The sequence below is a fragment of the Nannobrachium achirus genome, assembly GCF_963921795.1.
Source record: "Nannobrachium achirus genome assembly, chromosome: 11".
Classification (NCBI taxonomy): domain Eukaryota; kingdom Metazoa; phylum Chordata; class Actinopteri; order Myctophiformes; family Myctophidae; genus Nannobrachium; species Nannobrachium achirus.
In genome coordinates, this window is record NC_137820.1 from 13,156,285 (window position 1) to 13,228,373 (window position 72,089).

Consider the following 72,089-nt stretch of genomic DNA (forward strand, 5'->3'; position numbering starts at 1 on the left):
CATTTTGAATTCCTTTTTACTTGTAACAGAGTATTTCTACATTGCAGTATGGGTACTTTTACTTAAGTAAAACATTTGAGTTTTCCACCACTGGCGGTTTGTTGGGAGCAGGAGGTGGACCGGGCCAAGGGACCAGATTTGGAAACCAAATCCATTATATTGGAGTCGGAGTCCTTCTACAAACAGTAGACCTGCCAAGCTCACAGCTGGACCGCCAAGTTAACTCTGTTTTTCAAACCTAATTCCTCCCTGAAGTACAATACATCCATTAGACACTGAGGTAGATAGCAGGAACTGTTTACTTTAAAAGATCATGTCCAAAATACAATTCATATCCTTCTTTTCATCTGGACAAAATACTAATACATATATCTAAAATTACATTTGGATGAACACCAAATGTGTTCATAGTTAATTTAGAGTCAGTCAGTGTTTTGATTTTATTCTGAGAATGTAAAATGACCATTAATGGAGATAAATGAACACTTGAGATTTTGCATTTTACTGCCAGGAAAATGTAATCCATTGAGCATGAAGTGTGATGTACTGTAGTTGTGTGTTAATCTATTTATTACTGTCATAGTGTGACTAAGTGAGCATGCTGTTCTTTAGTTTCTTTTTATGGTGTTGAGAGTGAGTTGGACACAAACGTTTTATCTTATCTTATAATGGGAGTTTGATGTTCCAGATCGTTAAAAAAAAGTTTTCTTTTACAGTCCACACTTATGGCTACGTTTATGGTTTACCATATATCTTAAATGAGTGATGTGTCGTTGCTGTCTTGTGAAAACCTTGTATGTCCAAAAATAGATCTACAAGCTCAAAACGCATCATGCGACACTTTTTGAGCCTGTACATCTGCTATTTTTGATACTTTTGTGTAATACATTCAAGTAGGTCATTCATTTTATCCAACTGTCACGCAACTAACCTTCAAGATAAGGCAGGGTTTGTGTCGGGTATAGTTTCTGCTTTACTTTAAACAAACTACAGCAGTGTCATGTTTATATTAGTACATGGGGGAAAAGGTGTCCTAGGTCACTGAAACATTATTCAAAAGTCACTTTAATTGGCTTGGCTCATCACTTTGACAACTTAAAAGCAGTGTGTTTATACAGTAAGTATTTACCTTAAGTATTCTGTCCCTCCACCTCACCCTGCATTACTGGGGTTGAAATTGCCAAACAGAATATTGTGTAATAGCTTATTTGATAACTTTATGTAATATCGCTTCATTGGGATACTTAAAGGGATATTTCACTTTCAAAAAAACTTTTGGTTATTTTAATCAGGCTTTTATGAATACCCTGGACAGTTTTTAATTAGCTTGATTCAATGTTTAGATATTTGATGTAAATGTTATCAGTCCTCCTCCTCCAGGAGCCCTCCCCATACACACCCATTGTAACTTAAAACTCCATTTTAACCATGATAGATTCATTAAAAACACCCTTTATTTTTTCTGGTGACTCATACTACCCTCCTAATACGTGAGCAGGCCGTGTTTACATCAAACATTTAAATATTGAATCAAGCAAATTAAAAACTGTTCAGGTTGTTCTCAAAAGCCTGATTAGACGATGAAATCACCAAACGTTTTTTTTTTTTTTTTAAAGTGAAATATCCCTTTAACTGAAAGCTGGACCATTAACCTTTTATGTTTTTATGAAGTCTTCTTGGAGATACGCACATACATTATTGGTAATGCTATCTTCAACCCAAAAGTTGTCAGTGCCATTCCTCATGTCCCCCTGTGTTTCCTTTTGCAGTGAAGTACATCCGCGAGGTGTCTCCGCTCTTCAAGAAGCCGTCTCTGGTAGCGGACCTGCCGTGGGATGGCATGCGTCCCCAGTCCCCAAGCTACAGTGGCAGCGAGGACTCCGGCTCTCCCAAGCACAACAGCTCCTCTGCCTCCAAGGACAGAAAGGTCATCAGTCTGAAGATGTGCTTCATCAGCAGAAACCTGACCATGCCGGACCTGGAGAACAGGTCTGAGATGTTTATATGGCACTTCTGTTTTTATGCATGTGCGTGTGCGCGTGTGCGTGTGTGCGTGTGTGTGTGTGTGTTTATTTGTGTGTGAGTGACAGAAATACCTGATTATGTGGGAGTTTAGGCGTGGTTGGATATGTGTTTTGCAAGTGGGTGTGGGAGAGTTCTTTTTTTTTTTTTTTTTTTTTACCTCTACAGAACTTACATTCATTCATTTGGAATGCTTGGCATGTGAGAGAGAATTAATTAGAAAAACAACGAAATAAATAATTTGGCGGCTCACCTAAAAAAAATGGTAAATGGTGCATTTATATAGCGCTTTTAATCCAAGGCGCTTTACATAGATTGTGCATTACATTCACCCATTCACACACACATTCATACACCGATGGCAGAGGAAACCATGCAAGGCACACTCCTGCTCACCGGGAGCAACTAGGGGTTCAGAGTCTTGCTCAAGGACTCTTTGACATTAACTCAGGGGGAGCCCGGATTCGAACTGGGAACCTTTCGGTAACCCTTCGTGCTCTAATGTCAGTTTCTCTACCCCTGAGCTATGCCGCCCCCACCTGGGCTGTGTGCGTGTGCACGCCACATAAATGGACCTCCTGGTCTGCGTTACAGTCCCACCTGAGGCTGACTCTCTCTGTTCCCTTCACGGTGTATCAAAAATAAAGAAGAGATGCCCACATTTTTTATTTTTTGTTTTGGCATCTGATGAATCTGACGTAATCATCTGTTGCTGGCTATGTTGTCAGTTAATATCATCCAGCAGGGCATGTCCTGTTAGAGCGTTCTTTGAATTACACCAGTGGTACGTCCTGAAGGCACATCAATCACATGCCCAGCCTTTGTTTGCACTGGGTGAGAGGGAGTGGTAAATGTCAGCCGATTAGTCGGCTGTCGTAACAGTCCGCAAAAGCCATGTCAGCCTCTCAGAGCATGGTTGCATGATCATACACTTTACGTGTGTGTGTGTGTGTGTGTGTGTGTGTGTGTGTGTGTGTGTGTGTGTGTGTGTGTGTGTGTGTGTGTGTGTGTGTGTGTGTGTGTGTGTGTGTGTGTGTGTGTGTGTGTGTGTGTGTGTGTGTGTGTGTGTGTGTGTGTGTGTGTGTGTGTGTGTGTGTGAGGGAAATATTCATTTTCCCTTCCCACTTTTCTCTCTTTCATTGCCCTCTACCTAAGTGTCACTGTCGGGCAGAAACCTTGTATCTCCAAGTTTCAAATGTGTACATTTTTTCGCGAAGTAGAGCCCTGCTTCATCATAGAAGGCCGTCGCACAGGTAGTGAAAACAGCAGATCTACAAGCACACAACGCCTCGAGGTGCGAGGCGTTGTGTGCTTGTAGATCGGCTGTTTTCACTAGTTTAAATAATCATTTTTTAAATTGATAAATGCAAAACGAAGATTTTTGGACATACAAGGTTTCCACCCGACAACGACGATAATTATGTAAAGATAGCTCATCAGTCTCTTCCCATCCAGGTTGCTGGAGCTCCATTCCCCTGACGGACAGCACACGGTGGTGCTGCGCTGCAAAGACGGCCCCTCTGCCAACTCCTGGTTCACTGCCGTCCACACCAACATCGCTGCCCTGCTGCCACAGACCCTGGCTCACATCAACGCTTACCTGGGCGCCCCGGCCTCCACCTCCTCGCACCCCCACCTCAAGCACGTCGGCTGGATGGCTGAACAGGTATTTTGTTTGGGTGTTGTTCGGAAATGTGTTATTCACAAGAAAACTCTTTCACGTGGAGCAAGGCAGACAAACTTGACACATCTACACAGTATGGGATGGGGAATATATTTAAGTAAAGTGTATACGTCAGGTCTAGGTACGTCTATATATCTGTATAAATGTTTTTAGTATTGCCATTTGACTCGCGTATGCTCTGATTATAGTTGCTGTAAGTGATATTTCTTTTAAAGATTTAGTTTTTTGGGCTTTTATGCCTTTATTGGATAGGACAGTAGACTGACAGGAAATGGGGAGAGATGGGGAGTGACATGCGGCAAAGGTCGTCCGGGTCGGGAATCGAACCGGCGACGCCGTCAGGCATCAATGCCTATGTGGCAAGGCCTAAGTGATATGCGCCTGGACCAGTTGGCCAGCGGGCGCCCCTGTAAGTGATATATATATATATTTTTTTTTAAAGGTTAAAGCTCTATAATCTGATGGTAATCATTGTTATTTTCAGTAACAGGGCTTTCCCGTCTCTCCAGCTCTTAAAAAAAAAAAAAAACCTTTATTAATTGTATACGGTAGATCGACAGGGAATGGGGGGAGAGAGAGACGGGTCGGGGAGTGACATTGTGGCAAAGTTCATCGGGGCTTGAACCCGCGACATGCTGTCAGGCTGCATTGCAGGAGCAGTCCGGGCCTCTCCAGAGTTGGCTTCCCTGAATGAATGAAATTGTTATCCCTGAAAATGAATTTTCCATTTACAAAAGAGCTAGAGAGACAGGGAGTCCGCTGTCACTGAACACACATTCTGTAGCAATGTTCAGAATATAGATCGATTTAACTTTTTTATTTTTTTTTATTTTGTTTTGGGGCTTTTATGCCTTTATTGATAGGACAGTTGACTGATAGGAATTGGGGAGAGAGATGGGGAGTGACACACAGCAAAGGTCGTCGGGATCTGGACTCGAACCCGCGACACGCTGTCAGGCATCAGAGTTTATGTGGTACGCGCCTGAACCGGTAGGCCAGCAGGTGCCCCCTATTTAACCTTTTTCAATAAGAAAATATAACTTACACCACCTTTAAGGTCTGAGACTGAAATAAACATTGCACTGTACCAAGTGTGCTTAAATCTCTCTCATAAATGCAATTGGAAATGGGGTTGACTCAATAAAATAGCGCAAATTAACACTGACTTTGGACTTTGGAATTATAATTGTTTATTTATTTATTGTATTTTGCTTTTGGTTGTCACTAACTGGAGTTCATTATCCAAATGTTTCATTACTGCCACATCCATTGTGCACAGCCTCACCTCAGATACATTAGCTGACACTGGCTAAACAAGTCCTTACACATTCTGTCCTCGTAGACCGTACATTATGCCAATACAGGATTATTATGTGAAGGAAAATATTGCTCAGCATGTTAAAAGGAAGCATGAGGGTGAGATGTGACTGACATGTAATACAGTAACTGCTACATAAACAGGAAAGGCATGTTTTCCTGGAACAATTCATATTGATCTTAAAAGAAAAATAAATAAAAAAGGGTAATCAGTAATCACATGAACTGTAGTGTTCCTATTCTGGAGGCAAACATTCAGTGTCTTATAGGTCGGCTATTTTTGGCAAAGCTATTTGGTGTAGAGCAAAGACAGGAGCGGACCTAGTATAGAGCCCTGAGAGTTTAAGACTTAAACTCCATCATGGTTAAACTTAACCACTTAAACTGGTTAAGTTTAACCATGCTGGAGTTTTCATTCAAGGACTTGTTGAATCAATGTACCGGTATGTGTGTGTGGGTTTTTTTTTCTTGAAGACATAGCCTGGGTTGACAGGAAATACTCAGGCACAAAGTCAATAACCATTTCCACCACATTAGCCACTTCCTGGGGCCCTACGTACTCAAATCACTCACTCACTAACAGTAACAGACTGTCACTAATTAATACCACTAGAAGTCACCAAACGATCCAAAATTGAATCACTCAGGCATGACACACACTCTGGCATGTCAGGCATAAACAAACATGCACACACGCACGCACGCACGCACGTGCATACACCACACACACACACTGACTCACACACACACACACACGCACGCACGCACGCACGCACATACACACACCCACACCCACACACAGCATTGATTTTTATTCATTCCATTTCCATATCATTAAACTTAAACGTGAAATCGAATTGGTGACATGCCGATCCCAATCTACTTGCCGGTCCCAATCAACTGGTTTCATTTACAGCATTTGACCCTAGCTCTGGTCCATCGCGTCACCTCCCGGTGACGCTCTGACAGACCCGTCGGCAAATTAATAGACCGCGTTTTCTCAGCCCCTACCAGTGCTCAACATGAGTCAAAGTAAACAAAACTACTTAACTACTCACCAAACCAAAGGTAGTTTTGCGTTGTTGAAAGTCTATTCTCCGCAGTGGTGAGCCCCTCAGCAACCCACCTACTCTGCAAAATACATTATGTTTGTCATGAAATAAAACGCACCCACCTCGAGCCACCCAGCGGCCACCGCAGATACAATGGTTCTAAACCCGGAAATAAGCGGCGGTCGAGTTGGATGCACTTTATTTCATGCCAAAAATAGTGTATTTTACAGAGTAGGTGGGGTGCTGAGGGGCTCACCACCGTGGAGAATAGACTTTCAACAATGCAAAACTACCTTTGGTTTGGTGAGTAGTGAAGTAGTTTAGTTTATTTTGACTGAACTGGTAGGGGCTGAGAAATCACGGTCTACTCATTTGCCGACGGGTCTGTCAGAGCGTCCCCGGGAGGTGACGCGATGGACCAGAGCTAATTTGACCCCAGACTATGACACACACACACACACACACACACACACGCACACACACACACACACACACACACACACACACACACACACACACACACACACACACACACACACACACAATCAGGCATATATGTTCAGTTTAGAGATGCATCGGTGCTCATGTGTCCAACCCTGTCTCCCATAGGTCCAGCTGGATGGCGGACGGCACCAGTTCAGGCCCATCGTCATGGCTCTGACAGAAAAAGACATCCTGCTCTTTGAATCGGTGCCCTGGAGCAGGGAGGCGTGGTCCATGCCTCTGCTCACTCATCCATTACTAGCCACAAGGTAGGGCTGTCACGATTATGTCATTTTACATGACGATTAACTGTCACTCAAATAATTTGCGATTAACGATTTAATGGTGTATTTGTCGTTGACAATTACATTTCTGTTTGGCTTTTAGGCTTTGAAGTTGCACATGGCAATCATGACACATAACTTAAATATACAAAGAAATTACCGACATAATTGTCAATTTTATACTTAAAGGGATATTCCACTTTCAACAGGGAGCAGTGGTAGGGCTTCTCTCCACATACAAACCCATTGTAACTTTAAACTCCATTTTAACCATGATAGATTCATTAAAAACACCCATTATTTTTTCTGGAGACTCATTTTACCTTCCTAATACGTGAGCAGGCCATGTTTTTTCGATAATGTTTTTCATTTATTTTTAATAATTATTTGGAAAAATGGAAAAAATGAAATACAAAAAAACTATTATTAAAAATAAATGAAAAATGTTATCGAAAAAACACGGCCTGCTCACATATAAGGAGGGTAGTATGAGACACCAGAAAAAAGAATGTGTGTTTTTAATGAATCTATCATGGTTAAAATGAAGTTTGAAGTTACAATGGGTGTGTGTGGGGAGAGGCCCTGTGCCTGGAGGGCCTGGTAACATTTACATTAAATATCTAAATATTCAATCAAGCTAATTAAAAACTGTTCAGGGTGTTCATAAAAGTCTGATTAGATGATAAAATTACCAAAGGTTTTTTTGAAAGTGAAATACCCCTTTAAAAAAGAACATTGATAGTGGAAATAGCCGATCTACAAGCTCACAACGATGCGACGCGTTGTGAGCTTGTAGATCTGCTATTTCCACTACTTTTTGAAAGTGTTTGTAACTATATTAACATTTCTCAACATGGAAACGATTAGGACGAAATAATTGCGATTACCTCAAATAACTGAAATTAGACGATTATGTAATAATTGTGACAGCCCTACCACAAGGTGAAGACAAAGAGAATCTGTACTGTACTATTACTTTTAGTATTTTGTTATGGTAGAAATTATGAAAGCGGTCGCGATCATGGAAGTTTAGTTGTCGATTAGTTGTCACACAATTACTGTAATTGCAATTAATTGCATTTCTGTTTGGCTTTGTAAACAAACGGTGCCTGTGGCAGACGTGACAAATAACTTAATTATAAAATATATTTCGAACTAATTACTGACCTATAAGGGAATAATAGAGATGTTTTTTTAAATAGTCCGTTAACCACTTGACCCTCTTCGTTGTACAATGGTATCGTACAAAAATAGCCTAAGCTATTTTTCTTTTGTTCTATCGTTGAGGCAAAGGTTTTAAATAATCGTGATATTGTTTTGAAGTTATATCACCCATGCCCAGTACAACAAAGTATAAATCACGGTTCTCTCGCCATCTTCAGACTGGTCCATTCTGGCAGTGCCCGGAGTTCCCCAGCCCAGGGAACAGACCTGGTGTTTGCCACGCGGACAGGCACAGGACGGGGCATTGAGTCGCATGTATTCCGGGTAGAGACGCACTGGGATCTATCTTCATGGACGCGGGCCCTGGTACAGGGGGGACATGCTGCCGCCGAGCTCATCAAAGAAGTCTCCATCGGTGAGATGATGCGTGCATATTATGTTATGTGTGTCTACATGTGTGTGAACCCATTTCCCCACAGTATGTCCAATGCATAGTAGTCTCTGCCAGGCCGAAAGGCATTGCCGGGATAATGTTTTCGCCCCTGCCATGCGTGTCTGTGTGTGTGCGTCAGTGTTGATTTCGTCGACTAAAACTATGACGAAAAATGTTTGTCGACTGCGTTTTTTTCACTGACAAAAACGAAATAAAAACTAACCTGTGATGACTAAAACTAAGACTAAATATATTGACAATTTCGTCAACAAAATAAAAACTAGACTAAAACATTAGAGAGGGACTGGCGGAGAAGAGAGTCATTTTATGTGTGGTTGCTCTCAGGTGTTGCGTGCTGAAAAAAGCAGATCTACAAGCTCACAACTGCGACGCGTGAAATTATGCCCGCACATTCCCACTAGGCCGAGGAAGAAATGCCAGTAGATCTTTTTTTTTTCAGCTTCTTGGTGGCGCTATAACAGGCCGATATGTGTTTTTACCTATAACTCCACCGATCAGTGTAAAATCTTGTATGCCCACTCCCTAGAGGCCAAGGAAAAACCTGTGCCCTGCATTTTTTCACATCTGACTTTTATAGCGCCACCAGGAGGCCAACTTATATTCCAAGATTGGCTTCCAAGGTTTGCAAAGAGTGCTCCCTGTTGAACAAAATGCCTCAAATCATGAAGATGATATGTCTGTCTGTCTTAAAGAACATTGAGTGTGAGTTTGTGTCACATGTGAGAATGTACTGTTTTTAAAGTTTTCGATCAATACTTACCATAGTATACTTATCCTATAGTTCAGTGGTTCTCAACATGTGGTACATGTACCACTGGTGGTACTTGAGACACCCTCTGGTAGTACACAGAGGGGACTCCCATAAAATAGCACATTAGAAATATAATCAGTTGTACAGCTTGTAGACACTGACAGTCTCGGCAGCAGCCCTGTTGCAACTGCAGTAGGTTAAGCGACTATGGGGCTGTTAAGTATGACATCATTTTGTAGGCAGAGGAGAATTTCTGCCCCCAGTTTCCGTGAATCTTTTTACTATTTTTACTATTTACACATTTTTCTTCTCTTTGTTGTTGAAAGGAAAGTGTTAGAATTATACTTTAGTCGTTATTTTTTAGTTGTTGTTTTTTGAAATAGCGAGGGACAGAAAATGCTCTGGGGGCAGATTCTCCTCTGCCTACAAAATGATGTCACGGCTTAAAAGCCCCATGCTAGCACAGTTTGCACAGGAAGTTCACAGACATAGTAGCTAAATCTGGCTGATGAGCCGGTCATCAAATTATTGGCTTAAGGATGCAACAAAAACTAAAAAAATACATTTGCCTCCTGTGTTAACTATGTGGTAATTGCAATTGGTGTAAAAAGGTTGAGAACCACTGCTAGAGATCATTCATTGCTAATGTACTGATACTGTATTACCAGTAAGACTCCCTAATCGGGAGATAAGCGACCGCCACGTCGCATACACAAACTTTAGAAGGCAATCATTGCCAATCAGGAGGGAATATGGGAAATGGGACAGATCCATTTTGATGACATACTGTGTACCGCTTTGCGTGATTTTAGGCCAAAATATGTAGGAACAGTGTCCAAAATGTGTTTTGCTAAAATCGGCCTGATGGTGGCGCTAGAGGAGGGCCATGTGAGAAATCAGGGGCGGAGGTTGTGATTTGCCATCCAAGGACGTGACAGACAGACAGACGGACGGACAGAGAGACGGTGGATTATTCATAGTAACTTGCGACCTGACGGTCGCAACAATGCATAGTTTGTTGGTTTGGTAATATTACCGAAAGTACTCTGAGGTGGATGACATGTTCTTACAGTATAAAGTATCCTGAGGTGAATAACTGTTCTTACAGTTAAGTCCTAGGTGTTCGTAAGGCAGGCCTGGTCTGTCTCTCTGCTGACAGAACACTCAGGACACCAGTATAACATGAACCCTGGGTCCATGAAAATAGTTTTACGACTAGCCATAGGCCATACCCTTAATTAAACAGGGAAGTACACAGTCAAATCCTCTTAGTTTTAAACTCTAGTGTACAAATTGAAAAAAATAAATAAAAAAAAAATAGACCTTTTGGTTAAATTTGTACAATCTCAGAGTTATGGATAAATGAACACTGTGGATTTTACTGTGTAAGGACCGATATAATGCTGCCTCCCCTACCCACATTCTATTTAAGTAGCTAACTTCTTATATTTCTACATCTCTCACCGCTACCTCAAATGGCAGCTCTTCAGCAAAGAAACTCCCTCCACCTTGTCAGCATGTATTCAATGTGGTTTCATAATATGTATAGCATCATGTTCTTATTTTTGATCGATTGGTTACATTATTTATTGACAAAATGTACAAGTGAATACAGGTGTATACAATGGCCAAAAGGATAGATACAAGAAAGCTTGATCGCTTATTTCCATCGGGTGCTTTCGATTAAAGGGAGGTTGGAGAAAATTCAAAAAGAAGGAAAGGAAATTACATACAGATGAAATGATACAAAACGCAATAATATAAACAATAATATGGTTGGTATATGACAAATGAGCATAAATAGATACAAAAAAAGCCAAAGAGTGAGAGAATGGGAGTATTCTACCTTTGCCTTTTGGGGCTTCTTGGGGTTTGTGATCTCAGTCTGTGTCATGCTTTCACATATTTTTCTCGAGCATCACGGTTGTAGAGCCACAACATCAAATACGATGCAGTGTCATTGCAATAAGTGGTTTTCATCTCAATAAGAGTGTCTGATTGAACTGTGTTTTTGTGCATAATGACCTGCCACTGACCCAGCAAAAGTAGTTTCCTGTTGGGGATAATTTGGCAATGCTTTGGATACAATAATAATCAGGAATAAACTCCCACTACACCTAAGACAGGCAGCCTCTGTGGATAGCTTTAAAGCACAGCTCAAGACCTATTTTTTTTACTCTTGCTTTTAGCTGAATGTTTAAATCCCTGTGCAGTTTAATCGATGTCCGTACTGTTCTGAAATTGTTCTTCAATGTTTTATTTTTTTATTTTCCTGCTTTATTGTAATCATTGTAATTAATATTTTTATTTTTATTTTTTTATTTTGTTTTCCTCTGTTAAGCACTTGTGCTTCATCTTCTGCTCTGTAAAGCGCTTTGAGCTGCATTTCATGTCATGAAAGGTGCTATACAAATAAAATAAAATAAAGGATGTTGGCTGGAACACCTTTAAATGGGATTAGGTTTATTGCTCTTTGACAGTGCAGACAGTGCAATCAGCTGCCAATCAGCTACTAGCTATTGTAAATTTGTAATCAGCCATACAATCATTTATGAACATAAATACTGTACCGTATTATGTACGGTACTTTATATGCAGTCTCCTGTCACAGGAAGTTTCTGGCAACTTGTGACTCTGTAGCAATGTACCAGAGAGCAAATGTCGCACAGAGAGAAACTCTGTGTAGGAAAAGCAGAAGTCTGTGCCAGTGGAGGGGAATGTTTCCACTCAGTCAAGAACAATAGTTGGCTGCAGTAACCGGCCTGGAAACCGTTTGTCTTTTTCCTTCCATGTCCCGCTGCTACATAAACACGGTGGTGGAGGAACATTAATACATTTAGTCCGGGTACGCGTTATTATTGCGTATTATTATTTTATGCTTTAAACTATTGAAAAATAGGATTTTTTGCAATTTTTGAAAAATCGTGAACATTTGATTTTTTTTTACCCGATTCTAGTGTCTCCTTCTGAGGTTTTTGGAAAAACCTATGTTTCTATGTCAGTGGTGCTCAAACTTTTTCATGTCAAGGACCCCCAAAATGTATTTGGCCACGGACCCCCGTCTCAAAATATCTAGTTCCAGGGACCACCCAGAAGCAAAATTTGAGTTACAAACGTTCGCTTTAAAAATACATATATTCAAAGATTAGCACACATTTTCAATACTTTTTTCAAAAATAGCAGATCTACAAGCTCACAGCGCGGCACTCGGTGCCGCGCTGTGAGCTTGTATATCTGCTATTTTTCAATAGTTAAAGCATTCAATAGTTCTAGACCTAAATGGCTTAAAAGACAGTTCAAGTAACAGTAATACACATGGAACTTCTACAGATCTTTGGATTATTGAATCACGTCTTGTACCCTATTGAGTTCAACTGTCACACACACACATTCTTAAACACCTCCATCATCATTCTCTGTCGGCAGGCTGCACGCTGAACAGACAAGATGTTCGTCTGACACTGCACTACGAGAAGGGCTTCACTGTCACGCGAGAGCCAGCGGATCCTACAGGGGGCGCCGTGCTGTTCAGATATCCGTTTGAGAAGCTTAAGATGTCCTCTGATGATGGAATCCGAAATCTTTACCTTGACTTCGCCGGTCCAGAGGGTGAAATGGTGCGTTACTGGAGATCTTTACTTCATGTTTTTGGTTAAAGCTATACTGTGTAAGTTGCTAAACTAGTGGTCAGTAGCGGTATTGCTTTTTTCGGACGTTTTTCGCCCGGTGTCGCCGCGGACCACCGGAGCGGGGCCGCAAACCACCGCGACCGATACGAATCCGTAGAGGGGTAGAACGTAATTTTCTGACCAGGATTTGGGGAGTAAGAGGCAAGAATCCTTCAGCATCGTAAACACTGTTGCTTAGGGAGGCTACTTCCTGAAGAGACGGCAAGACACGCTGTGATTGGCCGGTAGTGATACATGTGTGTATGATCCGCGATGTGATTGGCCAACGTATACACAACGTATACAGATGATGCAGATGACGTAATTTTGCCCGCGAAATCCGGACCCCGGCCAGGATCATAGAAAACATATTTACAGAAGGCTTTAGGGGCTGAAATTAACAGAGTGGGTGTTCTAAAACTTTAGCGATTTAATAGTTAGGACAACTTTAAGATTTGTTTTATAAAAAAAGTTACATAGTATAACTTTAAAGTCGCACATTGTACAGAAAGTCCTGTGTATATTGTGAACAATATCGTCACTGTCGGGGAGAAACCTTGTATCTCCAAGTTTTCAAATTTGTTCGCTTTTACGTAAAGTAAAGCCCTGCTTCATCATACTAGACTGTCACACAAAACTTGTGAAAATATCAGATCTACAATCACGCCGTGTAGATCTGCTATTTTCACTAGATTAAATCCATTTTAAAATGATAAATACAAAATGAACAGTTTTGGACATTTCCACCCAACACCAACGATATGCTACATGCCTGGTGTGGTCAAATGTTTTAAGATGTCCATTATTTTCTTAAACTTGTGTATTTTCCTTTGCTTTCTCCCATCCGCCCACCCCTTCCTTCTTCTTTCTTCTGTCCCGTCCTCTCCCTCATCCACCTTCCATCCTGCAGGTGTTTGACCTCCACTCGGGCCCAAAGCCTGTGGTGTTTGTTCTGCACTCCTTCCTGTCAGCCAAGCTGACCCGCATGGGCCTGCTGACGTGAATGAGCTCCAGTTAAACAACTGGCCTCCATGGGACCAGGCATAGGGTGAAGGTTGAAGTAGTCCCAAAGTGCTGATCTGGGGTCTATTTAGCCATTTCCCCACCATATGCCGTTGATGTTAGAAAAGGCTGTGGAGAAAAGCTGAACTCAAGTCAAGCTTGCAGGGGCCCCAAAACCCCTAGAGTGGTTTTGTGATTGTCTCAAATATGTGCCTTCCTCTTCAAACTTCTCCTCGGCCTTCCTCGTAGACTCTCCTCACGTGGTCATGGACAAGGGACAATTTACACGAAATGCTGCCGATGAGGTATTATAAGACATTCTAGACATATTAGAAACATTCTGAGCTCATTATACGTATTTAGAATGTGATATTCAAAAATGATTATACCTTGCTGCGGTCATAGTAGAATAAAGAATTAAAGGATTGCGATTGTTTTTGATTTTAAACAATATTTTTACTTATTCAATGATCATGTGATAAGCTGTATCAGAATAATACAAATATGCTATTAAGTCCTTATGATGCCTCATAATGAACATTGAGTAAAGTATTAAGGAAAGGAAGGAATTCAATCACAGCCAAGGACAGATGAATGAACGTTCCATCTTTTTACTCTGCTATGCCTATCATTCCATCACAGCCTTCCATTGTACCAAGGACGAGTTTTAAGTATTTGTTTTACGCGTTGTGGTGGATGAGAAATAGGATGTGTACATGTGTTTTAGAGTTAGCATGCCGTTTTCTTGGAGACTGTGTGCTGCGATTGGTGTGAATGGTGAAAGGACAGTGTGTTTGTGTGTGTGTTTGTGCGTGCGTGCGTGCATGCGTGCGTGCGTGTGTGTGTGTGCGTGCGTGCGCGCGCACGTGCATGAATGTGTTACCACACGCTTCTGTTGGCTTGATAGTGTGCCTGTTGTCTGAAAGACTCAACTCTAAGCACATTATCTCAGATTACTTTATAATCAGGACTGCCAACTGTGCCTTTTTACAATGTAGTCAATGATACTCCTTGTAATGTTTTTTTTTCCACACGATAAAATAATTTTGAAACAATGTAAGTTTTCAACATGCACAGCAATAGTATTACTCTTATACTGTAAACAATGTTACTTTGTGTTTATTTTGTTTCATTTTCTTTTTAAGTGTGTGTCTTCGTTTAGCATGACTTACTGATATCGAACTTCAAATGAACTGTGTATCAGATCATTTATGACAGTGTAATGTTCACAACACTGTTGTGAGCTTGTAGATCTGCTATTTTCGCTGCGCAACATTGTGCACAAGCACGTGCAAGTCAGGCATTATTCGCCCAGTCATCCTTGCTATTATGTCAAAGTTTCTTGCTTCTCCATTCATTCCTTGTTGCCTGAAATGACCATTCTCCTTTTACCATTCAAGTCTAAATCCACAAGAGCAGTTCTTAAGTTTTGGCTTGAGGCCCAGATTTGGTTTCTGATTTGTTTCAAATAGGTCCTCAGATGACAGGAGTACTGGTATGTTTCATTGAACCAGAGACCAAACATTCTTACAACTGCTGTAGCATAGCAGGAGTTGATGCCGATCAGCTTATTATGGCATTTCCTACCTTAGAGCATTAGCCTAAGAAGGTTTCATGTGTATAATAACCATAATGTGATCTGAACATTATGGTCAGCTGCCATGAAAATAAAACGACTCGCAAAATAATAAGCTAATCTCAATGCTTATATAGCTATATATATTCTCCATCATTATTCTGCAATAGACAGCATACCAGTGCACTAGCTAATCTAATTACAAGTGCTCCTTCAATTCTCAGTAGTAGTTTATCAATGTATTGAGTTATGAATAAGAGTATTAACTTGTATCATTAAGCTTAACAAATGTTCACAACCTTCAATTCACCCTTTGTCAAGTCCCGCCCGTTGTCCCGCCCCTCTTCACACCCATTGGTTGCTGTGTCTTGGTGGGACATTCGGTGGGACACTCCATCCACTACCATTGTAATTCAGTTGCTTCGTATTGTTATTCTGTGTATTCAATTCTCATTTCAAACTTGGTTTCAGTGAAATGGAGCTGCTCAGTGGCAGTATAGTGACTCAGCATGTTTTTAAATGTTTTTATTTCTCCAAAAATTATGTTTTAGCAAATTCAACATAAAAAACGGTGGAACCAGGGCGGGACAAGGCAGATAGAGCCTGCTAGTTGGTCAGTCAGGGACTAGCCTTCCCTAACACAGGCTGATTTTGGTCTAGAGGGGGTGGATTCACCGGCTGAAAACAGCCGCTGGATCCTATTGGTTCACAATCTGTGCCATGGCCTGCCTCCCACTTCCTATGCCAGAAATTGCAGCAGGTTACCCCAGGCTTTTATTTTTCTTCCTATCGCCAAAATAAAAGCCTGGGTTTCCGAGGCTAGTCAGGGACCAACCAGAAGGCTAACAAAGGGTGAATTGGTCAGGGTTGCATAATCATATTTAAAAATGGATCCTTTATCCCCAGTGTAACATTATCTTGTGAAGCAGCACATCACATCAGCACACGTTAGTAACCTCTGGCTGATCCGTAGGCTTTGATATCTTAACCAATCTTGTTTTGAACTGTTTACTTTTTGTATGGAAAGAGAAAAGTATTGCTGCACCATTCTGTTGGTTATACATTCTTTATTTTGTTCCTGTGAAGTCTCACACTGACATAATGTTTCCTTCATGAAAGGCAATTATTGCAACTGGTACTTGTGTCATGGTAGTTGTGTATGCCTGAAAATCTGATTTGGACAAGAGGATTCACCCTTGACTTGACCGTAAATGTCTATGAGTGATCAGTTATGGATGGATACAAAAAGCGATAAGTATTATTGCCAACCATTGTGAACCCCTATTATTATTTTACTCCCCCCATCAGGGACGTGCTGGGCCCCTGATTCAGCCCGGGAAAAAGAGTTGGAGAGGCCCGTATTGCACGCTGTAGAGAGAGATCTCTCTCTATAGCGCTGCTGCTACTCAAAGATTTGCCATTTCAGATCATGACAAGTGACAAGCCAGTGGGCCAATTACATGAGTTATATTTCGTTGTTGTCGGGTGGAAACCTTGTATGTCCAAAACCGTTTGTTTTGTATTTATCATTTTTAAAAATTATTTAAACTAGTGAAAACAGCCGATCTACAAGCACACAACGCCTTGCAACGCGAGGCGTTGTGTGCTTGTAGATCAGCTGTTTTCACTACTTTTGTGCAAACAGTTTTCCAAATGGCCCGGCCTGGACCGGCCAGGAATGAACCGGCCGTTCGGGAGTTGTCCCGCTTTTCCCAATGGCCAGCACGTCCCTGCCCCCCATGTACTACTTTGCAGTCTTGTTACTGAGGTATACAAATTCTATTCCCATCCATGCCTACAGGCAATGTTGGTAATTGTCATTACCTTTTACATTTCTCTGTAACCCGCTGTGAGCAGACTGTTAAAATATTCATGACTTGCAGCGACTTAATCAACTCCAACACATAAGAGAATTTGACTGATAGATGTGCCAGTACAGAGATTCAGTCTGAGGTTTTCCTGGTTTCCTTAAACTACAGTACGCATTTTCAGCTTGGTATGCTCCCCCATCAAACTCCTTTAAAACCGAATGTATGTTTTCTTCTCAAATAATTCCACCTGGCAAGAGTCAATAATTTGTACGAAAATGTGCTTCTATTGTCTTCCCCCCCCCCCCTTCTCCTTTTTTTGCAACAGTTTATCCTGTCTATGCAAAGTAATGCTTAATGTCTTTCTTTGTCTTTTATGATATATTTTTTTACCAAAGTTAATATCTGTGGCAGCTTGCGTCCAACACAATCATTTAGCAGATATTAAGTCATAAAGACATAAGTGCTTTGAAAGAACCTGTGATGATCAAAGTATTTTAGACTTTCTACCAAGCCTGCTTTCCACTAAATATTATGTAATGTATAATAGCAGTGTAATAATCTTAAAATGTAAATATCTACTAATAAAGCTTTTAAAAGTGTGTTTGCGTGACTTCTCATGAAACGTACAACAATTTACAACATACAATTTAGGCATTTAGCAGACGCTCTTAATCCAGAGCGACTTTCAATAAGTAAGGTAATACATCAATACAATAAGCAAGCTAATACATCAGTACAATACATCAATATACTGTAATAAGCAAGGTAATACATGAACATCAATACATCAAATGTATGCATATACATATCAATCTAGACAAAAATAACAGGTAACACCTATTCAGTAAAAAAGCTTTATATAGAAAGTTAGAAACCCCCAAAAAATACTTTTATGAGCGGTCATTGGGGGATACAAAATATAGGTAAGCTTAATACAGACGTTTTGTAATAAATTTACAAAAGTTTAGACATGAGAATGATTTCACCATAGTTGGGGGTGATTTGAGATTTTTGGGGAAGACGTCCACGTATCCGCTAGAGGGCGCCATGAACTGCCAATAAGAGCAAAGCAGAGATGTTGGCAGAAGTAGACGCAGTGTTGTTGATGCTAAGGCCCATGTAAAGCTGCCTTCTCTCAGCTGACATGTCAGGTGAAGTCTGTCCCCTTGAGAATACAACAACACGGTTAGCAGGCTAGTTCCTGACTGTGAGACAGCTGTGGGTTGGGCCAGAGAGCCAAGACATCTGGGCAGATAGCAGAAGAGTGAGATGAAATGACAAGTTCAACATTACAGGTAGGTTATAGCAGCTGAAGGTTAGCTAACGTTGGCTGCAAGTGTCGAGCTAGCAATACGGCTTAAAGCTAGCAGCGTTGGCATAATTGTTTTGCCTGATGGAACAAACTCCACCTCTGATCACACTGGAAGCTGGACACATTGTTTGCATGGCCTTATTATCTACAATTTCACGTAGCATATCGTGGCTGGTTGCACCCGGTTGCACCCAACGATTGCCACATTCTATGCTAGCGTAGCTTGTGATCGTATCGTAGTCAGCTGCTCAAGTTGTTGTGAGCTAGCAGGGCAGTGCCCACACAGATGATGCTGATGCTGACTTAGCCTCGGATCAAGACTATCATAAATGTATTTGATCGATTTTGACATTTTGCATATCCATGAATCCATGATACGAAAGTAAAGGACGACTTGATAAAATACATCTATGATAGTCTTGATCAGAGGCTAATGGTATAATGCTGACTAGTCAAACCTATGCTTGTGTGCTTTATTAGGAGGATTGGCATTCTAGGGGAATATAACTTATGTCCCATTACTGTTTGTTTGTTTGTTTAAACGGATCTTCCTTAAAATACATTAACAAAAATATAAAACATATCGCAGTGTGTTATAAAGAAATACTAAAAACAGCAAAAATAATAATAGTGTAATAATAATACAAAAGGGATTACAATAGATTTAAAAGGTTGCACTATCAATCTGGTATGTAAGAAAATGTTATTGTATGTTTTGAGTCAATTTAAATAACGTTAAACTATAAGACAACCAACCACTGCTGCATCGTTTTGTTACATCATTAGGTCATACTGTATGCTGATTCTTAACTCTTAATTCTTAACTCTCATGAGAAACTTCTCATGTGAACCTTGTTTCATCCCCCTCACATTCCTTTCTGTCCACCACTCCACCTACACGTACATTATCTATTCCGCCTATGTATCTTTTATTGCAGAAAGCGATTGATCTTGTAACCAAAGCCACAGAGGAGGACAAGGCAAAGAACTATGAGGAGGCCTTGCGCCTTTACCAGCATGCTGTGGAGTACTTCCTGCATGCTATCAAATGTGAGTACAATGTTCATTCACTAGCTCTGGTGTCTGGTCCATAGCGTATGGCAGGGTTCCCCAATAGGCGGCCCGCAGACCATTTGCGGCCCACGGGGGGCTACTGTCAGGCCCCTACCAACCCCAGTAATAATGGTGGTATAAGTGCAGCAACAACACTAGTATATTGTCGTTGTCAGGTGGAAACCTCGTATCTCCAAATGTTTATGTTCTTTCGCAAAGCAAAGCCCTGCTTCATCATTCAAAGCCGTCTCACAAAAGTAGTGAAAACAGCAGATCTACAAGCACTGCTTGTAGATCGGCTGTTTTCACTAGTTTACATCATTTTTAAAATGATAAATGCAAAACGAACGGTTTTGGACATAAAAGATTTTCACCCGACAACGACGATATCTGAACTGTCACTGGAGTAGCGGGAACGCCACCGTCGCCCCCTGCAATGCTGTGGCCCTCGGCTTGGTACCCTGGACATAATTCGGCCCTTGGGGAAAACTAATTGGGGAACCCTGGCGTATGGAGTTCTTCTTAACGCTATGTCACCGTCGAGGAGCCCTTGCGCTCACAGCCACGGTAGCCCAGGCTGCTCAGCCTCTCGTCTGTAGTAAAAAATAAAAACTACACTTTCGCTACTCACCAAAACAAAGAGGGTTCTAAGATGTTGAAAGCCTACAATTTACAATTTAGGCATTTGGCAGACACTCTTAATCCAGAGCGACTTACGATAAGAAAGGTTATACATCATCAATACATCAACATCAATACAAGGTAATATATCAATACATCAAGATACATGAATACATCGAATGCATAGAAATAGTAATCTAAGAAAAAACGTAGGTAGACCATGCCCCTATTCAGTAAAACACGTTATAAAAACCAAGCAATACTTAAAAAATGCTATCTAAATTACATGTATGGTCATTGAGGGTAGGCAAGTGCTATGGTATGTGCTATGGGCCGAGGTGGAGTCTGAAGAGGTGAGTCTTCAGGCCACTTGTGATTTGTACTGTCATGAAACTGTACTTTTTTCTATTGCAAACTTCTAATAAATTCTTCAATCAATCAATCAAAAACGGTGGAAGCTAGGGAGTGAGTCTATTGTTCTAAGTGCAACAGGGAGTTTATTCCACAGTTTGGGGGCCAGGAGGGCGAAGAGTCTAGCAACAGTGGATCGTTGTCCTGGGGGTTTTAGCGAGGGTTCTGTCAGCATCCCTGTGTTGGCTGATCTGAGTGAATGGGTGGTGTTGTAGTGATCGATCAGGCTTTGGAGATATGGAGGTGCCATACATTTGGCTGCTTTGAAGGCCACGATCAGTGTTTTGTATTCAGTGCGGGCCGCAACTGGGAGCCAGTGGAGGGAGCGGAGAAGGGAGGAGACATGAGAGTTTCGGCTGTTGAAGACCAATCGTGCTGTGGCATTTTGGATCAATTGGAGATGCTGCACATAATAATAATAATTATAATAATTACCTATATTATCCCTCTGGGACCTCCTGAGTCCTAGGCATGGACACTAACCATTCAGCTATGGCCGCCCCAATGCCAGGAGGCCAGTGAGGAGAGAGTTACAGTAGTCAAGTTTTGATATGACTGATTGTCTGGATGAGGAGCTGGGCTGACTCCTGGGTGAGGAAGGGTCTGATTCTCGGATGTTATAGAGTGTGAACCTGAACCTACAGGATCAGGTGACTGATGCAATGTGTGCCTTGAATGAGAGCTGGCTGTCCAGGACCACACCAAGGTTCTTTACAGTTGGAACTGAAGTCACCAGGGTGTTTTCTATGGACATAGTGAGATCCTGCATGGGGCAGGACTTAGCTGGGAAGAAGATACGCTCCGAAAAGCCTACTTACCTTAGTGGGAAGTTCTGGGAACATTCGTAGCCCCCAAACTCGTGTCAAAAATACACTTTTTGGCCAGGAAATAAAATATTTCACCTGAAGTTTTAGCTACTCCACACCATAGTGTTAAGGAGAACTCTTTCTAACCCTATGGACCAGAGCTAATGCAGTACCCTAGGCCTAGGGTACTGCAGTGTTGAATACCACAGTATCATGTTTGCCTATAGGGTGTTTGCGTTGTACTACAACCTATAAGTTGCAATTCTTGGATTATCCACTTATATGAAAGCCTTTGGTTTCACAGAAGTCCACTGTTACTGTATGTTATGGGCAACTTTGTCAATAAACTCTTGTGAAGCGTTTTCCTGCGTGTTCTTTTCTGGGATTTTCACCTGCATGTGCTCATTATCGCCTTCATGTGAGCGAAGTTGTTTTCGAGCACTCTACCATGTGCTCATTATCGCCAGCATGTGAGCCAAGTTGTCTTAGGAAGCACTCAACATCCTGCTTATGTTCAATTAAAATGTCCAACTTGGCAAGCCATGGTGGACAGAATACTGTAGGTAAATACATATTTAGAAATTGCATACACAGGACCACAATAGTGGTGAGTTTATCACCTCAAATTACATCAGATAGGACCTTTCTTTGTAACATTCTGGGTTCCTTTGTTTTATCGTGTGTATTTTCTTTCCTTCAGATGAAGCCCATAGTGACAAAGCAAAGGAAAGCATACGAGGGAAGTGCATGCAGTACCTGGATAGAGCGGAGAAGCTAAAAGACTACCTGAAGAACAAAGAAAAAGGTGGCAAGAAACCTGTGAAAGAGGCACAGGGCAATGACAAGTATGCTTTCACTCTACTGCTTTGCTCTTATTATTCAAATGTTTTGGAGGGAATTTTTTAATGCAGAACAAAACATATACTCCACAAGACTGCACAATACAAGAAAAATAAATAAAATTTAAAAGACAAAACAGCCGAGATGACATTAACCTGTTGAAGATGTTTGGCATTCTTCTTAATGTGTGCATCCTATATCCTATCTAGAAGTGACAGCGACAGCGAGGGTGAGAACCCAGAGAGGAAGAAACTGCAGGAGCAACTTATGGGTGAGTGTGTGCACAGTAATCTGTAAGGTACATGTTAAAATGTTTACCATCATAGAATACATACTGTACATATGACTACAATATATATGACAGGTAGGTAAAGCCTCTAACATAGTCCAGGGTGAAGAGCTATTCACTTCACCGCGTTGTAGTTTCCTAGCTATCACCTAGGCTTTGTTATGTATTTTTAGGTGATAGCTAGAAAACTACACTGCGGTGAAGTGAATAGCTCTTCACCCTGGACTATGTTAGAGGCTTTACAGGTTTGTCCACTTCTTTATTTCACCTGTCCCATGCCCAAGTTGATCAACAACGCTCCCCATTTTCTATGCAGGTGTCATGCCTAATCTGAAGTCAGATGGCATGATATCGTTCTATAACACTTTGCATTTGTGTTTTTCTATGTATAGGTGCCATTGTAATGGAGAAACCCAACGTCAGATGGAATGATGTCGCTGGACTGGAGGGGGCCAAGGAAGCCCTCAAGGAAGCTGTAATCCTGCCCATCAAATTTCCTCATCTCTTTACAGGTACTATGCTGTAGGGTTGACCATATTTACACGGTGGCCATTTTGCTGTTCTGTCATTATCAAGTGACTAAAAACTCCACCCGTCGGATGCAAAAGGCTACATTGACACACAATGTTATCATGACATCATTTGTTCTGTTCATAATAATATTCCAGTTATGTAATGATGTACTATTTTACTACGTCTGTCCCAGGCAAGCGTACTCCATGGAGAGGCATCTTGCTGTTTGGTCCTCCGGGGACCGGGAAGTCATACTTGGCCAAGGCTGTAGCCACAGAGGCCAACAACTCTACTTTCTTCTCCGTTTCCTCTTCAGACCTCATGTCCAAATGGCTCGGGGAGAGTGAGAAGTGGGTGTCTTTCTTACAACTGGCTGTTATTGGGGATTCTCCCCATTTTCAGCCAATTTCCTCAAAAACAAACAGGAACACCTCAGTTCCCAATTGTAGGAATCCTACATTTTGCATTTTCCATACTACCTACAAGAAATAGAAATCTCTATTGGGTATTGTTCCTTGATCACCAACCCAGCCTACACTGTAAATAATGTGATAATTTAACTCAAAGTGGAAGAACTTATAAAAAGAAAGGACAATTGTGTAGCAGAAATGCTGCAGTAAATACACTTACCCATGCCTTTCTTAAACTGTTAAAGGTTGTATGGCATACATTAGCCAAACTGTGGGCATTTCTAACAATGACTTGCTTTTGGGAGTTGAATCATAAAAATGTTTGGGGGGGTTAGGCTTTTCTGCCTTTTTTAGAGTAAAGTGGAGATGGACAGGAAAGAGATGGGGAGAGACATGATGTAAAGATCGTCGGGAACGCAGTCGAACCGACGATGCACTGTCAGGCTATTTATGTGCCTAGGTGCCAGGACCGCGGGACCACGGCCCAGGCCTATTGGTATTAAACATATTAATTGTCCAGACAGTCACCACCCCCATTCATTCCCAAAAGCTCTCTGCCCTGGGCAGATATTTCCGTGACCTTCCTCTTTTGCTCTATCCACCCATCCTTCAATTCCTCTCTCCCGTCTTTCAGGCTGGTTAAGAACCTGTTTGATCTGGCTCGCCAACACAAACCTTCCATCATCTTCATAGACGAGGTGGATTCGCTGTGCGGCTCCAGGAACGAGAATGAGAGCGAGGCCGCCCGCAGAATCAAAACCGAGTTCCTGGTACAGATGCAGGGTGAGATACTGTACAGTGTGTACACTCAGGGTTCCCACGGTCATGAAATTCCTGGAAATATTTTGAAATTAGACAAATATTTTTCCAGTACGGTCCTGGAAGGTCCTGGAAAAAAATAGCTATGCATTGTCTTTGGTTATTGATTTTTTTAATACCTCTGAAATGACAAATTAAGCATGGGCCAAATTGTCAAATATTAGAGGCAGAAATTGTGAAAATAGCCGATCTACATGCTCACAACGCCTCGCAACGCGAGGCGTTGTGAGCATGTAGATCTGCTATTTTCACAATAGAACAGTGTTATACAAAATTCCTCAACTTTTAGTGCTCGTCAGGGTGCCGGGTCTAGGCCTGGGGCGGTATGGACATTTTGTTACCGCGATTACCGTCTTCCCATTTACCGCCGGTACTGCGGTAATTACCGCACCCCCGTATCTATTAATTAAGGTTCGGCGATAAGCCAAAATATTGCAATCATCTTCCCAAAAGTCGCCTCTCCACAGTGGAGAGGAGACACAGCCTGACTGCCCGAGTTATACTTCTCTGTACAGCACAGCGGGTCTGGCTTTCAAAGGAGCAGATCTACAAGCTCACAACACATCGCATCCGCGACGCGTTCTGAGCTTTTAGATCTGCACTGTCGGGTTACCATAGTAACGTAGGCTAGCTACTTGGGCTTTTCAGACACAAACAGCTGTGTGAACAAACCAGAAGAGGAAGGGTAGTCAGATCGTGTACAGTGATTCTGTAAACTCACGTCACGTCTCAACTCTCAAATCGCAGTGATTGAGTGCTGCTATATACAGGTTTTAGTTACAAGACTTGACAGAAAAGGTTATAAAATCGCCGACGCGCCGTACGGGGCACAACGTGCGACGCGGTGAGAAAGTAAAATAGTTTCATTTTCGGTACTCCACGCGGCCCGCGCTCCGCCAGTAATCCGTATGAATAAAAAAAGATATGCCACAACACAAGGTATGTATTAACATCCTTGTGTCGAGTGGATTACAGAGAAAGTGTATGCTGCTGCTCCGTCATAGAGTTGTGCTCCGTACCCTGCTCTGTGCACTGTGTGCAGGGCGTGATTCCTAAACCTACCAGGATTGAGTTAAGACCCGCCTCACTCCTGGAAGACCTCGCGTTTCCACGAGGCGGGTCTTAACTCAAGCCTGGTGGGTTTAGGAATCACGCGTGTGCAGGTCTGTGTCTGAGTGACGTATGTGGCTTCCAACGTGTGGTACACGGCCCAGAGCAGAGCGGCATGGAGCGCATGCGGTCCTCGCTTCTCCCCCGTTTTATAACTCGCTTGTTTTCCAATAAAAAATAGACCTTTTTTTTTGTCTTTTTACCGCGGTAAGCACAATGACACCGCGGTAGACCTCGGTATACCGCGGTACGGCGGTACGGCGGTTACCGCCTCCAACCCTAGCCGGGTCCCCAGTTAAAATATGATTATTCCGGGGGTCACGGCCTGAAAAGGTTGAGAACCACTGGCATACACTACCTGTCTTTGGGCATTGCGCATAGGAGTAAGCGACCTGTTATTGAGCTGAATTATTGTTATATAGTCCTGGAAATTGGGTTAAATATTCTGGAAATGTTTTGGAAATGAATTGGTAAAAATGTGTGGGAACCCTGTATACTTTGATACATGCACTTAATGTGTCATTAATTCAGGTCTTTGCTGTAGTATGACACTAGCAAACGTCGTCCTATTGACTCCTGCTCTGATCCGTCAGGTGTGGGAACTAACAACGATGGAATCCTGGTCCTGGGAGCCACCAACATCCCCTGGGTCCTAGACGCTGCCATCCGCAGAAGGTCGGTACGACACTGTAAACCGTGTTTGAATGTGTGTCAGTTTCATGTGTGTATACAGTAAGCATGTAACGAGTCAGTCCCTTCATACGAATCGAATCATGATATTAGGTTCACAATGATCTTTTGTAAACCTTACCGATTTCTTTTCTTTCTCTTGGCAAAAATATAGGCAAAATAAATACCGTATTTTCCAGACTATAAGGCGCACTGGACTATAAGGCACACTGTCAATGAATGGTCTATTTTCGAACTGTTTTCATATATAAGGCGCACCGGACTATAAGGCGCACATAATAGACGCTACCGTTGCGTTATGCATCCAACAGATGGAGCTGTGCTAAAGGGAATGTCAATGTCAATGAATGATCCATATATAAGGTGCACTGGACTATAAGGCGCATTGTAGTTTTTTGAGAAAATTAAGGGCTTTTAAGTGTGCCTTATAGTCCGGAAAATACGGTAGGAAAATATTCATCTTTAGCTTGACAAATTAAAGGGGTATTTCACTTTCAAAAAAACTTTTGGTAATTTTATCATCTAATCAGGCTTTTATGAACACCCTGAACAGTTTTTAATTAGCTTGATTGAATATTTAGATATTTGATGTAAATGTTACCTGGCCCTCCAGGCCCAGGGCCTCTCCCCACACACACCCATTGTAACTTCAAACTTCATTTTAACCATGATAGATTCATTAAAAACACACATTATCTTTTCTGGTGACTCATACTACCCTCCTAATATGTGAGCAGGCCGTGTTTTTCCGATAACATTTTTCATTTATTTTTAATAATTATTTTTTTTGTATTACATTTTTTCCATTTTTCCAAATAATTATTAAAAATAAATGAAAAAAGTTATCGAAAAAACACGACCTGCTCACGTATTACGAAGGTAAAATGAGTCACCAGAAAAAATAATGGGTGTTTTTAATGAATCTATCATGGTTAAAATGAAGTTTGAAGTTACAATGGGTTTGTATGTGGAGAGAAGCCCTACCACTGCTCCCTGTTGAAAGTGGAATATCCCTTTAAAGCATTCAATAATTTTGTGTTCTGACTCAGGTTTGAAAAGCGCATCTACATCCCTCTGCCGGAGGAGCCGGCCCGGGCCCAGATGTTCCGCTTGCACCTTGGCAACACACCACACAGCCTGAGCGAGTCGGACCTGCGGCAGCTGGCACACAAGACACAAGGCTACTCTGGAGCCGACATCAGTATCATCGTCCGAGACGCCCTCATGCAGCCCGTCAGGAAGGTCCAGTCGGCCACGCACTTCAAAAAGGTGTGTTTGTTTTGCAGGGAGTAAAGCATCACAGAGACACTTCCGCTCCGCAAGTGGGAATGTGGGGCCGGTGCACAGCGGAGTATAAATAAAGCATATCACTTCTGGGATCTCGGATCCCACCATGTCTTTTTTTTTTTTTTTATATTTTGGGGGCTTTTTCAGCCTTTATTGATAGGTGTACAGTCTGACAGGAAACGGGTAGAAAGATGGGGGGGGGTGACACAAGAGAGTGCTTTTTGCAGGTTTTTCAGTCCTGTATCAAAGAAGCAACTGGGTTAAGCACTGTTGGTCCGACCACTTTAACATTTACCAGGTTAGCATTCACCCGTGTCGGCAGGTTAGCATTTCACCAGGTTAGCATTCACCAACGTTAGTTTTACTGAGGTTAAGGTTAGGTTTAGGTGTATCTCCATCCCCCAGACTTTCGTCACCTCGCGCAGCCAATCACAAGCTTCCGCTGCCTTAACCCAGTTGCTTTTTTGATACACTCGGACTGAAATACCTGCAAAAACACTCTCCTGGGGTGACACGCAGCAAAGGTCGTCAGGATCGGGACTCGAACCAGCGACGCTGCAAGGGCTGGATTACCATCCTAGGTGCCTGTGGCCCAGGTTAGATCCCACCATGTCTATGACTTTGTCATTTGTTTTTAATTAGTATGGATTATCGCTGTAAACTAAATTGGATAGTTTTAATAGGTGAATGTGAATGTGTCAGTATTGATTATTTGAACAACCACTGTATATTCATTGTTCCGTTTTTGTTCTATGACATGTTGAAGTGAAAACAAAATGGCGTAAAACATAAATTATACAACTGGTAGTCGGGCTCTCAATGGAAAACAGGCTCTCCAGCCGTGCATATAACAAGCACTACTGCACTGTCTCTCATCAAGTAAAGAAATCGGCTGCGTTGGTCACGAAAGACAGCAAGCGCTCCTCTCTCCCCAGTCCCCACACTATGCTGGGCGGCTAGGCTAGCGGTTTTCATGTGACGTTCAGGGACATAGTAGCTAAATGTGGCATTAAAAATGACAAATTCCTATCGAATATCTTACTTACAATGAAATGAAGTTGTCGTGTTTTTTTTTAAGGGCAACAGTTGTATTATCGCAATATTACACTCGAGGGTCTGCATTATCGCGGTTATCTGGCACTTCAGCCCTGCCTACGGAACTCGCCTGTCGGCTCGTTCCTACGGTAAGGTTGTCGTGCCAGATAACCGTGTTAATGCACACCCTCTCGTGTAATATTGCTTAAATACTAGAGATTGGATACGATTTTGTACAAATGTTTGTGTGTCCTATACCTGTAGGTATGCGGTCCATCTCGTAGTAACAACCAGATAATGGTGGATGACCTCCTGACCCCGTGCTCCCCTGGTGATCCTGCTGCCATAGAGATGACCTGGATGGAGGTGCCTAGTGACAAGTTACTGGAACCCATCGTGTGCATGGTGAGTGACACACACTGTCACACTTAAGAGTACAACTCTGATGACCACCACAAAACACACTACAATGAAGCAGCTGTTGTCTGTCACCAGTGTTGTTTTTGACAGCAAATTCTGATTTAGTTTTAGTCATAGTCTTTTGAATAGAATGTAACTTGGTTTTAGTCATAATTTAGTCACCTGAAAAGTATTAGTCTCATTGTAGTCGACTAAATCTACAGTTGATTTAGTCAAATGAAATGTATTTTGGCAGGCCTTGATGGCATCGTAATGACTGATTTTACACTGGGTTGTGTGCTGAAAATAGCCAATCTACAAGCTCACATATATCTGCTATTTTTCAGCACACAACACCTGAGAGCAACCAAACATAAAATGACACTCTTCTCCACCAGTCCCTCCCTCCCTGGGGCAAGTAATAGGGCTTAATGGTAATTGCATACTGGCCAGTGAGGAGCGGTTACTTTATTGGAACCAAGGTTTGCATACAGACCCAGTATGTTTTTTATACCAGTATTTGGTTTCTGCGGTCCAATTTTCCTTTCCCATTAACCTTCATATTATTGTACATTTGCTGTGTGTTTCTTTAGGGCTGTCATGAATAAATAAATCATTTCCGTTATAAAAAGTTGCACAGGGCAGATATGACATAAAAAAATTAATTACAGATATTTAATAATTTTATACTACTAAAATAAAACATTTTAAAACAGCGGAAATTGCAGATATACAAGCTTACAGTGCGTTTATTTGTGACGTGTTGTAAGCTTGTAGATCTGTTTTTTTTAATATATAATATATATTATATTATATTTTATATATATATTATATATATATACGGTATTATATATAAAATATGTTTCTCAACATGCAAATGATTGTCAATTACTGTATGCAAAAATAATTGTGATTATCTCAAATAATTTGCGAATAGACGGTCACGTAATGACTGTTTCTCTGTGTTTTCCAGTCTGACATGCTGCGCTCTCTGTCTACCACTCGCCCCACGGTCAACAGTGAGGACTTGTTTAAGGTCAAGAAGTTCACAGACGACTTTGGAATGGAGGGTTGAAGTGACAGAAGAGACATTAATGTTCCCATATTATGGGAAGAAAGAAAGTTGACCCCTGGTCTGCCTGAAGGGCCAAGCACCCTCAAGTACCACATACATCCCCAACATCTTGACCGCTGTACCGTGCTGCACGCTTTCTGCAAGCGTGTGCTTGCTTCACTGCCTTTGCTGGATTTTAAAGTAAAAAAAAAAGCAACAGGGGGAACGGTGAAGAATTGTGTATTCTGTACTTCTAATCCACCAGTCCTGTTTTTTTTAATCCATGGAGGAAGTTGAACAAGTGCAATCGAAAAGATATATATACAATTTGGTAGAAAGCGATTAGTCAACTCTGATATACAGTACCTGTCCAGCCCCATTTCAGACAGTAGGCAGGCACTACAGCATATTTAACTGTTTACATCAAACCTGCATTGGCAAGAGCATTTAAACAAATAATTAAGTGTTTCCCTCTCTGAACCTCCACTGTCAACTGAAGGACTTTTTTTTTTGTTGCCATTCTGCACTTTGTTTTGGATCATCACAAAGGACTGTGACTTTTGAAGGAAACGTTTTTTTTGTGTGTGTGTGTTTGTGCGCATATGTGCACGCGCTATACATTTTGTTTTTATTACATTTTGTGTTAATGTATTTATGTGGTATTATTTAACAGCTCTGTTTGTTCATTTGGTCATGTTGGATTCACAACTCGCCCAACATCTCTCTACAGCTATGCTGTAGCAGAACTGGCTCTCCATAAGCAATGACCTGGGAGGAAAATAAACCACCGGAGTCATTTCACTTTCAAGTTTCAACTCAACTGATTTCTCTCCAAGTAAAAAAAGGTCACAAATATTTGACACAGAATGCTATAAATCACTGTTTCTCAAACTTTCACATTTCAAGGACTCCACTTAACTCTGACAGTGTACGAATGGAACCAAATGGGGTTCATTTGGTTCCATTTGTAAACTGTCAGAGTTACAGACTTGTATGGGTCGATTTAGACGTCCCTAAAGGAAACCAGAGTCCCTGGAATCTACTTTGAGAACCACTGCTATAAATAACAAGTGCAGCTCATTTATCATTTTAATGTAATGATTCTCATCTTGCATGTTTCTGCCTCTGAAACTATTGAATATTCAAATTGAGAATATATCAAGTTCAGGTTATTTCCAAATTCATTTCCCCCCCCTGGTCTTTGCAAACAGTGTTAGCACTATTTATAATGTATTTATTTTATATCACATATTTAATCTGCTCATTTTGTTTTACTGTATGATAGACTGACCCCACTTCATAAGCTCATTGTTGAAGGTGAGAGTTGTTTACACTTGGGTACGTCCTCTGTTGACCATGTAATGTCACTGAGTTCAATGTTTGGGAGTTATTTTCTTTCAAGAAGTTGGCCTATTGCAAACAATGGATCCCATAAAACGTGTGGGAAAGCGAGCCCTCGACTGTATCAAGATGTAGGATTAGACCACCAGATAACTTTGAACAAAGCTTAATTATTTTGTCATCTTTCAATATTACACTGCCTGGTTCTTTGTGTAATGCAGCCGTACCAACCAATGATCTCACTGCAAATTCTACTTTTAGATTATTTCATGGTCACCGTCCTAATTGAGTAATCCTGCTCGTTGAGGTATCCCACAAGTATTGTTGTTTGTGTATGGTCCAGAATGGGCCCCATTTTATTGCTGGGCCATGTAACCATATGACTACTAATCTAACTTGAATTAATAAAAACAGACATTTCAAATTAAAATTTGACATTTTGTTGAATAGTTTCTAGCTGGTGATTTAAACCTAGCATATTTGGATTGGCCAAGTAAAGGCAAGATTATAAACCAGTTAGCTATTCATTTAAAGGACAACTTAGGGGTTCATATTTTAGATTGAAAAAGGCTGTTAAAATGTTTTCTTTTACTGCTGTCTATACTTTTAGCGATTTTGATTTCAGTGGGTTGGGGCATGCGTACAAGTGGCTAAATATGTAATAATAATAATAATAGTTACATATATTATCCCACGGGGGAAATTCAGATATCGCAGCCCAACCCAGCTTCTTTTTTTATCAGCTTTAACCCAGCTGAACTCAACCCAGTGATGCCCACAAGGAGCGCAAGGGGGAAGGGGAGCAGTGGTAGCTGGAGCGGGGAATCGTACCTGCGGCCTCTGGGGCCTCCGGAGTCCTAGGTGTGGACACTCAGCACTCAGCTATCACATATGTATTTTTAGACAATAAGCCCGCAATTTCTTTATTACTATTTACAGTAACATTACTAGCCCCCATGGGTCACATGTGCCCATGTCAGACTGACTACACTTTGGCCGGAACTACAGTACCAGAATCAGTTTTAACCCAAACAATTCCCTGTGCTCAAGGACATCATTTTAGGGCCTACCCAATAAAACCCTTGATGCGGCATATTTTAGCTTATTGTTTTTGATAAGTTTGTTTTGGTATATCCATCTTTTAGTCCCGAAGTCCAACTCGCAGCGACTGGCAAAAATAAAACTGTCTGAAAAAACTCAATTGCAGCAAACTAAATTAAACGTTTATTATAATAAATCTGGTGAACAGAGAAAACACACATCCAATTTAATAATTGTCTTTTTTCTTACATCTATGGCTGAGTCAAGTTCAGAAGTAGCAGACAAAGTGGGAAGACAAAAGACAAGCATTCTATGTTGTTGAATCAATCCACGTTCGCACATTTTACTTAATTGTTGTACTTGATTTGGCTGGTCCCCACAAAACAAAGCCTAGAGCCAAAAGCTGGTCCAAATGTGGCCCTTCAGAAAAGCTGTCACAAAACGACTTACCATTTCCTTATTAAATATACAGGCCAAAAATATACAGCAATGAGCCAACTGCTGAAGCAGTGTATTTGTGTATTAGAGCATATACCTTACCTTGGTTACAAATACAAGGTAATGATAAATAATAAATGTAGCCCCTAGTTGTTGTTGTAGGGGTATTGGCAAGGTACATTTGCACATACTTGGAATTTGTCCTCGGACTGTCCAGCTGTTTGAGCCATTTTACATTTTAATTGCTCAAGTTGTACTGTATTGAGCTGAATCGTGCCTAAAACACAGACCTGTCTACCAGACCCAGAATCATGCAGAGCTGTGCCACCGTCCACCAGCTGGCCTAGACTTTTGATTTGCTCTATATCTGTATATAAACTAAACATAATACTTTATTTTATCAAAACACAACAAAACGTATTAAAAACGTCTGTGCATATATGCAATAGTCGTCTAAAAGACGATCAATGTATGAGTTCAGTCCTGTGTGATTTGATATCGCTGTCACAATCACACTTTGCTTCGCTTTGCATGTGCTTCTACTGGTGGAGCAGCCCTTTTGTTGCGGTGGTGAGGAAAGGTTGGCATCAGTTCAGGCTTGCAGGCTGGAAAGAGCAGAGAACACAGGCTGACTAAGTACCAACACACACTGACAACTAGGGGTCACCTTTTGTATTTGAGCAATCAACAGGTCTCTTTGTTGTACTTACGTAAAGGTTTCTCCTTGAAATAGGAACTCTCTAAGCAATCTTTGGCAGTAGCCCTGAAGTTAATTTAAAAAAAAAAGACATGAGGTCAGGATTTTATTTGGCGTGCATGTACCTATGTGTGATGTGTATGTGTGAGTAGAGTCGGTACCTTCGCTGTGGGTTGTACATGAAGAGCAGGTTGAGTACTCGGTGGCCAGCTTCAGACAGCCAGGTGAATTTGTTCTTCAGATTGTTGTACGGCTGCTTCCTCAGACTGTACTGGCCAACAAGAGGGAGTCGAGAGAAACCCTGCAGGCACAAGCGCACGCACACGCACACACATTTTGTCTAGTATTTAGTAGCGAATATCAGCCTCAGAACCTTATATTTATTTCTGAATTAAGAACATTATAATATGGTGCATGAAATGCATCTACCATCATAAATACTAAAGCGTTGGGGTACTAGGTTAATCTGGTCATGACTGATTTATGTCATTATTATTACACATAATCCATATTCAGAGGGTTGAATGCTTACAGGCCAGATGCTCTCATTGGGTGTACCCAGCAGCTGAACGATCATGTCCACCTGTTGGATCTCAGAGCTACCAGGCAGCAGGGGCTTGTGTGCCAGCAGCTCTGCCAGGATGCAGCCTACAGCCCTGCAGACAAACAACATCAGCTAACACACTGTTTCCCAACTGTGTTTGTGGGTCGTGGAACCAATTTTTGTGGGTCGTGAGTAGATTTCCCTCCCTTTCTTGTTTCGTTTTATCTTATTTCAAAAGATTTTTAAAAGTTTAAAACCAAAAAAAGCACAACTTTTCATTCATTTCAATTAAAAAATGTTTCAAGAAAAAAAGGAAAAGCCCCAACACACTAAGATTAGGCCTTCACAGAGTCAAGGATGTTTATTTGAAATGCCTGTTCTTTAGTCAAAAATAGGTTCCTTGTGTTACATGTTATATAATAATTTTGCGAATGTCTGAGTGAGTGAGTGAGTGAGTGACTGTCTGTCTGTCTGTCTGTCACAGCGTTTCTCCTCAGTGGCTGGAGCAATTGATCTGAAATCGCATCACCATCAGCATATGAACACACCTGACATAACTGTGAAGCCCGTTTGTCACGTTCACAAATCGTATGCTGTATATTAGCATTTTTATGGTGTATCTATATCTATTTAGCCTACAGTACCTTTTGTGACCACACATGTTAACTCTTATTCTGCCAGATGTTGTTATTTATTATTGGGTTTTGTGCCAGCAAAAGCACCTTACCTTTGCGATGATATAGACAAAGGTGTATTATTATTTTTTTTGAAATGTTCTCTTAAAGAGTGTGCCGTGGCTCTACCAGCAGTAGGGGGCAGCCTCATGCAAGAATTAATGTGAAAATGGTCTCAGCTCGACGCTTGCTTGTCAAGGCTGTTCAAGGCTGATGAGTCGCTACAGAGCAATAGATCCAGAGAAAAACACATGGAACAGTGTTGTGACTCCATTGATGTTAACGTCCAGTTGGATTTTAAGAGTACTTTTATGGGAGCTGTTTCAACGGTAGACACCCGCGCGACACCTCAACAGGTTACAGACATCAAACCAAGGTACAAAAGAACGAGCCAAAGAACGTACAATTGGCATTATCGGGCCGTCAAAAATGGGGCGAACGGGAACGTTCAAAGCAGTATAAGAGTTAAGGGAGGGGCGCTGTTGTTCAGGCCATGCACAATCACACACAAACCCCCCCCCACACACACACACACACACACACACACACACACACACACACACACGGGGGGGGGGGTGGGGGTGCAGGCGGGCGGGCGGGGGGGGGCGGTTCTGGCCCTGTTACAGATGTTGTCCAAAAATCATGCAGATCGGTACACAGTATCTCTGTAGCCGTTAAATGGAACGGGTATTTCTTACATTGATGCTCCTACATATTAGCATGCAAGCACCAGTTAAAGTTACTTTCCATCCCTCATATACTGTGTGCACAGTGCACATCCCATAACCCACACACTGCACATCATTTCGGAGCTCATATCTTTGAACGGGTAAGGGCTAGTGTTATATAATAGACAGTATACAGTATGTCTGCTTTTTAATGATGTTAGAGCGTGGAGCCTCACCACATATCCAGTGCTGATGTCTGTGTCTTGGTCCCGAGGAGGAGCTCTGGTGCTCTGTACCTGGTGAGAAAGAGACAGATAAAGCCTAAATTATACTTTGCTGTAAGAAATAACTGATATCCCTGGTCAGGTTTTTCAGTTGAAGATCAGTTCTCGCTGTGTATCTTGAACTGCATATGTCAATATTGTTACATCTGCCATCTCCATATTTGAGCAAGGTTTGAACCTGATTCGACAGCCATTGACTTCAATTATAAAGGTTTTAAAAAGTTAAATATTATTATATATGAAATTGACTTCCTTGGCCTACTGGCAGTGTGCACCTAACATTTGGCACTGATCTGTCCAGCAGTTTCCAAGATTATCCCCAGACTCGCACATAGACACTCTCATAGATGGCTCAGCCCCTAGGAGCCACGCCGTAAAGCGTGAGACACAGATGTGCAGATAGACAAAAGTAGACAGGTAATGTAAAGATCAATTGTCAGGCAAGCAAATAACACAGTCAACCAGGCTGTCAGTATCATGAGGGGGAAGGCATTGGATAAGTGAGCCAGTCAGCCAACAAACAGAGAAATTCATTAAGACAATGAGAAAGACAGGCAGTCAAACAACAGGCATTCAAATGATGAGCGACAGTCAGACTGAGACACAGAGACAATCAGAGAATCAGCGGGAGATGAGCTGATGAGCATGAATTAAAGGACAACTTTGTTTTTTTTACAACAAGGGTTCATATTTTAGATTGTAATTAGAGAAAAGAAAAAGTGAGTGTTAAAATGTTTTCATTTGCTTCGTTCTATTGTTTTATCGCGTTTACCGTGCTAAAATGTGGGGCATGCGTACGCATGGGGGCATGCGTACAAGTGGCTAAATATGTCTTTTTAGACACAATAAGCCAGCAGTTTCTTTATTGCTATTTACAGTAACACTTCTAGACCCATAAGTCACATCCAACCATGAAAGGTTGCGTTGTATCTTGGGAATGTGCTTATTCTGTGTAAAATGACATATTTAGCCACTTGTACGCATGCCCCCAACCACTGAAATAAGATTCTCTAAAACCATAAAAAGAAGTAAATGAAACAATTTTAACACTCATCTTTTATATTCTTTAATTACAATCTAAAATATGAACCCCTGTTGTAAAAAACTAAAAGTTGTCCTTTAATTAGAATGATTAAGAGGATAAGGGCAGTACAAGGACAATCTAATTACAAGGTTTAGCTATGGAGCATGCATACACGCACACACCACTTACCATAGTGTGACCACTCTGGGGGTCATAGGCTGCATGGGTATGCCGTTCATACGGGCCAAGCCAAAATCAGCTGTGAAGAGAGAAAAGTGAGAAACCTTTTAGTCAAGTCACGTTTATTTGCACTGCCCTTCATCACTGTTACAGTGTCAAAGGACTTTACCCACATTTAAAGGCTGTATGTCATAAAAAAAAGGGTAAATCTGATTAGCTAATATGAATGATGATGTCACAGAGCTGTACAACTGTACTGTATATTGTACTCTGTCCGTCCGCTCCGTCGCCCCGTCTCCCCTGAGTCCACTCGCTTGCAGCAGCTTCCTTGCACTAAAAAAACCTTCTTTTATTACTAGATTTGTGTATATGAAAATGATATATTACTACTCAAATATCTTAGTTACAGCAACATTGTTAACTCATTCTGTGCCAGATGCCAAAATGGCTCCAAGGTAGCTGTGCCGAGATTTTGTATGTTTTTCTTTACTATGCAATGAAAAAAAAAAGATTTTTTTTTCATAATTTTTTTCCCCACAGAAACAGACACAGTTGTTGTGATTCAGTGGCAAAAAGAATTTTGGCAATCGGACAAATGGTTCCAGAGATAGAGCTGTTTGAATGAAAAAAAGTGTCCATCCACTAGAATGGACACACATGAACACACATTTTCTCAATCAGCTAAACGAGGGAGCGAACACACAAACAGAGAAAAGCATCTCTCTGATCTCAGGTCATTTTGACATCTTTAGAAAAAAAAAAATGTTTTTTTTTTTTTTTCTATGTAAAAAACACAAAAACCGTCATAAGCCGTCATTGGCACACAGGGCTATTGGAAAAAAAACGTCATAAGCAGTCAGCTGAGAGAAGCATTCCGATGGCGAGAGTCCACACCGTGGAGTGCCAGAGAGCAGCGTTACAGCCCGCCCCGTTTTCAGAATGTACAGAGACCACGCGTGACCTACTGTATCATAATGTTAATTTTCGGGGCATGACACACGGTCTTTAATAAAGAAAGCAAAACAACACCCACTGTCCCCTGCAAGGACCACCAGTGGTTAAGAGATGGTGGTAGTTATTATGTTATAATGATGACTCACCTATCTTTACACAGCCCTTGTCTGTCATCAGCAGATTAGACACCTTCAGGTCCCTGGTAACAAGACATACAGCACAGAGTCAATACATTATAATCTTCATGGGAGCACCGGATAGTGTCGACCACATAATCAAAGTCACAACATCCCTGGTTTGATTCCACTAGGCGACCTGTGTTGCATGTCCACCTATGTCTGCTGTTAGGAAACTTTCTCTTGATTGTCCGATATAAATAAATAAAGAACTGACTAAGAAAAAATAAAATGATGGGGCAGTTAAAAATATAGTCAGAATATATAGTTAACTAGCCTACAGAGAAAACTCAATTCATCATTGGTTTTCCCACTATTTTGTCATACTTTGCCTTCCTGTGATCCACAATCTAATAATTCTAATAACAGTGAGTGTCAGAGACCAACCTGTGTAATAGGCCCGTCACAATTACTACATATAGCCTGATTGCAATTATTTGAGTGGAATAAAAACATTTGTGGAAATAGCGCACGTTTTATATAAAGTTATTTAATTATGTTATTCATCATATCTGCCCTGTGCACCTTTTGTTTATGAAGCCTAAAAGCCAAACAGAAATGTAATTTTTTATCATGATGTTCAACGAAACAATTAAATCGATAATCGTAATTATTTGAGGGACAATTAATCGCTATGTAAAATGAAATAATCATGATTTGTGTCAGCCATACCTGTGTAGAATGAAGTTATGGTGGAGATACTCTATGCCCCTCAGCAACTGAAGGACAATACATTTCACCTGGCATTATCAAAGTAAATTGAGCATTAGTTCACAGTCGTAATAAGCAAAACCATGGAACTGAACACAAAGACCCAAACTAAATGTGCTCTTAAGACCAAGGACACTCTCAAACAACAGCTATTAAAGGGCAGCTACGTAACTACGTAGCTACGCAGCTACATAACGTAGGTACGTAACTAAGGCTATTCTAGAAGCTTACTGCGCAAGAAGCGTACGTTATCTTCTCAGTCATACTACTAGATTCTAGCGATCAACAGACAAACTAAATTATATTCTTTTGCTGCCATTTTTTAGTTATTTATACCACAATGCCTTGTTGTGTATTTAATGGCTGTAATAAGCCTTCTTTGCGCTAAAAGAAGTTAAGCTAAAAGCGTAGTAACCGAAAAGTCTCGCGATATGCTAGAATCCCGCCTGAGCTCTCTGGAAAGTAAACACAGCCCGTTTCTCATCCCCTTCAATATGTGGACTGAAAACACTTTGTGTGGTCTCAGGGAACTATAAAGAGACGATTAATGAAGAAAAAATAACTTTGGAGCGGCCAGAATAAGCGCTTTTGGACGAGTTCCATCCGGCCCCATTTTAGATGTGAGGAGGTGGTCGTCAAAACTCGGATGAGGAGCAACAATAACAGAAATCCACCAAACCGGGTAGGAACATTTGTGAAAAAAGGCAAATTAAGGGGGATATGTTTTAGTCTGGATGTCCCCTTTAAATATGAATACCTCTTGAAAGACAGGAAACAATAGTTTGTGTCATTTATAGACATCTAGACATCATTTTCCACTCTGACCTACCTGAGCCTCAGTGAATGGAGTCTGCATGTTCTCCAGTAAACTGGCCAAGTCTTGTTCACAGTAGCTCATTACCAGAAACAGGCTAAACAAGACAAACAAAATATGTTTTATTTATTTTCTTTGATATCTCAACATGAATTTGTGATGTTAGATTTGATGTAAGCTAAAAACAGCAGAACTCTCACTGTTACCCAACAAAACACTAACATCATCAATGAGCTTTCAGGTATAAAATCCTGATTCATTACAGAGACGAATACAAAACCGGCAGGTAAGTGTATGTGTGCCGTTAAGCAAGAAAATGGTACAGGTTTGAATGCTTGAACCTAATAGTGAGGGGGTCACTCTGCAAATCAAAAAAGGTTATTCATATCGGTGAAACTGGTCTTTTCCAGGATCTCTCTCTTTCTCTCATACACATTCAGTCACATACAGTATGTGACTCACAGATTTACTTTGGAGTCTCTCTCTCTCTGAAATGCCCTTGTGTGCAGTGATCATGTGTATTTCTGTACATGTCTTTGTGTACAGTATATGTGTGTGTGTGTGTGTGTGTGTGTGTGTGTGTGTGTGTGTGTGTGTGTGTGTGTGTGTGTGTGCGTGCGTGTGTTACCTCTCCAGCTGGCTTCCTATGACTACCTCCTTCAGCTCCACTATATTGGGATGTCTCAGCCTCAGGAGCAGTGTGATCTCCCGGAGACTGCTGATAGGGATACCTGCGAGAGAATGGAAATCCCAAACACATCACATAGACAATAAACAATAATACACATACAGGAATGTCACACTCAAATAAAGACACGAATAGGCACACACATTTAACATCTTTATCTGCGTTCACATTTAACAAGAAATTCTTGAACACAAACAATGGTAGATGCACAAACTTGGGGCACGCACGCACGCACACACGCACACACACACGCACACACCTCTCCATTGTTTGCACCTTTCTTGCCACATAGAGAACATGAGCTTTGAGGTTATTCTGTTAGGAAATCTAAGTTTATTACAGCAATGGTCTTACCATCTTTCTCTTTGTCCATGCGGACTTTCTTCAGTGCTACTATTTCATCTGACTTGGTGTCCCGGGCTCGGTCTGCGGGAAAAGGGAGGAACATGTGTGTTATCTAATGAACAGTTCCAAATCAGGCAAGTCCAGTGAAGTTGATGTTGTATGGTGTACATCAGGGTTCCCCAATAGGTGGCCTGCGGGCCATTTGCGGCCCGCGGGGGGCTACTGTCTGGCCCCCACCAACCCCAGTAATAATGGTGGTATAAGAGCAGCAACAACACTAGTATATCGTCGTTGTCAGGTGGAAACCTTGTATCTCCAAATGTGTACGTTCTTTCGCAAATCATACAAGGCCGTCGCACAAAAGTAGTGAAAACAGCAGATCTACAAGCACACAACGCCTCGGTTGTGTGCTTGTAGATCGGCTGTTTTCACTAGTTTAAATCATTTTTAAAATGATAAATGCAAAACTAATGTTTTTTGGACATACATACAAGATTTTCACCCGACAACAAGGATCACTGAACTGTCGCTGGAGTAGTGGGAACGCCACCGTCGCCCCCTGCAATATTGTGGCCCTCGGCTTGGTACTCTAGACATAATTCGGCCCTTGGGGAATAGTAATTGGGGAACCCTGGTGTACATTAAATGTACGCCAACTTGACCAGCAATAACTTACACACAATGCCATAGGTTCCTTCACCTATTCGGTTCAGTTTCTCAAACTCTTTGACACTCCTGCAGTTCCCAAACTGAAAAGGGAGAGGGAAAGTGTGCCGGGAAATTAATTATAAAGCAACATGTAGAATAATGTTTCCCACAAAAAACGTACAAAACTGAAAAAACTGAAAAAAACTATGGAGGGATTATATCTCCAAACTGGCTTGGGAATGCCTCGGTATACTCCCTGAGGGAGTGGAGGAAGTTGGAAATCTGGAGGTCTCAGTTGGAAATGTTACCCCCGCGACCCGATTCCAGATAAGCGGTTGAAGATGGATGGATGGATGGATGCCCCCCCCAAAAGGCCAAGCCCAAAACTGAAAAAAGCTATCACCTCCTTAAAAGCAAGGAACATAATGATAAAGTCTTGTCAACATACAGCAAATGGGCAACAATGTTTTAAGATACTAGTTAAACTGGTAGCAATGCCTGCTGCCAGTAAGTCAGACCCAAGAAAAAGGAACAAATACTCATTTAACGAAAAAAAAAAAAAAAGAAAACTACAAAAAAGGAAAAGCATCTAAAAAGTTTAGATGAACTGTGAACTGTTAATGTTTTGCTGCATTCAGAGCTTACATCTTTGTTATTACGTATATATTTTTCGTTTCCCAAGACTTTCTTCTTTAGAAAGCACATTTTAGTAAAAGAAAAGTATATTAACCCAGGTGCATGCAAGTTGGTCAGTGATGTTTTTGACTCGTTTGGGTTTAGTCATGTCATGCAGCACTATTTTTGATGCAGCTTATTAACTTATTTTGCTGGGCATCCCCTGGAACCTCGTCCAAGGACCCCCAGGGCTCCTTGGAACCCACTTTGAGAACCACTTGCCTAAGTGGTTGTAAATGGGTTCTAAAACGAGTTGGGTACTGTAGCGGTACTGATGGAACAGACAAACAGTTCCTTGCCAAACAGAATTTCCTCAGCTAACGGCGACAGTAAATAAAACAATTGGTTATCTTCCTTACCCTATCCTTTTGAGGGACAGTAAATGTTCTGTTGTTCTTTATGGATTTCAGCCTTATAGGCTCCGGTTCGTCATCAGCAGCCTCCATTCTGAGATTACCCCCGTCTACTCTAAATCTGCGCAAAAACAGTCAAGACATGATTACGATTTATGATCAAAACACAAAACAAACTGTGGGCGCCGCCATCGTGTTCAGTTTGAGCTACGCCTACGAAAAGGACAACTGAATCCTTTCCCGGAGTTCGAGCCAATCTGGGAACTCATCGTCAAACAGAAGGGGGAACAGCGCCCTCTGCCGTTTTTTGCAGAGGGCGTTGATTAAATAAATACAAAATAAGAGGACTGTCCTCAAGTCGTGTCTGCAAGACCCAAAAGAGCGATTAGACGTTTGCCCGGGTCCCAAACTAGTGAAAATAGATTTATTTGAATTTTGTTTTTAATTCATGAAAGTATTAGCTTTTTGGGGATTTTTTTTTTATTGAAAATGCTTTGAAATAATCAAAAACAAAGTGTAGGAAATTATGGGACCCATAAAAATCTATTGTGTAAAAGTTCATTTTCTCCTATATATATTTTTGGCACACGACACCGTTGTAAGCAGTAATAACAAGCAGACAGACTTTGTGAGAGAAAGTGGATTAACCAACACTGCTGACCGGTGGTCAAGATGAGAATACATCTAAACATGTGCTGCTGTTACAGGTTTCCAGATATCTGTTATCCATTATTGCAACATTAACAGAGATCACACTGATGTGATGCCTCCCCTGCAAACATAATATCCATGTGAAAATATTCTTTTGTGTATTATGAATTTTGTACCAAGCCTTGATATAGGCTACCAACCAAAGTGAGTTCGAAAACATGACCAACAACAAAAGAAACTCCCATACCTACTGTGAGAAATACAACAATGTGCAAACACAGCAGCAAGATGTGTGGACTGTTGCGATATAAATGAAGGCTAGAGACTGGAACACAACCACCCAAATCACTGATTGACAATAACATCTAGACCTACTGCACATACAGTATTAAATAAAGCCGCTAGCTTTAAACACATTTTAAATCAGAGTTTTTCCTTTTCTTATACTACCGGTATTTAAATCGTATTGAGAAAAAGATCTGCTATTTGTCCCAAAAGCTTTATACCCTGTATAAAACGACAATGCGACATAGCTCTGTTTACACAATGCTGTACCCCCTCAAACTGTATATAAAATGTTCCCCATTTTCAACTGTTTTTATTTTATTTTGACACTTGCTTTGGCAATGTAAGCAACATGTGTTGTACATCCTTTTTTCTTGTTGGTTTGACATTTTTAAACATCTGTATGGGGTCAAACACATTAATGTTGGGGTCCGTGACATAAATCAGAATCACTACTGTACATCTTTTTGTCTATCAGTCCCTTGCTGCTTGTCCCTTGTTTTGCCTGTCTGTCTGCTTGTCGGTGTTGTACAGTACATGCATCTTACAGCAAGTATTAAAGCTGTTCCTGTTCTCTATTAGAACAGAAACATATTTTGGAAAACGTTTACATGATTATAGAGAGTGAAGGAGCAAAAACGAGCAATAGAGCTGGCCAATGCCTCTGTCTGAAATAAAACCTGTGAAAATTGTAGATAATTATGCCGAAACCTTCATATGATAACATGCACTTCTCATTTGTGGTAGTAGAGTGAATCATAACTTGATATTTTTATCCAAGAAGTTAATCCTGGAAGATCTTTTTATTCAAATTATTTCATTTGACCCACTAAAATAAGAGCACAGTGTTTGCTTCTTCCATAGATCTTACATTATATTAATTATGTTGGGATATTAATGTTAATACATTCACTATGACTCCAAATGAAATGAAAGAGAAAACAAAAATAACTTTGTTTAAACTATATAAATTTACAATGTATACATAAACAAAATGTATTAAAAGTTGACTGATTTACATGACATTTTGAAAAAAAGAATATTGAGAACTGAAAATGAAATGTGAAAATTAAAAGTCAAAGCCATCTGTTGACAGGACAATAACTTGCCTTTTGGCTGAGGGAAAACAGCTCTTCCATCTGCCCCTGCAACATGTCCAACAACTGCATTCTGCACTCACTCTTAGTCTTCCTCAAGCCCATGTCTGCTGACTGCACTGCTCTCCATCTTGCCATCTCCTTGTTCACGAGGGTAGAGAGAAAATACATTTTGGGTCAGCTAAACACAAAGGACCCCAGAATAGGACATTGATGTAGGGGTGCAACAGTTAATGGAATATTTCACCATGAAACATGTTTGGGGTCATTTTAATAACTACTCAGTTACTACTACTTACTACTTTTTAACAGGAACATTAACAGACATAATTGTCTGCCTTTTTAAATAAGCTGTCTCCACTTACCTAGGTATGTCCCCATGTGTTCATTATTATACTGAGGTAGGCTCTCTAGTGGTACTCTGAAAACCTTCAAAAATACATTAAAACAGAATTTTAGACAAAGACAACTGGACAAATTATCATCAAAATCACATTGATTGAATGCGCAATTTGTGCATTTTAGACTCTCAAGTCCAATCAAACATGTGATCTTTAATTGCAACCGCAGATTAGTATGTGAACGGTCACAGCTTGTCCTTATGTATGTATCTCTGTCACGCCTGACACTGTAATTCTAAGGGGTTGCCGCTCTGACATCACGCTCTGGCTTCACTGTGATGTCACACTAACAGAATCCCTTTTATGCCCATATATGGAGTTCCCTGATCATCAATATTAAGCAAGCCTGTATCTAACAGGACTTCATATGGGCATGCCCATATATGGAGGCCACATCGGCCACATACCACACTAACATAATCCATATATGGCCAAGACAGCCCATATCTGTGTGGCTGGTTCTACAGACAGGGATCTCAATGTATGGGCCTAAAAGGGTATGGTGTCATAGACATCATAGGACTTTAACATAACAAATAACTGAGTAAGCATGTTTGGGCTCTCACAGCATATCTCCATATATGGATCTCCATGGGTACCAGGGTTCTCCATATAGGGTTCTCCATATATGGGTAACTGGTCCGATATACATCACTGGCCAAGGGCAAGGTCGCATGTAAGGCGTCTAATTTACCAAATGTCTGTCTGTACTCTGACATCATAGTCGTGACGTCACAGACTGGCCTGGACACGGAACACCATATATGGGCATAAAAGAGAGACAGGCAGACAGAAACAAAAGTGCTCCATATAATGTATGGGCATGAAATAAATCAATGCCCATGTCGGGCAGAATAGTCCTATATAGCTCAAAACCAGCAGTACTGTGGGTCCTCTCCTCATGATAGGAAGAAACCCAGCAGCACATACTGGTGGTCCAGATTGGCAGATTTCTTAAAAACTCAACATGTTATCACATCAGTTGAGTAAAAAACAGTATGCTGTGATCATCGTTGTTCAACAACTAGTCTTATTACTCAGTGTGTAATGCAAACTAAACGTTGAGTAAAGCAAGCATTGTGAGCTTGTAGATCTGCTATTTTCAAAAGATTATTATACAATAATTACTGAAAACTTGAAATGGGACATTCTGCATGAGTAGCCTACTTTTTAAAACATTGAGTAGGCCTACTTTTACCACCACTGAAAACAGTTGCTGGTCACTGTCAGATAGGTGTGTTTAGTTTGTCCACATACACATTGAAGAATTGATTGAAGAATTTATTAGAAGATTGCAATAGAAACAAGTACAGTTTCATGACAGTACAAATCACTGGTACAAGGTCAACTAAAAGGAGATCCTAGAAAGCCGAGGCTTATTTCCACAGGAACCACACTTTAAGTATCTCATATAACATTGAAAGACAGACTGATAGAACATAGACATAGTACTTTATCTAGACTAGGATAATATCAATTTCAAAAGCATACAACATACAACTCACTTTCTTGGTATATCTTGACACACATTTGAATCCCAAGTTCTGTGGGAAATGTATTATTACTACTACTACTAATAATGGCTAAACAGTGTTGTTAATGTTGACGAACTTCTGCCAGTTGAAAAGTACCGTGCTATGCTAACCTGACTCCGCCCGCCGGATGGTGGCAGCAGTGCGTACCTGCATTATGGGAAACAACCAGGGAAACAACATGTTGCATTTTAAAAACAAACATCGCGTTAACTGCACCGAGAACACAACAACAGCAGATCTACAAACTCTCAAAGCGGTGCAGGTGCGTCGCGTTGTGAGCTTGTAGGTCTGCTAACTCCGCTGTAGTTCTCTCTCTCCGCACGCGACGGGGGCGGTTCCCGATCTGACCAATCACAGCGGGTCTTAGCTGTCAAATGAACCAATCAGACGACGGGTACGTTTTCAGCTGATAATATGAACCTGTCATCTATGGTCTTTCGTTAGTCTTTCACTTTGACAACTGCGAACTGGACGTTCATTTTTTCAAGCAGAGTTAACAGTTGACTAGACTACTTTTCACCACTACTACTCTTATTACTACTCCTCCTACTACTACTACTACTACTTCCTACTACAACTACCTACCACTACTACTTCTACTACAAGTTCGAGTTCAACAACAACGACACCTGAGACCACGGAGATGGTATGTTAACCGTTTATTATTATGTACTGTAAACGTGTAATTATGTTGTTTTTAGCGCACGTTGTTGTTTAGACAGACGGTTTGTTTAGGCCCTATCTGGTATTAGACTAATTTGGAAACTTAGTTAGCATACGGTATGCTAGCATAGACGTTACTATAAACATTGTTTGATAGACGGTTTGTTTTGGCCCTCATTTGAAACGGCGGCTCATTTGAAACGTTAGCATGAGGTTTTCGTTCGATGTCGTTTAGATTAATGTCGGTTTACTTTTGTCGTCTACTAAATGCCTACATTGTAAATTGTAATAATGAGTCGTTTTAAATGGTACTGCATCTTTCAAGCGACTGACTGTTTGTTCGTTTCACTCAATGTTAATTTAACTCTGGAAAACTAATTTAGCCAAAGGGACTGTCTGGTTCAAATATTAATGTTACCAAACGTAAACGGTTACATTACTGACTCTTTGGTCCGGTTTGGAACCGAGTCACTCGGCTGTAGAGTGAGGTTCAAACGGGGCTAACTGACTGACTCTCATTGTTACAAACGGCCATTTACGACCGAACGAGGATGTTATCTTTTTCATGTCAACGACCCCCAGATTATTATTATTTGGCTATGGACCCCCCCCATCCGAAAATGTTTTTTTTTTTTTTTTTTTTTTTTTAAAGATTTGTGTTAAAATTCAACATTTCTTTCAAGCTGTCCTGAAAATGGCAGATCTACATGCTCACAATGCCTATAGCAGCATAATGAGTCATGACACATAGTGAGTTTGTACATCAGTTATGTATTAACTGATTTTGTTTGGCCTACTTACTATATTGTGCTGGGGACCCCTTCAAGGACCCCTACAGTTCTAACCAATGGACCTGTAAACGTTTACAGTTACTCCCTCTCAGAGTTACACATGAACACTGAGGATTACTGTGCAAATAACCAACTGTATAATGTTCTATCCATCTTCAACTGCTTATCTGGAGTCGGGTTGAGGGTGCAACAGTTCCACCACAGTTCCAGACTCTTCCCTGGCACCATTAGCCACTTGTCATCCTGGGGGTTCCCAAGGCCAGCGTGGGGATATAATCTCCTCATCTGGTTCTGTCTTCTCCAGGGTCTATTCCAGTGGGACATGCCCAGAGCAGCACCGGGAACATCCTCCAGAGAATAGATAAAGATGCCTGAACCTTTTCCACATGAAGGAGCTTATGGCTCCTGGCTAAGTTTCATTCATACATTCTTTCTAATCATTATTGTTAAAAACAAAAATGCTGTCAGTCCTCTTAACTTTTTGTTTTTTTACCCTACTTGATACAGCTTCTCACAGAACAGAAGAATCAAAAATAGCAGATCTACAAGCTCGAAGAAGTGGCGTGTTTGATACATTTATTTATCTATCTATCTATCTATCTATCTATCTACATTTGAATCCTGAAAAGTATCACTTTTGGACATTGATTTAGTACTTGAACTCAATTTACTAATGTCTCCATTTCCTCCCATAGGATGCTGCCAGCTTCACCTGGACGTCTGCCCTGATCCAGGACCCCAACAACCCATCAAACACCAGGGTGGTCCTGAAGAGGGTTTGGACCCAGCGCCCTCAGGACGACTGGACGTGTACCCTGGTCGATGACCCCCAGAATCCCAGGGTGAGGGTGCCAGAGAAGGATGCCTCAGCAGGAGCAGCAGCCAAGCAACAGGTGAGTTGGTTTCCGTGTCTGACCGACAGTTCAGACACGGAAACTGACTCTCCTCTTTCTTCTCCCCCACAGGTCACCACCAGGAAGAGAGTTGCCGTGGCCAAGAAGAAGCGTGCACCCATGACTGGCTGGTTGAAGTAAGGCTTGTTCTCATGGTTTTGTTATCTTGACCACATCTTTAAGAATCATGTTTAGATGGTATTTAGCATGTTGTATAGACAGATGCTAGGTTAATTGGTTACCTTAGGCACTACATTGTTCTCTCTGTGCTAGTCTGGGATCACTTCAATTTTCGAGCTTTGATCCAGTCGGAAGAGGAAACCACTTTAAGTCATGTTGTAGTACTCAAAGGACTACAATTTGCCGGAACTATCAAACCGGATTCAGTTTTAACCCAAAATAATTCCCCTGTGCTTAAGGAAATACTTTTAGGGCCTACCTAATAAACTCCTTGATGCAGCGTAGTTTTGCTTTTGAAAAATGTGTTTGGGATATGCATCTTTTATTCCAACTCGTAGCGACTGGCAAGACTACACTGGGCTACTCGAGCATTTTAATAGGGATTGGGGAAACAAACGGGGAGGGAAACAAAACAAAGCGATGCCACTTCTTCGGTTTGTGGTTTCCGCCTAGACCGGATCAACAATCACCAGGCTTTCCCTCAGAAAGCCTGGTGGGCGAGGTTACTCTGTGCTGTATTTATGTGACTATTTACCTTGTTGTTTATTGACTGGAGTTCATAACCCTAACCCTCTGCTTATTGTCATCTCTCTCTTTTTGCAGGGGTATGCAAGGCTTCCTCCAGCAGAAGTACGTGTCTCAGACCACAGGCGCCAATCGTAGGCCAACAATGAGAACCTGCAAGGGAGACTCCTGCCAGGGAGAATGCCACCAAGGTGTTGCCTGCAGAGGAGTGAGGTCACCGCCACCCAAACACCACCTGCTGACCTACGTCGCCAACAGTAGGACGTGCATCGCCATCGATGACCCCAACAACAGCAGGATGGCCCAGAGGAGGAAGGTGAGGCAAAACGTTCATATAGAGAGTTTACCATAAGTGACATAGTTACTGGTTACATTGTACACAAATTATGTACTCGAACGCTAAATGAAAGTGCGAAATGTGCTTGTTTTTATTTTAATTTCTTTAATGAGAGAGCTTACCGACCTATACGAGCACAAAACAAAGCTTAATTTTAGGGCTAATGCTACAATATGTACATAAATGGTAAGCTTGATGAAATTAAAATAAATATAAACAAGGATAACAATATTGTAATTAAATGTTTTGTTGTAGTTGTGAATTGCATTGTTTGAATATATAATAATGTATGTAACTAGTAACTGCCTTAGTTATGGCGAGACATAACTTACTCTATGTATGATTTACTTGTGTGGCAAGATATTTACGCATTGTAGTCGAGAAAGAGCTGGACATTGATACTAAAACACCTGTGTTTCTTCTCCATCCACAGGGACCATCTGCTGGCGTCGCCTCCAAGAGACCACCTGGACCCTGCCAACGATTGAGGTTGTTGAGAGCCCAGATGCAGGCACCGCTCGCCAGGAGCTCCAATCCCTGAACTACAGGACATTTGAGCCACAGTGGCGTTTATGGACACGTGGACGTTTACTTGAGTAGAGTACTCGAGTACATTTTTGGAGTGTGTTTTGTTTATTTATTTTTTTCTCCCCTTCCAAGCACTTGACTTTCACTGCAATTCATTTCAAATAGAAATTTACTTTTGACTCTTAGACCCAATCTTACAAAAATAGCCTACTACAGTTGTGCCCCCTCTGAGAATTAGGTTCATTAGTGTAGTCACTGTTTCTTTGATTTTTAACTTGTGAACTATGCTCAAAACTGTACTTCTAGGAACATTCAGTGCCTTTGCAATGTTTAATATCCTTTTCCTTTTTTAAGCTTTTTAAAAGACAATAGATCAAACTCTTGTGTGCTGATTAAGTAATTTATGTTTCATTTTGATTAAAATGATATGGTAACAGGGTTGAAATGACAGTAACAGGGTTGAATAGCTACATTACTTTTGACCATAGATTATTGTTAGTATGACAAATACATGTCTTTTAATAACTTTTAATAACTTGAATATTATTTGAATAACTTTTAATGTTACACATAAGGATGGTGGGCAGACGGTGGTCAAGCAACGAATGTTCCTAAAAGTACGGTTTTGAGGATACCGGTAGTTCACAAGTTCAAAGTTAAAGGAACAGTGGCTACACTAATAAACCTAATTTTCAGAGTAGGTTGAATAATTTCGAGCACAACCATATATTATGAATTAACAACTTATGCCCTTTTTCAATTTTAGTGACAAGCTCCCAACATTACATGGGTTAGATATTTTGGTTATTACTTCTTATTGGACACCACTACGAGATGGGTCCTAGTTTTTCCTTTGATATTTTGGTTATTACTTCTTATTGGACACCACTACGAGATGGGTCCTAGTTTTTCCTTTGATATTTTGGTTATTAGTTCTTATTGGACACCACTACGAGATGGGTCCTAGTTTTTCCTTTGATTCATTAAATAAATTGTATAGTCATGTTATTTTGGTTATTAGTTCTTATTGGACACCACTACGAGATGGGTCCTAGTTTTTCTTTTGATTCATCAAATAAATTGTATAGTCATGTTATTTTATACAGAAAGTATATTTTCATGATCCTTTGTTTTTGCACATTGATTTTTTTATTGCATATTTGGTTTTAAGAAGAGTTCTGTAAATATTGGTGTTATATTGTACATTGACAATGGTTTAATCTTTTATTTCACACATGTTTTTTAATTATCTTGTTTTATACATTAAATGTTTTCTTATACAGTTTAAGTTGTGCTTGTGTAATAAATAATGCATTTTATTTGATAATCATATATCAAGCTTCATCTCGTTCTTTTCTTCTTTGACTTTTACTGTGAAATATAAGCAATGCAAAGTGCTTCATTCCAGTAACTGAAGATTGCAATAACAGTTGATTTATTTTTTATTACAGGCTTGAGGTTTGACTGATGACTATACACAACTAAATGTACTGCCTCCTTGCAGGTCTGGGTATGGGAGTTGTATTATATCTAAATGCTAGATAAACATACCATTTGGACTGTTTCATAAGATGGTTCGTAGAAAAGTATTTTGTCTCCCATGGTGACAGGTGGCACGGTGACAAGAGTTTGACAGCGATGGGCAGCTGGACCTGCTGCTGGCCCTGGACACAGTGCGTCACGTCTCAGTCCGCAAGGTCACACAGTGCCTCTCTGGTGTGTGTGTGCAAGACAGGATACAATTTTATCTATTCTCTGGAGGTATATATTTATTTAAATATCTTGCTCCATAACGGATCTAGAATCGATTGATCTCCGCCATAAAAAAGGATGTATTATCTTGTATATCTATATCTCTAATGTGCATAGGTAGCTTCAAGTTTCCTTTTTGAGACAAAGCCCCCAACTTGAACTTGAGCCTCATATCTCCTACTATAAATCTCCTATTAATTCACATGCAATAATGGGTGAAGGTTTTGGAGGTCTCTGGGCCAGGTGGCATTTTGATGACCCCATTCAGCCCAGAACAAATTAACTCCTCCCTTCACCCCTCTTCTCCTTTTGGTCCCTCTCCTCTCTTTAAGTTTTGTTCCATGTTGCATATCGTCACTCTCGGGCAGAAACCTCGTATCTCCCAAGTTTCAAATGTGCATGTTTATTTGCAATGTAAAGCCTCGCTTCATCACACAAGGCCGTCACACAAAAATCGTGAAAACAGCAGATCTACAAGCACACAACGCCTCACACCGCGAGGTGTTGTGTGCTTGTAGATCGGCTGTTTTCACTAGTCTAAATCATTTTTAAAATGATACATACAAAACGAACGGTATTTGTACATGAGGTTTCCACCCGACAACAACGATATGGAAATCTACTCCATTTGCTTGTCATTAAATGTCAACTGTGTTGCACTCCTGGAACACAAGGAACCAAACTCGATTCAAATTGTTCCAATCAACATCTTCAGGGGGATTATAAACCTCTACTGGCTATCGAAAGATGCACAAAAAGAAAGCAGATTACCTTAATATTGTGGTGATGAAGCAGTATTTATTTGATGTTGGTCATACAGTACACATCTCATTACCATGTGTTTAAACAGAGTAGACTTGTTTGACAGCACTATCATCAGTGTAGGTTGTTGGTCTAATGTGTATTTCTAGACATTTAACCACTTGAACCATCAAAACTTAAGTCTGACTGTCTTGTTTCCCTCTACACCAAACCTCTTTGCCAAGAATAGCAGATCTACAAGCTTGTAAATCTGCTATTTTGTAGCTTGGATATTCGTTCCACACATAATAGGGAAACTAGGGTAAGTGGTAGTGTAGAGAAAAAAAAGTTCCTATCACACACAAAGATTTGGAGGACACCCTGTAGTAACTCTGAGGACCCCCTGTTGAAGACCCCTGCCCTAGCAGTTGATGGTAATGAGCTGCAATAATGAGCTTTCTGTTGGTTGACTCTAGGTGGGTTCTCAAGTGAAGTCTCTTTCCCTCCCTAGCAGCCTGCACATGAGTCAGACCAGGACAACTTTAGCAGTGAGAGATGAGGAGCAACATGCCTGGCCTTGTGTTTCGTTTTACATGCTATAGCCTTTATGGGAACTTAGCCAAGAGCTCTAGTGTCTGTTGTCCGGGTGGACCATCCATGGTGGTGAGTGAAAAACGGGCCTAGTGGTATGGTTGAGTGGTTGTGTGTGTGCCTCGTCATCGACCGGTGCTACCGGATGTTGTGCTGCTGCCTGAGCTGGAACCACTGGAGCCTCGGTCCTCGTAAATAGAGATTTCAATGTAATGAAAGAGGAGTTAAGGGCTGCCGACATAAGAGTTGTGAAAGTTGATCAATGATCACACATGGTAATACATGCTGACATGCATACACCCCCCCCCCCCCCCCCAGGGGTGTCGCACCAAATTCTGGGCCCTGGGTACAAGGATTCACTGCGGGCCCCCCATGAATGTTCTTCATAGGGGGGGGGGGGGGGGTTTAACCCATTTAGACTGGTAACGCATTATTAACATTATTTTGTGCTTTAACTATTGAAAAATAGCAGATATACAGCTCACTGCAAGCTTGTAGATTTGCTATTTTCTTTTTTTTTTAAGCGTGAAATTGTGTCTTCTATAAATGTCTTCTAAATCATTCTAAGGTTTTTTGAAAAACCTATGTTTCTATGTCAGTGCTGCTCAAACTTTTTCATGTGAAGGACCCCCAAAACGGACACCCATCTCAAAATATGTTATTCGAGGGACCCCCCCAGAAGCAAAACCTTAGTTACAAATGTTCACATTTCCACGACTTTTCAAAAATAGCAGATCTACAAGCTCGCAGAGCCGCCCTGTGAGCTTGTAGATCTGCTATTTTTCAATAGCTAAAGTATAAAATAATTAAGGCACCCCTCCACCATGGGCCCGAATCCACCCCCCCCCCCCCACAAACACACACACGTAAGGATACAACCCTCATTCCCCTTTCAATGGGATCTGTGATGAGCAGCCCTCTGGGAGCGTAGATCTTCTCATTTTGTTCTTGAATATACTTGCCAATCTTCTTAAGTACCTGAATCACAGACAGATCATAATGGCAAGTTGACATGAGAGAATGAAAGAACAAATGGCAAAAGATTATCAACCCAGGTAATCCTGGGCCAGTAAGAGAGTGAGACATCTTCTCCAAGTCTTACTTTCTCATAGCGTGTCTCCATGCAGAGGAAGATGAGGCCAGGCATCCCTCCAGGTACATGTATAGTCTCGCGTGGCCAGACTGTTGCCTCCGCGATTTGGTCAAATGCTCCCGGCATACAGTCTGGTAAAGGGAAATAGAAACGATGAGTGCGAGATGAAGCGGAAGTGAAGCCCCCTCGTCACTTCCGTTTCAGTCTCACATCGCTCACATTTATCATTATATAAATAAAAATCATATAAGCATGTTTAGCTTGCTGCTTAGCAGAAATGACATTTTAAAATATATTTTCTTGAACGGCAATGCCCTTTTCCATTACTCGCCGTTAGGGAGCTGCTGTTCCAGACTCTATATAGCATTCAGAGATTGTGGAATAGTTGTCTGGCTACGCGAGACTACTCCAGGTAGGACTGGCCTCCAATCTTCTCCGCCTCGGTGTAGTAGTTATTCAACGTCTTCACAGGGTCCTCAAACAGTGTCCGCTCAATCTGGAGACAAGCATGAGCATACAGTATAATATGTTATGCTACTGCGAGTAAAGTGTGCATCCAAACGTTGACAGATACCGATAGGTAGTTAATTTGCACTCATAATAAAGCTTGAGTAGTAAACCCTTATTCACTTCATTGCATAATAACTAGTACGACGCCTCAGGGCTCAATTCTTGGCCATCTGGCCAGTGATGTATATCGGACCAGTTACCCATATATGGAGACCCCTGCATGAAAGACAACAAGGTTATGTCAAAACATGCCCATATATGGGCATTACCAAATATGGGCATTCCCAGATATGTCCTTAATATTGATGACATTGGGACAGGGATCTCCATATATGGGCATAAGACATATGTTAATTAGTAAAGCCAAGCAGGGCCTTGGCAAGTTAGGGCCTGGGTTGAAATAATATGATAAATATATATTTGAAACAAAAGTGCTTCATTCAAAAAGGCAAAGAAAAAGATTTAAAAGGGACTAAAATGGTCAAAGGCAGTTTAAATTAGTAAATTAAGAACAGTGCACAATTATACACAGCTCAGATATGGTTTAAAAGCACATGGTGGATCACGTATATTACACAGCTAAAATAATACGGTCCCCTTTTAAAAGTATCGACTGACTGTGGTGCTCTCAGGTGGTCAGGGAGGGCATTCCACAGCAGTGCAGCAGCTGAGCAGAAGCCCCAGCAGTACGACAGTGTCGTTGGCTGATAACTTATTTTTGCAAGTGACGCTATCATTATTACGAAAGTAGGTAATTCAATGCATCCACACTTTAACACACATCCTCACTTGTCTTCAAATATTTTAATACTGCTGAGTGCTGACCGAGTGGCCCTGCCACAAGCAGCAGCGGTTCAAATCGTACTTCTGAGCTACACTACAGACACAAATACACACACATCTACTCATCACACACATTTGCCATTGAAAAGAAAACAAACGAAGATTTTCTCTATATGCCCCCTCACCCTGCTTTCCGGTTCAGAGGGGAACTTAGTTTGGAACTTGCAGGTGGTGCCTTCGCTGTAGTCCCTCTGAATGAAGACTTTGTTGGCCAGCGATGCACTATGCCTCAGCTCCTGCAGGTTGTGGAACTAGAGGACAAACAGCACACAGAAAGCATATTCAAATTAATTTGAAGGTCATTATCCCCGGAAAGATACATTTACACAAATGTATATGTTGCATCATGACATGTTGTTAGATTGTAGCAGTTCTTTTTTGGCGAGTGACACTGTCGTATTACGGAATCCATCCCCGTACCCATTCAATTTTAATGTTTGCAAACAACGGCAGATGCTGTTGCCTTTAGGGATATTGGATCATAGAGGACAAGCACTCAGCATGTGATCAATCACTACTCTAGCTGTGTGGACTCCACTCTGCCTTGTTGCGTGTTGGACCTGAACCCAGTACTGGACATACTATCTTATCTCTCATTCGCTCTCTGGCAGCCAGGATATGGAAGCAAGCTGGGAAGGAGATGGTACAACATTTCACTACAACTCACAACATATCAATTCAGCAAAACAGGATTAAACAAACTGACAAAACATTTTTTACAACAAAAGCTTCTTATTTTTTGTATTATATATTTTTTTCTTCGTACAGATAGTGAGGGTGGGAAGCTGTGAATCGCAATTAAATGACATCGCTCGTCTGTATTTTTAACATAACAGGTTCAGACGAGAGAATTGGTGAGGATGGAATAGCAGAACGGTCGCTGTCCGCGGTGCTGATCGCCATATAGCGTGTGCAGTCATATTGCATGATCATCATAAACATCAGTGGCGACATGACACTGGATTAACGGGACGACTCAACTCAACAACACACAAAAAGAGATCGGCTTTCACAAAAACAGCTTAACACCGCGAGGTCTGCGCGATGATCCACTGTTTCTGCCCCACTTATATTTCCATTTAAAAAATCAAAGCAGGGGGCGCCTGGTGGCCTAGTGGACCAGGCGCATACCATATAGGCATTGCCATTTCGGCATCAATGCCTGTCGGCGTCGCTGGTTCGATTCCCGATCCAGGCGACCTTTGCCGCATGTCACTCCCTGTCTCTCCCCCATTTCCTGTCAGTCTACTGTCCTATCCAATAAAGGCAAAAAGCCCAAAAACAAATCTTAAAAAAAAATCAAAGCAGTTCCTCTTCTTCACCGAACATACGCCCAAAGAAGCTGAAAGCAAATATGCTTGATACATTTGACCAAATAAAAAAAAAAAAAAACATACATTTGTTTCAAGCGTGCACAGTTCCGCCAGTCCTGTTTTACCAGTCGTGCCAATGAACTGCAGCGGCGGATGAGGTATCTAACTTTTGATATCTATGTTCTAACATGTACCATGATATGTCTATGTTTACCTCTGGCTTCCTGGAGCTTCTTTTTCTCAGACTCACGGTCCTCCTTGGTCTGGTTGCTCTTCACACGCAGGGCTCCGATCACCAGCCTGCGGGCCAACGCTGCACTTGTTTGGGGTCGCTCCTTAGCAGGCAAGAGGTAGTCTGGAGGTTGGTTTAAAAGATACGATTGTTTTTTGCTGTTAATACGGATGCAATAGTGATGCAATAGAAATAGAAATGGGCCTTACGGTCCCATCCACTGTGATTTTTCCCCATAGTATAGTTTCCCCATTCGCCCATTGAAAATCAAATGTACATCAGTATGGCCAAACTGTATCATTTATAGGTTCATAATCTTTGACACAGGAACAGATTAATACATTACTGTCACAACCAATACATTTAAAGCAACATAATACACATAAGTCAATATGTGACCAATCACAAGAGTGCAACGACTGATGTTTTGTTTCGGTTGCATGTCATGGCGCCTCGTTTAAGCTGCGATTTCAAGCTACAAATTTCAACCTCCTGCTATGTGTTCCTTAACACTCTGCACTGCAAAGTACTGCATATTAGATACACAAAAGGCTGTCCTGAAGAAATTAAGTATTTCACCATAAAACAATGATCCACCCTCCTTTTAAATCAATAAAAGCGCAGAGCCGCTCTGGACACAGGAGCACTGATAACAATCATGTACAAAACTCTGTACCATCACTTGCTCTTGACTTTCACTATTCAACCGTGGGCGGTGCCTACACTCAAAGCTATGATGCCTAAATCTAAGAAATTGTAGTCATCACCACCTCACTTTTGGCGAATAGGTAGTCTTGTGTATCCATGACTTTTGGAAAAACACAATTCTTATTCAATTACAGTTAGAATCCCTGATCCTGTCAAATGTCAGAGCACGTGAATAAGTAAAACCAGGTACCTTGATGAAATGTGTCAAGGTCAAGTTTATTATCATGTCCTAAACTGGGCAATTTATGTTACAGCAGATAATAAAAACTCTAAAACACAGTTAACATACTGGTACATAAACAAGATCCAGATGGTATTATTATCTGGATCTTGTGACCATGTCCATGTATAGATTTTTGTTTTGTTTTAGTGTATTAGAATACAATTCTTCCAGGACCACAAGGGTCTCAAAATGATCACATGACAATGTCTAGGTTCGATGTCAGCAGAATATCACAGCATTGAAGGACCAATAACCATTAGGATAGTATACTTATAATACCTATAAAAGCCTTAACTCTATATAATGTTAATTAACACTTAAAAACAAACGCTTTCCTACCAAAGTTGGCATAGAAATTTATCAATCTGAGCTAGCTCACAATATGCTTAGAGAGAATCTCTGAATATGTTTAAACCAATATGTGATGCAAACCTGAGCAGCTACGAGCTTTGGCCTTGGTAGTGGCAGACGATCTGGAGAGAGGCCGCACCTTCATCAACGGATGTTTGGACTTCAGGGCCTCACGAGCTGACACAAAGAATAACATTCAATCATACATATCATTAAGTGCCTCTTAATACCAGTAAGACTCCCTAATCGGGAGATAAGCGACCGTTGGTCGCTTATCTCCACAAATATCACAACCTCCACCTCTCACGTCATACGGGTAGCCATAGTTACACCTGGAATGTTGAATCTCCATATATGGAGATAGCCTGGGATCGCTTCCAATTTCGGGCTTTTGATCCGGTCGGGAGCGGATGACGTTCCACGTCATTTTGTATTCAAAACGGACTACAATTTGGCCGGAACTACCGACCGGAATCAGTTTTAACCTGGTTTTGCGCATGCGCTAACTTTGAATAAAACTGATTCCGGTCGGTAGTTCCGGCCAAAGTGTAGTCCGTTTGAATACAAAATGACGTAAGATATCATCCGGTCTAGACCGGATCAGACGACCTGTTTAGTAAACGAATACCAGGCTTTCTCTCAGGAAAGCCTGGTGAGGCGAGGTTAATATGGAGATAACCTACGCATCACACAAAGTCTGACCTCACCAGCCCATACTTGGGCATGGACGACTTATATCTCCATATACGGAGATGGCCATATATGGAGATACGATGACATCACAGAGTCCACAGCTGATGATGTGGCGTGATGTCATACAATACACAAACAAGCCCTATATAAAGGGGCAATTCTCACCAGGGAAGAGAGCATTGCCTGGAATGTTGAATCTCCATATATGGAGATAACCTACGCATCACACAAAGTCTGACCTCACCAGCCCATACTTGGGCATGGACGACTTATATCTCCATATACGGAGATGGCCATATATGGAGATACGATGACATCACAGAGTCCACAGCTGATGATGTGGCGTGATGTCATACAATAAACAAACAAGCCCTATATACTGATGCGATACGATGACATCACAGAGTCCACAGCTGATGATGTGGCGTGATGTCATACAATAAACAAACAAGCCCTATATACTGATGCGGAGATATGAGCAGGGCAAAGGTGTGACGTGTGACGTGTGACCGACCGACGGACGGACGGCCGGTGCAGGTTTTCATAGTAAACTGCTCCCTGACGGTCGCAATAACAAGTGTATTTCTATTTTGAGATCATGTACAAGTCTACAAGACTATATAATAGAAGAGAATTAATTACACATTACACTTCGTTACATTCAAAAAGTAACTCTTCACAGTCCTTTTTAAACCAACCTGCTATGGGGCTGGAGAAGAGGCCCAGTGCATGCGAGTCATCAATCCATTGGATGTCAAAACCTCTCTGCACACACACACACACACACACACACACACACACACACACACACACACACACACACACACACACACACACACACACACACACACACACACACACACACAATGAGGGCATAATTATGTAGGAATTCTGCACTTGCGTACACTTGAAGCCTTGTGAGACATGAATGCTTCGATTAGTACAGCCAAATCATCTTGTACTTACTGGTAGGACTGAAATGACTTGATGAGATCCTGTCTTGAACTCAGCTGGGAAGTCGTAGATCTCTACGATGTGAGACAGCTTGTCCTCTCGGAGGTCGATGTCTGCATCTTCATCTCTGTCCATGTTGTAGTTGTAGTAGTCAAACCTGGCCTCCTGGATTGACTTTTTCTTCCTGCCCTCCATCACACCCATCTGAATGAATGACGAGACAACAAAGGACAGATAATAATAATAATGGATTGCACTTTTATTATGCTTTTCTAAGTAAGTTGAGAATGAGCAAGTTGAGAAAGAGCTTTGGGTCCATTCATTCATTCATACATTGGGAAGTGAAGCAGCGAACAGTATACCCCAGCGTCCTCCCTTCCCACATTCCCACACCAATGGTGGCAAGCTAGCACCGACCTACGCATTGGAGGTAATGTGGGGTTCAGTGTCTTGCCCAAGAACACTTCAACAATTGACATGTGGACAGGAGGAGTCGGTATTCGAACCGCCGACCCACAGATCATTAATTGCGACTGTAGGTTGCAAGTTTACTATGAAAACCGGCACATCTTGTCCGCGTATCTCTGTCTGTATGTAGGTCACGCCTGACGCTGTACTTCGTTCCCCTGACACATCACTGTGTAAAAGTCCATATATGGGTATTCCCCAGAATACCTTTTATGCCCATATATGATATACATCACTGGCCACTAGATGGCCAAGACATAGCCCATATCTGTGTGGCTGGTTCAGATAGGGATCTCCATGTATGGGCATAAAAGGGATTGTATGTTGTGATGTCATGGGAACCAATCTAAAAGATTATTTTTTATGCACATATATGGAGATCCCTGATGTCATCAATATTAAGCCCATATCTAACAGGACTTCAAATGGGAATGCCCATATATGGAGGAAGACAGCCCATATCTGTGTGGCTGGTTCAGACAGGGATCTCCATGTAGGGACCGTTTCGCTGTTACTACGTGACGTACGTGTCATCTTTTCGACACACAACTCTAACCCTTAAACCTAACCTCCATGGGGTGAGTCGCCAACCCTCCTGACACTCCTTTGTTGAAATGACGGTCGTTCGAAAGAGCAAGATTTCCACCTCCATGTATGGGCATAAAAGGGATATACCATATAGAGTACATGGATCTCCATATATGGGTACCAGGGGTCTCCATATATGGTTAACTGGTCCAACATACATCACTGGCCAGATGGCCAAGGATTGGCGCGACCTCGAGGTTGCATGTCGCCCTGAGGCGTCTTACTAGTTTGATGACCTGCTCTACCTCCTGAGCCACAGCAGCCCTGGGGTGTGGGATAACGGGCCATGACATGTGTATGTGTATACAATTTGCAAGGATGAAGAAAGAGACAATGTTCAGCAAACCTCCTAACAAATAGTTTTCTACTAGTTTTACGGTCAGTTTTCTCTTCCACTTTGCATAAGTCAGATTGATCACTGGAGTCTTTCACCTGGCACCACTTAGTAAACGTAGGCAGAGCACTCACCTCTTCAAGAAGATGTGGCTCCAGACAGTCCCCATCATCGTTGAACAGCGTGTCCCACTCCCAACTCTCTCCCTCCTCCTCTTCCACTTCCAGACGTGAGCAATCCTCCGCTTGTTCTCCCTCACCGGCCGAGGCGGTCTGTCTGGTCTCATCCTGTAACCGTTCTGCGTCCTCAGCAGGTTTGGCATCACCATTCTGGGAGAGTCTGGCTGTTGATGATCAGGTCGGGATCGTCCTCCTGTATGTTTTCATTGGGGACGGGGTGGGCTGCCTCGTTGTGTTGGGCTCCACCCAGTCCCAGAGCGACCCAGAGAGAAACCCGATCTGGTTCCGCCCCTAACCACGTGACCACCGCTGAACCAGGAAGTGTAGAGTCAGATTCAGGAATCAAAACAAGAGATCAATAACTGTTTGCTGTCAAAGAGAATTTAATTACAATCGAAATTCGAAATTTAGCACCACCTCGACATGGATGGTATGTATGTATGCCTGGGCTTCCACCGAAGAGTTCATATTCTACTGTTCGCCTTTGTTTTCGATCAGTCTCAGCGTGACAGCTAGTTAGCTAACGTTCAGCTGGATGCTACATATCTTACTTTGTCTTGAACACGAACAGATTTAGTTGACACTCGTTGATTTCGTCTCACTAATGTGACTGTGTTTTGTCAATCACTACCTTTTTGATTCCCTGTTACTTGTTAATCTGTTTTACTCGAGTTGGCCAAAGAGCCTTGACACTGACACCATGCAAGTTCTTTGGTTCGGTTCAACCACAAGCGAGGTTCTGTCAGACAAGCATTGAAGCATGGCCTACAAAGTATGATAAATTAAGTGGCGTGGCATGTTTTTGTAGTGTTTGAAATTGACTAGCCCTGAATACAGGACGGTCAATACATGACCGTCCTGTATTCAGGGCTAGAAATTGACATACTGTAGACCAGTGATTGTCAACTTTTTCATTGAAGGTCTCCCAGTTTGATAGGCATTTTTTGGCCACGGACCCCTCCCCCCTTTTGATTCGATTCTTATCTCTGATCGATTCATCTGTTCATTTAACTCTGAGAGTGACCTCTATGGGTCCATTTGGTTCCATTTGTATTTTGTACAGTACACTCTTAAAGGTCCAATTAGGTCCCTATCAATTTAGCAGGGGTCCTCCTGGAAGTCTGGAACCCCTCCAAGGACCCATGATGGTGATCCCTGACATTAACAAACACATGAAACTATAACATGACAAACATGAAACTATAACATGTGGATCCCCATCGTCCCATTGAGATTTATGTAGACATTAATATGTAGGCTAACATTTTGCATAGATACATGAAATGCATTACTGAACAAAATGAATGACGATACAGAATGATTGAAAATCAGAATGATGAATCTTGATTCCTCATTCCATTTCTCTCCCTCTCCACAGAAACGCTCTTCCAGTTGAAGGTACATTTTTGAGAAAATGTTTGGTCGATTTAAGTTTGAAATAAACCATTTTTTTTAATTTGTTTTAAATGAGTTTGTGTGTTTTAGTTTACAGCCAAGCAGCTGGAGAAGCTTGCCAAAAAGGCAGAGAAGGATTCAGAGAAAGAACAGGCCAAAGTGAAGAAGGTGAGTAAAACTCAATTTATATTCCATTGTGTGATGTAGTGCAGGTAATTATGCTGTAACAGAAGCCAATGGGCATTTTGTGGTTGGTTCTTGGTAGTCAGGAGGATATTCTTATCATGTTAAACTAAGTGTATTCTTCTGGACCACCTGAATGTAAATTGTTACAACATCCAAAGCCCATATGACATGCTAAACTCTTTCTACATAAGTCTTCGTCTTGGTACTTTGTGTGTGTGCGCGTGTGTGCGCGCGACGAGTGTGTGTGTGTGTGTGTGTGTGTGTGTGTGTGTGTGTGTGTGTGTGTGTGTGTGTGTGTGTGTGTGTGTGTGTGTGTGTGTGTGTGTGTGTGTCTTTACTATTTGTGACTTTGTGTTAGGTGTCTAAATGCAGAGGCATTTGGGTGTGGCAATTTGGTATTTTACATTGAGTCATTCATCTGTTCTTTAGGACCTATGGAGACTTTACTTATTTTTTAATAATAAGACGGTTCAAATAATTATACCCCAAAGACAGATATGACAATTTGTACTAAATAGAGCTCCAGATCTATAGTATGTTCTGCTGGCACCCACGTGTCAGTTTTAGAAGTGGTAGGCATTAGCCAGCAGATGGCACTCAAAGTTTATTATTGAAGAAGGAGCCCACTAATTACTGTTGTTTACTTAAGGTACCTTGCTTTCCTCACATTGGGTCTAGAAAGCTGCCGATTATTGAAAAATCGCACCCGTGCGAAGTGAGCGGTGCAAACTAATTCCTGCGCGAATCAGTGTTGATAGGCATGCATGGCAATATTGTTTTTGTTGTGTATGATGTCAGTCTAGAGGTCTGCTCAGACTATATAAGTCTTTATCGTCATTTCTCATCAGTTAGTTGACCAAGCTACGGATTGTAACTTGTAAGAGTGTCGTAGTGTAATGATAAGTGACCTTATTTACCTCCAGAGAGGCCTCCAGAGAGAAGAGGCCAGAAGATGAATATTTTAGTTTTTCAAAGTCTGTTCATTTGTATTTTAAACTTGTATTAGCTGCCTATCATTTATAACCTGTAAGATTTTCCACAGTCTGTCTAAAAGTGTGGTTATTTTATCGCTTATAAGTGATATTCATCTAATACAATTTTGAAATTCAAGGTTAGCACCGCTCAATAATTTTTGATGACGTATTTTACGCGGCCTAAACGCGCTATGACATATTTTACGCGGCCTAAACGCGTTATGACGTATTTTACGCGGCCTAAACGCGTTCTAAATCAGGGTTAACCAATCGGGTGCCTCTGTGACTATGACATCATGGACAGATCAACAGAATCGAAGTGTTTCATTGGTCTAGCGAACTCATGTCATCATCATTTGTGACATCATAGTTTTGGTAAAAAAGCGGTCTATAGGAGCGGTTAGCACCGCTCAAAAATTAATGTGAAACAGTGAAATTGTGTTTCCAGCTGATTTGTTTATCAGTACAGAATAAAAAGCGAAATTACATCACTTACTTATGTAGCAAAGGGGTGATAAAGTAATCCATCCCTTGTTGTTTCACTGGGTAGATAATTATGTCCCTGTTGAATAATCTTTCACTTCACTCACTATATATTAAATGTATTTTCATGGATGGGTGAAAATGATATCATCTGTTTAGATTAGACTCTAGGTTGTAATATTATTTTGCACTTGCCATAACACATAAGCACCAGGTTAAGATTTCAAACATTAAGCAGACATGAATGAAAAAGGTTACAAAAGATTGCAAGGCACAAAAGTGCTCATTGGAAGCAGCTTTTGTGTTGTTCCAGGACATTCCCAACACAGAGCCAGGAATTTAACTTCTGGTCTTCTAGGCTGTTGCCTTACCATTACAGCATTTTGCTTGCCACTTAGTGGCATCTCAAATTGTAAATAAAATGTGCATGAAATCCTTAACAAATAGGTGAATTGAGAAATAAGCAAACAATAATTTCAGACAGTAAATGTGTAATGTAGACAGTGGTCCCTAAACCTTTCTGGATCAGGGACCACTTGAAAATCATAAGCCTTCACAGCCCAACCAACTGACCACTTCAGCAATCAGAGTTAGTTGATTTGAATTGATTCATCAATTGTGTTTCAGCTTGGATCAATGGAACCACCATATAATACTGTAAAGTTTGTCTTTATTGGTATCATTATGAGAACATTTAAAATAAAGAAATACTAGCTAAGCCACCAGGCATCCTGCAGTAGCCCTGCTGCTATCAATCTCAACAAACGCATCTCAAAGCTATACCAACTGGATTGCCCTGGAATTTGGAGTGTATCTTCATGCTCGATAGCATTGACTCTAATTTCTCCACTTGCACACAATATCAGAATCTGACTGGAGGATTGCCATGAGACTTGCTAAGTGTATTCATAGTCACTGCAGCTCTAGCCCTTTTAGTTACCCCATGACCTTTACTCTTTCGCTATCCTCAGGACAAAATATCAACTTTTCATAATTTAACAGGTAGATTACATTTAAATGTTTTCTGCTTTGAGGCACTTTCTAGGTTTTTAAGTATAGTACTTTATTTTATTTCACTAAAGCTATTCTGGATCCAAGGATGGCAGATTCGGTCGGTTCAAACCCATTTGGGCTGGTTTCAGTGTCAACAATGGCTTCGAGATGGAGCCGGTAGGGCTTTTAAGACTTTTGTCTGAAGTCTTGTTACAATTTAAAAAAAGGAGGAGGACGCACAGCTTGTAGCCATGATGCAATATTGATTTATTTAAAATACAGAAGCCAATATTTTGACAGGATAGAATCAAAACCCTGAGGAAGACTATCCTGTTGGCTTCTGTATTTTTAATAAAATAAATATTGCATCGTGGCTACGAGCGATTTTGTGACACACCCAAAAGATGTACTTCTGTCACAGTAGTGGAACCCTCATTATGGAACATGCAGTTTGTGTGCTTGTTGGTAAAGAGAGTAGTCCTAACTTGACATCATGGTTTCCTTAAGTCATACATATTTAGAATACAAACACATAAGACATGCTTTCACGCTACTTATTCAATGTATTAAGGTCACGGTATGTTTGTCCCATTACCAGGCTCTCCAACAGAAGAATGTGGAAGTTGCCAGAGTTTATGCAGAGAACGCTATCCGGAAGAAAAATGAGGGCCTTAATTGGCTGCGCATGGCGTCTCGTGTTGACGCAGTGGCATCTAAAGTACAGACTGCTGTCACCATGAAGGGGGTAAGTTACTATTTTTAGAAGGTTATTGTGCCACTGTCCTGCACATCTGCTATGCTCATTTATATTTTATAGGACTATGTCATACCAACAATGGCATATAGAGATTCAGCTAGATCATTTTGATCATGACCCATTTTCAAATAATCCAATCACATAATCCCTTGCATTCCCTCTGAATTAGATTTCTCTTTTGTACATGCCAGTCTTGTGGTCTAAAGCCTCGAACAGAGTCGGGTCCGCGGTGGATAGCAGGTGTAGTGCGGTGTAGTCTTTTTGAGCGTTAACGTTGTAGTTTTATGACTCAAAAAGACTACACCGCAGACCGCACTACACCGACTCTGTTCGAGGCTTAAGGGACTGAATATCTAGTAAATGAACTGGAAAAGATTGCTGATTGCGGAAATTTGAATCTTTGTTTATTTACATTGGGACGCTCACAATGTACTGGAGCTACACACATTGTGGAAAGCCAAACAAGAAAAAAAGGAAAAAGACTGATGTATTTGTTGTCTGTTTTTTCGCTTGCTCCACCAAACAAAAGTTACAATGGATGGCACTCACCTCTAAGCCTAGTGTGTTTAACCTCCTAATCTTACCTAGTACTTTTGTGTAAAAATGATAACAATAATTATGGCTTTAAAGCAGACTTAACAGATAGTTACACAAAAGTGTCTCTCAAAAGTTGAGGAGAGACGGTAAAAACAGAACAACCCAAGTGCATCTTTGAGAAAAGAAACTCTTCTTCTCTGCCCTCACCTAAAATTCCACACTACCGTTAGGTTTTCATTTCTACCCTTGCTTCTTTTTTAATCTTTCTTTTTTTTTTTTTATTGTTTTATACAAACGTTTTTTATTTATTTATTCTGTACTGTAGCATTTTGAGATTTGTTTCAAATGTAAAGTGCAATATAAATAAAATGTATTATTATTATTATGAATCCAAACTTTATGTTCCACTAATCTATTTTTTTCGCCCTCCAGGTGACTAAGAACATGACACAAGTGACAAAGGCCCTAGACAAGGCTCTGGGCTCTATGGACCTGCAGAAAGTCTCTGCTGTTATGGATAAATTTGAAACGCAGGTTCAGAACCTTGATGTCCACACTTCGGTGAGTGGGGACTGTCCCCATCAGTGTGATTGTTTTGGTCTGACTGACACTGTGCATATGTGTATTGTGTTGTCATTGTACCTGTACCTACCAGTACAACAGAATTTAGTTTAGCACCATTCTAGGCTAAAAATAGACATTGAATGAATACAAATATGTACAGGGAATATACTGTAATTGTAGGTCACAACATTTTATTTGGTCAACTGCCAGCGTTTGTGAGGACCTGCTGTTTTAATCCCGGTTGAGGTTTTTATATTGTTGTTCCTGTCCATAGAACAAACAAATAGATTTAAAGGCTTGATAATTTGTGTCGATGATTAGATTTAAGTTTCTTTTTTCTTCCTATAGACTAAGCCTTCATCAAAGCTCCCCTTTCAGCGCATTTCTGTCTTCACATAGTGAAATCCAATTTCAGCTTTCGATTTAGATTTTTATCCCCACTGGCCACAGGGCTCTGAGGTTTGCTGTGTCTGTCTGTCAGTCTGTTAACCACCTATATCTCAAAAACGACTGGCTGGATTGCTATGGAATTTTCTGTGCACCTTCCATGATGTTTTGGGCCAAGACATATATCACCTCATCTCACCGAATGGACAGATTGCCATTAAACTTAGTACGATCTCCATGATCGTACTAAGTTTGTGAATCCGCTTTGGGTATGGTTGGATGTTGTGTACATTATATATGCCATTTTTAAAATAAGAAATAGAACAAGTTTGTGAAGGAACAAGTTTGTGATGGCAATTACCAACAAACAGTATAGAGTATGAACTCAATGCTATGAGGGCTGCTGGGGTCTGCTGGGGAAACTGGACGACAGGGGCATTTCTGTCTAATAGACCCATGGACAGTCATTTGGGATCAATATAAGTAGGAAAATGAGCCTTGATGTCTTTTAGTGCGGAGTTGTCCTCTTTCCCTAGCAGGATTCACAGAGTTCAAGAGAACCTTTGAAAAATCATAGACTATGATTCTTCACAACAATCCATGCACGGGTCGCTTTAAAACGCATAGTAGAATCTCAGAGAATCGTACAAAATAAATTGTGCCGTTGTGGTAATTAGTTCCATTGTTATGGGGAATTGAATGAGCTTGGTTTCACTTTGTTAGTGAAGAGCGCCATCTAGCATCAACAAACAACACACATCAAAACATATCATTGGTGATGTGGACTTTGAAAGAAGCTGCGCACACTGTCACATGACTCACGAGACCATTTATACGTAATTCGGTGTGGGGGGTCTCTGGAACAAAACATCTTAGCATTTGTGAAGCTCCCTAATGTGTGTATGTGAAATTGCTCTGTGTTGTTTAAAGGCCCCTCGATGTGTGGGCAAAACCCGATGTTGCATTCAGGATTTTATGGCATCCTTTGCTAATTGGGCCCCTATGGCAAACTTTAGAAGCTACCGTAATTGCTGGACTATAAGCCGCACCTGAATATAAGCCGCACCGGATAATTCATTTAGAACAAAAAAACAATATTTACATAATATAAGCCGCACCTGACTATAAGCCGCAGGTGTCCTTCCTGCTTCCCGCTAGAGCGCCCCTGGTGGCCGTTAGCTGTAAAATCTATATATAAATCCTTGTTAAAGACCATTGTAAAACAAACTGGCTGTTAGCGGTGCAAAATCTATATATAAGCCGCACCGTCGTACAAGCCGCAGGATTCAAAACATGGGAAAAAAGACGCGGCTTATGGTCCGGCAATTACGGGTTATCATAATGGACAGACAGGGCCGAAAACATAATCCCCGCCCCCGGCCGTTCCGGCCTTGCAGAGATAATTAGTCTATGGCAAATTGCCATGAAACTTGGTCAGCACTTTCTTGCTCCCTGGAAGATTAACACTATTGGAGTGACCCAATGACTTATCCTCTAGCGCCACCCTCAGGTCAAAATATCACCTTGATTCAACATACAGCATCTCATAAGCTAAGTGGGAGATTCAAGGATGAACCCTACTGATTTTGGTGACTCCAAGGTGGCTTTTCCTGTAGCGCAGTCAGTGGTAGCCAACATAGTGCTCGTGAGCACCTGGTTGCCTGCGGGGGGCGAATGAGGCACCCCCTGCGCATGTTCTAAAAATAGCATGTCACCAGTAGAGTGTGTTCTAAAAATAGCCTAGATGGTGTGGCAGAGATGGAAATTGCCCTTTGTGTGTCATTTTATATACAATGTGTATTTGTATCAGGATCATGTTTAAATGTTATCACTTTAAAATTTTGAAACAGATTTATGCTGAGATAAATAGAGAAATCGTAAAACTGGCATGTCTAAATAATATGTATGTTTTCCTATGATCACCTGGCACCTGGTAAAACATTATTAATAATGATTGTGAGGAATTAAAAATGTGTGATCATTTGTATCCTATTAGGCTATTTTTATAATAGCCTGTTGGGCTATGTACTATTAAATACATAATATTAATTATTTAAAGGTAAATCGAGCAAATGTATATTATCCAGGCGAAGGCGATTATATCAAACAAGTAACCCATCATATCAACCCATTCAGGTAGCCTTCAGCCTCTCAAAGGTTGGTGACTCCTGCATTTAGCGCAGGAGCAGCACAGACTCAAGCAAGCCTATTGGACACCCTTGTTTGGTTTGGTTCTACTATTGCATTATCAACTCGGGCAATTCTCGTCCCTGTCTCTCTCCCCGCTAGGTGATGGAGGATTCAATGAGCTCGGCCACCACGCTGACCACACCCCAGGATCAAGTGGATGATCTGATTCACCAGATAGCAGAGGAGGGTGGTCTGGAGGTGATGGACCAACTCAGTCAGCTGCCTGCTGGAGCCAGCTCACTGGGTGGCGAGTCCTCACGCCAGCAGGACAAGGAGGATCTGCTGTCCCGAAGGTAGGGAGCCATATTTGTATAATATTTAAAGCTATACTATGTAACTTTTCCAATAAAACTAATATTTTTTTTTCTTTTTAAGATTTCTTTTTGGGCTTTTTGCCTTTATTGGATAGGACAGTAGACTGACAGGAAATGGTGAGAGACAGGGAGTGACATGCGGCAAAGGTCGACCGGATTGGGAATCGAACCGGTGACGCAGCATTTACGCTGGTGAAGGAGTCCGTAACTCCCGAATGTCTGATCGGAGAGGGATGCGGCGAGGCGGACGCGGTGGTCTGAAGGCCCGGTCCGCGGCGAAAAACGACCGAAAGAAGCAGACGCGACCGCGGTTTGCTATAGCGCTACTGACCACTAGTTGAACAACTTACACAGTATAGCTTTAACATGTATGGTCCATTAGTGCAATATAAACTGTATATTGTTGCTGTCAGAAACCATATTTCATTAATTTCCATAAATCAAAGTCCTACTCCGTGAGTGTTGCGTAAAAGCCGCAAAAATAAGCCACTTTGCATCGCGACACCTTGTGAGCTTGTAGATAAACACATGTAAACATTTTGAAACGGAAATAAAAGAGGTTGTGTGTCTTGTCTGTGGGTTTTATAAATACTGAACCAATACAAAAAAGTATTATTAAGAGCTTTTGACTAATAACTATATTGGATCTGTTGGAACACAGGTTATTTTTTAGATTTCCTGAAAAGTAGGTTTCCATCTGACAGTGACAATGATGGATAGATGGATAGATAGTACTGTAGCCATTGTTTATAAGAAATAGAACAAGTTTGTGTGAAGTCTTCTTTTTCAATGCTGCTCTGCTTTTATTCTCATGCAGGTTGGCCGCTTTACGGAACTGAAGACCGGTTGAAGGAGGTGTGGCGGGCTTGCAACAGATGCTTTGAGACAGGCAAATTGTAAAGACACCAACAAGCGCTGTGTGTGTGTGTTTCTATTAAAATAGCTCTACCTTGAGGAGTTAATGAACCCATTGATTACATCCCCTGGGCTATAAATACACTCTTCATACGCTAGAGGCAACACCTGAGAAGACTTTACCATCCTGTCGGTTCTCCCTTCTCTCTTGCTTTTGTTTTACATCTTTTCTTCTTTGGGTTCGCTCTCGTTCACTTTCCCCTCACTTTATTGCTGTATCTCAGTTTTATCTCAGTCAACCTTTTTTCCTCTTTCGGTTTCTTTTTTCATTGCGCTCTCCTAGCGCTCGCTCTCTCGCTCACATATACACACACATCCCACCACCTCTGAAAATCTTTTATTGGTTTCTCTATCTCAAGCTCTGGTCACATATCTGGATGTGTTCTTTCCTTTGTAAAGAAGCATTTTACATAATGTACAATGCAAAAGAGAGTTTTAATAAGTAGAAATATTAATATAAGGGAGTCTGTTTCTCCCTGGCACTTAATTGTTGTAGGGTGGGTTGAAGATGTGGGGGTTTTATTTTGTTTGTCAGACATTATGCAGATTGTGACGTATGATTGAGGTGGTTCCATACTGCGCAATTCTGCGAAGCCCATGCTAATTCTCCTGGAAGACAGAAATCACATGCAGTAGATTGGGAAAGGGATATGTACTCTGATATATGCTGATATATGCTAATATGATTACTCGTATTGTCTAGGGAGCTAAGGCACGATGGCATGTTGATAACACTAACAGGAATCGGTAATGAGGGAGAGAC

The 72,089-nt window shown here is 41.2% G+C and overlaps 4 protein-coding genes across 4 annotated transcripts in view; 3 read left to right on the plus strand and 1 right to left on the minus strand.

The window, feature by feature from the left end:
- Nucleotides 1–16,694, plus strand: part of sntb2 (syntrophin, beta 2) — a 33,425-nt gene extending 16,731 nt beyond the window's left edge. The window contains exons 2-7 of the mRNA XM_080737631.1: nt 1,770–1,989; nt 3,478–3,688; nt 6,685–6,827; nt 8,225–8,421; nt 12,638–12,828; nt 13,790–16,694. Of these exons, the coding sequence (XP_080593757.1) occupies nt 1,770–1,989; nt 3,478–3,688; nt 6,685–6,827; nt 8,225–8,421; nt 12,638–12,828; nt 13,790–13,882 (1,055 nt within the window). The 3' untranslated portion in view covers nt 13,883–16,694. The remainder of the gene's footprint in view (nt 1–1,769; nt 1,990–3,477; nt 3,689–6,684; nt 6,828–8,224; nt 8,422–12,637; nt 12,829–13,789) is intronic.
- A 1,734-nt stretch (nt 16,695–18,428) lies between these two features.
- On the plus strand, nt 18,429–30,814 carry vps4a (vacuolar protein sorting 4 homolog A). Its single transcript, XM_080736713.1, has 11 exons — nt 18,429–18,563; nt 19,519–19,630; nt 22,172–22,316; nt 22,521–22,582; nt 22,993–23,112; nt 23,307–23,463; nt 24,158–24,306; nt 26,046–26,127; nt 27,192–27,411; nt 28,729–28,869; nt 29,837–30,814. Exons 1-11 carry the CDS (start codon nt 18,543–18,545, stop codon nt 29,936–29,938), a joined length of 1,311 nt encoding a protein of 436 aa, XP_080592839.1. The 5' UTR covers nt 18,429–18,542; the 3' UTR covers nt 29,939–30,814.
- Nucleotides 30,815–32,475: 1,661 nt separating this feature from the next.
- On the minus strand, nt 32,476–42,361 carry cdk10 (cyclin dependent kinase 10). Its single transcript, XM_080736597.1, has 13 exons — nt 42,179–42,361; nt 41,173–41,245; nt 40,506–40,577; nt 40,092–40,194; nt 39,479–39,560; nt 38,611–38,678; nt 37,909–37,961; nt 36,818–36,887; nt 35,557–35,616; nt 33,967–34,090; nt 33,596–33,735; nt 33,448–33,500; nt 32,476–33,342 (listed from the first exon to the last, which is right to left on the minus strand). Exons 1-13 carry the CDS (start codon nt 42,263–42,265, stop codon nt 33,248–33,250), a joined length of 1,080 nt encoding a protein of 359 aa, XP_080592723.1. The 5' UTR covers nt 42,266–42,361; the 3' UTR covers nt 32,476–33,247.
- Nucleotides 42,362–61,935: 19,574 nt separating this feature from the next.
- chmp1a (charged multivesicular body protein 1A) overlaps nt 61,936–72,089 on the plus strand; it is an 11,323-nt gene continuing 1,169 nt past the window's right edge. Inside the window, exons 1-7 of the mRNA XM_080736665.1 lie at nt 61,936–62,061; nt 63,010–63,029; nt 63,117–63,194; nt 66,261–66,407; nt 67,389–67,517; nt 70,197–70,390; nt 71,229–72,089. The exon at nt 71,229–72,089 is cut by the window's right edge and continues 1,169 nt beyond it. Coding sequence (XP_080592791.1) covers nt 62,055–62,061; nt 63,010–63,029; nt 63,117–63,194; nt 66,261–66,407; nt 67,389–67,517; nt 70,197–70,390; nt 71,229–71,250 — 597 coding nt within the window. The 5' untranslated portion in view covers nt 61,936–62,054 and the 3' untranslated portion in view covers nt 71,251–72,089. The remainder of the gene's footprint in view (nt 62,062–63,009; nt 63,030–63,116; nt 63,195–66,260; nt 66,408–67,388; nt 67,518–70,196; nt 70,391–71,228) is intronic.

Coding starts and splice junctions, on each gene's coding strand:
- vps4a (XM_080736713.1), top strand. CDS start 18,543: ATGACAAGTTCAACATTACAG. Junction 23,464..24,157: donor TGGCTCGGGGAGAGTGAGAA/GTGGGTGTCTTT, acceptor CCCGTCTTTCAG/GCTGGTTAAGAACCTGTTTG. Junction 24,307..26,045: donor GTTCCTGGTACAGATGCAGG/GTGAGATACTGT, acceptor CTGATCCGTCAG/GTGTGGGAACTAACAACGAT.
- cdk10 (XM_080736597.1), bottom strand. CDS start 42,265: ATGGAGGCTGCTGATGACGAACCGGAGCCTATAAGGCTGAAATCCATA. Junction 40,578..41,172: donor AGGAACCTATGGCATTGTGT/GTAAGTTATTGC, acceptor CTTTTCCCGCAG/ACCGAGCCCGGGACACCAAG. Junction 33,501..33,595: donor ATGTACAACCCACAGCGAAG/GTACCGACTCTA, acceptor AATTAACTTCAG/GGCTACTGCCAAAGATTGCT.